General features: G+C 32.4%; 3 protein-coding genes and 1 pseudogene across 3 annotated transcripts in view; 2 read left to right on the top strand and 2 right to left on the bottom strand.

The window, feature by feature from the left end:
* LOC132935360 (uncharacterized) overlaps positions 1-4,768 on the top strand; it is a 5,213-nt gene extending 445 nt beyond the window's left edge. The window contains exons 2-3 of the mRNA XM_061001924.1: positions 2,132-3,498; positions 3,544-4,768. Coding sequence (XP_060857907.1) covers positions 2,132-3,498; positions 3,544-4,768 — 2,592 coding nt within the window. The remainder of the gene's footprint in view (positions 1-2,131; positions 3,499-3,543) is intronic.
* A 34,685-nt stretch (positions 4,769-39,453) lies between these two features.
* LOC132936730 (piggyBac transposable element-derived protein 4-like) lies at positions 39,454-41,947 on the top strand. The gene has a single exon (XM_061003484.1). The coding sequence runs from the start codon at positions 40,486-40,488 to the stop codon at positions 41,548-41,550; it is 1,065 nt and encodes a 354-aa protein (XP_060859467.1). The 5' UTR covers positions 39,454-40,485; the 3' UTR covers positions 41,551-41,947.
* A 1,628-nt stretch (positions 41,948-43,575) lies between these two features.
* Positions 43,576-49,506, bottom strand: LOC132936441 (uncharacterized; annotated as a pseudogene).
* Positions 49,507-51,118: 1,612 nt separating this feature from the next.
* Positions 51,119-61,214, bottom strand: LOC132936245 (transferrin 2-like). Its single transcript, XM_061002937.1, has 10 exons — positions 61,096-61,214; positions 60,858-60,984; positions 59,904-60,061; positions 57,321-57,453; positions 57,080-57,222; positions 56,895-57,012; positions 56,419-56,598; positions 54,735-54,882; positions 52,207-52,374; positions 51,119-52,143 (listed from the first exon to the last, which is right to left on the bottom strand). Exons 2-10 carry the CDS (start codon positions 60,952-60,954, stop codon positions 51,972-51,974), a joined length of 1,317 nt encoding a protein of 438 aa, XP_060858920.1. The 5' UTR covers positions 60,955-60,984; positions 61,096-61,214; the 3' UTR covers positions 51,119-51,971.
* Positions 61,215-72,089: the final 10,875 nt, after the last annotated feature.

The raw sequence follows: 72,089 nt of genomic DNA, 5'->3' as shown, positions 1-72,089 counted from the left end.
CTGTTATTTTTGTTACTATTATTTTTTCTATATTAATAATTTTATTGTCTGAATTAATATTTTTTATTTCGTATTTATCGCGTTCAATCGTATTTAATTCAGTGGCAATTGCTATAATCATGTTTCTTGGTATATTACTATAGGTATTGGAGAAATTGTATAATATGACTTCGTCATCACTATTTAATAATGTTGTTTCTAAAGTTATTTTTTTATTATTTTGTAGGCGCTCAGTTGGTTTTATTATATATTGTATTTGCTTGTCTTGCATTTTTGTGGACACTTTTAATTTTGACCTAGTCTTAGGAGGTATGGTAATATTTTCGTTAGATATAATTTTAATTTTATTTTTATTAATGTTGGTTGCACTTGTGATGCTTTCAGTTGTACAAATGTTTAAGTTGTGATTTACATTATGTTCGTACCATATTTCGTCCATTTTTATAGAATTATTATCGATTTGTATGTTTTTATTTTTAAAATCGACTATTAGGTTGTATCTAATATTAAAATCGTTTCCTAATAGTAATTTACAATTTAGTCCTTCAACGACGTATACTTTGATTTGATATTGGCGTGCGTTGATTGTAATTGTTAATTCTGTTGTTCCTATTTGTATCAGTTCGTTGTTGCCAGCGCCTGTTATAGTTATTTGGTCTTTGGGTTTAGTGACTTGTTTATTTTTTATTAGGGAATAATCTATACATGATATATTTGAGCCTGTGTCTATAATTGCATTTTGTTCGTTGCCGTCTAATTTTATTTTTATGGACAACACTTTGTTTTCGTTCAGTATCTGAATCTACGCTTATATTTTGATTGTTGATTTTGATTTCATTTTTGTGTTGAATAAGCTGGTTTTTGGTTTCTATGGCTTTCTCGTCTTCTTGTATAGGCCGGTTCCGATATTTCCTTATGTAGTTTCCGCATATTTCGCAAAACATAACGTTTCCCCCCTCGCTCCAATACTGTTCTCTGTCATCTTGGTCGTCTAGTATGTCCTTGGATGTGGACAAATATTCGCAGTCTTGACAAAATTTTGAGTACCATATTGTGGATTTGTCTGTTTTAAAATTACTGTCGGTTTTATTTTTCTCTATAGGATTTTGTTGGGATAATTTTAAGCGATCGAAACATTCGTGTAAGAAATGGTCTACATTTTCTTCTTTAGTATTAAAGTCAGGAAAAACTGTGTTAATTGTTATGTTATTGAATTAACGAGGGGTATATGTTTCTATTATGATTCCTGCAGGCGTCCAATGGCAATTGTTATTGAATATCCCTATTTTTTCCTATTTAATTTCCAGTAAATTATGGCGTTTGTATATTCGGAATTTTCGTGTATTAAATATAAGTTGAAATTGAATTGGTCACAAGTAGTAAGTGGGTCCATAGAGGCGACACTCCACTCCACACAAACTCCACCGCCACACATACTCTACCCAAACCACCGCCACCGCCACTCCACCCGGACCGACCGCCACTCCACCCGGACTGACCACCACCACTCCACCGTCACACACACTCCACCCGGACCGACCACCACCACTCCACCGTCACACACACTCCACCCGGACCGACCGCCACCACTCCACCCCGGCAGACCACCACTCCACCCGGCAGACAGCCACCATCACCACTCCACCCGGACCGACCCCACTCCACCCCCGCTATACCACACAGCACAACCCTATCACGCGTTATCACAATACAATTAATATGTGTACGTCAGAAAGTAATTATTTAAAAAATATTCGTGTATAATGTTCGGCTGTCCACCCCCCCACTACCCCGGCAGACACCCACCGCCACTCCACCCATGCCGACACCACTCCACCCCGGCAGACCACCACACCACACAGCACAACCCTATCCTGCGTTATCACAATACAATTAATATGTGTACGTCAGAAAGTAATTATTTAAAAAATATTCGTGTATAATGTTGTACGTATATGATAATATAACGCAAGAATTTGTCCACCGACTGTTTACCTGCAAGGGTTAGGTTTGTTTGTAGGTTTTTTGTCACGAGTGTAACCGTTATTGTGTTAATAATGAGTGTTTAAGAAAACATAAACACGTTTGTGATAAAGAATATAAATGTAATGGTTGTAATTTTGTCGTACAGAGGAATGACCGCACGCACATCAGTGTTTGCGGTTATGGACAATGTCATAATTGCAAGCAAGAAAACATTCGAATTAGTGACCATAAATGTTATATGCAACGGAGAACCGGTAAAGGAGGACATTGTGTAGAATCATGTATCTGTAACGAAAAATCAACAGAAAAACAGAAAAACTGTACGTTTTCGACAAATTATGTATTTTTTGACTATGAAGCTCAGCAAAATACCGGTACGCACATACCAAATATGGTTATTGCTCACGATTTTGAAGGCCGAAAATATGTATTTTCTACAGACGACGCTGGTTCGGCCAATGATAAATTTTGTAAATGGGCGCTGAGCAAAGTAATGAAAGGAACAACTTACATAGCACATAATTCGAAAGCGTACGACACCTATTTCATTATACAGTACATTTTAAAAAATATGCCAACCGTCAAGTACGAAGTAATTCGTAACGGGACCAAAATTATGATGCTCGAAATAAAATATGGGGGCTTAAACATTAAATTCATAGATAGTCATAATTTTATACAGTCAAAATTATCTGAATTTCCGAAAACGTTTGGACTTAAAGAAGCAAAAAAAGGGTACTTTCCACATTTTTTTAATACGCCGGAAAATCAAAGATATGTAGGACCTTTGCCGGACAAAACGCATTACGGTTATAATTCTATGACGACGAAACACCGTGCAGTATTTATAAATTGGCACGACGAATTGATAAATAAGAATTATGTATTTGATTTCCAATTGGAGTTGGAAGAATATTGCAATTCGGATGTCGACATATTACGAAGAGGGTGTTTGGAGCTGAGAAAACAATTTTTGGACGTGTGTAATATTGATCCTTTTAAATATATAACGATCGCTAGTGTTTGTATGGCCATTTATCGACAGAGCGACTTGTCCGGTGGTACTATAGCAGTCGTTCAAAATGTTAAAAAAGACAATTTTTCAGACGATTCGATAAAGTGGCTGAAAAGCAAAATATTGAACGAAAATAAAAATATAAAACACGCGTTAAACGGTGGAGAAGTTACTATATGTGGTGCTAGAGTAGACGGTTACGACGAGACAGAGAAAAAAGTATACCAATATCATGGCTGTTTCTGGCACGGTTGTCCGGAGTGTTTTAATCCTAACGATATTAACCCCGTTAATAATAACACTATGACTGATTTATACAATGATACGATAAGACGGACAATTAATTTGAAACAAAAAGGGTACCAAGTTGAAGAGATGTGGAGTTGTAAATGGAAAAAGCACAAAAATTACAAACAAATGATGCAGTATCAAAATGATGTAATTGAACCACTAAACCCCAGAGACGCATTTTTCGGAGGAAGGACCAATGCCACAAAGTTAATGGTTAAAAATAAAAAAATTAAATACATTGATGTGTGTAGTTTATACCCAACAGTAATGTACTATGACAATTACCCCGTAGGTCATCCTAAACAATTTTTTAATCCATCAATAAAAAAATACTCGGAATCAAATTGGTATGGTTTCATCAAATGCAAAATACTACCGCCGACCGATTTATATCATCCCGTACTTCCGGTGAAAACTAATAAATTAATATTTACACTTTGTAAACAGTGCCAGCTAGATAAAATTAGACAATGTACACACAACGATGAGCAGAAAGCACTTATAGGAACTTGGACAACGGACGAAGTACAAAAAGCTTTAGAAAAAGGATATAAAATCATGAAAATTTATGAAGTGCAACATTTTGAAAAAAAATCCAACACATTATTTAAGGAGTATATTAAGCGATTTTTAAAAATTAAGTTAGAAACAAGCTCGTGGAAAAATGACTATCGGACGGTTAATGATTATATTTCAGCAGTAAAAAATGCAGTAGGAATCGATATGGACATTGAAAATATAAAAGAAAATCCTGGATTAAGAGCACTTGCTAAAATATGTCTAAATTCGTTTTGGGGTAAGTTTGGACAAAGGCCTAATCAGACGAAAACCAAAATAATATCAAAACCGGACAGGTGGTACCAAGTATTGTTGGACAGTAAATTGGAAACTGAAAACATAGTTTTTTTGACTGACGATTTAGTGGAAGTGTCGTATAAAAAAATTAATGAATACGTCGGGCACGAATATAATACTAATATATACGTAGCTGCATTCACAACATCGAATGCTAGATTAAGATTATATACCATGTTAGATAATCTCGGCGAGAAAGTCGTATATTACGATACAGATAGTGTGTTTTATATTTACGATGATGTCGAAGTGAAGACGGGGTGTATGCTAGGTGAGTGGACGGATGAATTAGGACCAGGTATACATATAACCGACTGGGTATCTACAGGCCCTAAAAGTATAGCGCACACAGATATTGAAAATCGGACAACGACAAAAATAAAAGGATTTACACTTGGTTACGAAAATATTCAAAAATTAAATATGGACAGTATGAGAAAAATAATGAACGATGAAATAAGGGACATAGAACTGCGATTTCAACAAATAACACGAAATTCAAAAACTAAGGAATTAGTGACAATAATTACATCAAAGACGTTTAAAATGGAATACGATAAACGTATGGTTATGTATTCGACCGGTGACGTAATAGAAACGTTACCATGGGGGTACTTGTAGAACTAAATATTATTGTGTAATATATCTGTGATTTTTTAAATTATTCCTTATAAATTAACCAATGTTTAAATATTATTGTATATATCTGTGATTTTTTTTAAATTATACCTTATAAATAAACCAATGTTCAAATATTATTGTATATATTTGTGATTTTTTAAATTATACCTTATAAATTAACCAATGTTTAAATATTATTGTATATATCTGTGATTTTTTTTAAATTATACCTTATAAATAAACCAATGTTCAAATATTATTGTATATATCTGTGATTTTTTTTTAAATTAAACCTTATAAATAAACCAATGTTTAAATATTATTGTATATATCTGTGATTTTTTAAATTATACCTTATAAATTAACCAATGTTTAAATATTATTGTATATATCTGTGATTTTTTTTTAATTATACCTTATAAATAAACCAATGTTCAAATATTATTGTATATATCTGTGATTTTTTTTTTAATTAAACCTCCTTAAACATAGGAAAAAATAAATAAACCAATGTTCAAATATTATTATTATTGTTTATTAATTAAAAAAATATTATTATAATCTTAAACATTATCAAGATACCATTTTTTTAATGCAAATACTTTATACGATGTACATTGTTTTGGATTAAACTCCATATGAAAAATACAACATGGTAGTGTTTCTTCGTTCAATTCACGAAGCCGAGGACAATTTTCCCAGTTTTCCATGTCAAAGACGGTGGCGTGCGGCATAAACTCGTTGATAATCCGTTGTTTGTGCAAACCTTTGACGTAAATTCTACTGAATTTGAACGAATCAAATATTTTTTGTATCTCTGTATACTCCACATCTCCGTATTCCAATGATAAACCGTGATACAAACTCTTTAATTTAACCAATTTGGACGAATACGTTTTGAGCGAATGTTCGAGATTTGAAATAAATTTTTTTGTTTCACTATCCCGAGAACTACCAAACACGTTCATGTCTGTAGAGCGACTGAAATTATTTTTTAACATCACGGGTATAAATCCAGCTATTGTGCGTATTGTCAAACCCCACCCATTTTACCAATATCTGTTTCCCCTTCCTACGAATTATTTTCTCTATTAAAAAATCGTTTGGATAATTTGTTTTTAATATTTCTTCAGAGTAAAAACAACCAGCGATCGGTTTTCCATTATAATCTTGTAATTGATATGTAACGGGTAACGTTTTATTAATTTTTATAATTTTAAATATTTCCGTGGACCAGTTCGGTAAATATCCTTTTGTAAATACGCCTTTATATGTACTAACGCGAACATAATCGCCAACGTTGAATTTAATTTTTACGTTAATAATTTTGCGCTGTTTTAATTCCACTGATGAAGGATTTGCATCGGCCTGTATTGGTGTCATAGATATTGTTCTGTGTTTTGAATTATTGTATTCATCAACCAACTTTGGTAAAATAGAAACCCATTCGTGTGAGCCTCGTGCAGTGAATTCCCTATACATTTTTCCCTTAAGAGTTTTGTTGAAGCGTTCTACGATACACCCTTTCGTTGTACTATACGTAGAATATTTGTGTATATTATGTTTCTTCATCAACGCATCGAATGTTGCATTGTAAAATTCTTTGCCGTTATCTACCTGTAATAGTTTTGGTGAGCGCTTGAGTAGTATTTTTGACATTGCATTTGAAACTTCTTTAGCTAATTTACACTTTAAAGGTTTAGAAAATGCTAGCTTCGTGTAACAATCTATGACCGTTAGAAAATATTTATAACCTTTATTTATTTTCGAATATGGTATCATTTCAACCAAATCGGCCTGCCATAGATCGTTTTTACCATACACATTAACTCTTCGCCTCGTATAATTTTTTCTGGTAGGTTTATGTAGTTCGATTGCTATATCGCGTTTAGACATTTGGAATACGTTTTATTAAGTCTGCTTCAAGCAATTCTTCGTAAATTGAAAGTTTTTCGTTGGAAACACCTGTATTACCAGCAGCTTGAGAGGCCAAAAGTAACCGTAAGCGACTAACCAACTCGTTAGGGTCGTTCCAATAAACTAAATTATGCTTTTGCAGTTTTACAGATATACCACTACCGGATGCGAACAATGGTTTGATTATATCAGTGAATTTATTTCCACCTTTTTTAATTTTTTTCTCGTCTAATGTTAAATGTGCTGATGTTTGAATTAATATAGTTTTATATGTGTTCAAATCGTCTGCGGTGTATGATTTCGGGATTTTCGAAAATATCAAACTGCTAAGACCTCGCGTTAGCGGGTATGAAGTATCTTCGATAGTCAACGTCTTGTCAGTAAGTTTAATTTCTTTTTTACCTAAATGTATAGCGCCGTTTGATTGTGTTTTAGGCCCATAATTTTTGTCTCTATTGGAAGAATCTAAAAAGTCTAATAAAATTTCAGAATCTAAAGTGTCTCCTGTTTCGTTTATAATCGAGTTCTGCGATTTGAGGTTGAAATGTTGGCGGTTTATTTCGCTTAATTTCTTTCAATGGTTCGATAATCGGGTATAATGTTTCTGGTACCAATGAACGAATATCGGCTTTACCGTGTTTTAATGCTGTATACTTGCGTTTAATGTTTTCTTTGGCTTTAATCAATTCTCCGAGTACTTCACCATTACCAGCCATGTTTGCAAATGACGAAGTTTTATAAAAACGTTGGTTTATATAACGACAAATGTGTCGAACCCGTGACGATATCGACCGTCGTCGCGTTCGCAGTCTTTATTAATTACGATAAACTCAAATCTCCCTTTACGCCAACATGTCGTACAAAAGTCTTTAAACTCAGTATACGTCATATCGCCAGAGCAATGCTCCATGTAAACATGTTTTAAATTAGTTTCATCTTGTTTAAATAATACAATAAAATTAGCGTTGTCACGCAAAAGTTGTTTAGGTACTTTTGAATAGCTCTGAGCCAGGTAGCAAACATCCACTAAATTATGTCGACCTCTGGAAAAGTATGTTCTAGCGATTTTTTGGTTTTCTGAAATAATATCGTCGAAAATAAACACAGAGTTTGGTAAGGCTTTCTCGGGTTCAATAACTTGTTCATTTTCGTAGAACGTAAATAATTGTACTCCATCAATTCCTGATAAAATATCACTCAACATTTTATATTTCGGTTGATCCAATGTTTTAGAATATATGTAAACGTTATGAAATCTTATTCCGTTTATATTGGTTAGTAAAGCGAAAATTAAATTGGTTTTTCCGCAGCCCGAAGGACCGACAATAAGCGCTCGTATCGTATTGGGGAGAAGCGTTCCATGTCTATAGTTCTGAATCGATGTAGGCGGGTCCACGTTTTCAACTGCAAGTTTTAGTTTTTGTTCAATTAATTTCATTTTTATATATAAATATCTTTGTTGCAATGAGAATGTAATCAGTACACAATGTCACTCGTACGAAGAAACAACAAGAATAAGGGAGGCGGCCTCATCAACACGCTTATAAACAAATTACCACTCGAGATTCACGTGCCCGGTAAGTTTTGGTGATTATTTTTAATTCATTTAAACTATGATGTATCTGTGTAGGTTATCAATATTGTGGACCGGGAACAAATTTGAAAAAACGTTTAGCTCACGGAGATAAAGGAATCAACCCCTTGGACTCGGCGTGTAGAGATCACGATATTGCGTACGATCGTAGTAACTCTATCACAGATCGTAACGAGGCCGACTATATATTAGAGCAGCGAGCCTGGGATAGGTTCAAGTTACGCAGAATTCTTAGCTGTTCATCTTCAGATAATTCACCATACATGTTGTCGCTCAGGATTAGCTGAGCCACTTCAAGAAAGTGCTTTATTTCTCTTGAGAGGTCATGAACATGGAATCTGTTTTTCTTTTTTAGACCTTCAACCGCTAATTGGCCAAGATCTAAAATTGCTTTATCAATTTTTTCCTCAACTGGTTCTAGGTAAGTACAAGGTTCTGTCTTTTTGTACTTATTAAGAAATAGTATCCTATTGATAATGCATTCTATTTCTTTAATTATTTTACCACGATTTTGGTCGTTAATCTTATTATGACATGAAAAAGACAATTTTGGCCAATATATATCTTCTTGAAAGAATTTGTTTATCCAATCCAGTTTGGATTGGATATCTATTATGTTCGTTTCCGTTATCTCAAATTTTTCCTTGTCCGATTTCATGCTCGCATTGTCCGAGCTATTGATAACGACCGATGTGGCGAGCTCACCCACATCTAATGGGTCTGAGGTTTCCGAGGCCTCTGTACCAGTAACATCGTCATTTGTGTTAGGTGTGTTCATATTTGGATTTTTGAGGGGATCGCCCTCTAATAGCCCTGTTCCCTCTGGCCGTCGGCGGGCTGGACTGGAGGTTGCATTTTCATGCCTAGGTTAGATGCCCGGAGTCGGCCTACTCCAGATAGTTGAAAGTCTCTTAGCGCCGGACAGGTGTCCGGTCGGGCGAGGTCACCACGTCAAGGTGGACTTTCGTCAACCCCGTAAGTACGCACCAGTGTGTACCATACGTGCGATTAGTATATTTTTAGTATTAATCATCGTCATCAAAACTAGCGTCGTCAATTATTCCGCGAAAGGAAGCGCTATTACATATATTTCCAGTGAGGACACAGTCGGCAGAACGCACTCACACGCAACACACACGCAGAAGAGACGCTACAAAAGTAGTCGCAGAGAAGGTTTATTGATATTCTAATGAGAACGCGCAGCAGTGCGTCGCACTTGCATTTTTCGTAGTCAGCATCTTGAAGAGACGCTACAAAAGTTGTCGCAGAGGCGCTTTACTGAAATTCTAGTGAGGACGCGCAGCGGTGCGTCGCACTTGCGATTTTCGTAGTCAGCATCTTGAAGAGACGTTACAAGAGTAGTCACAGAGGCGCTTTACACAATTTCTAGTGAGGACGCACAGCAGTGCGTTGCACTTGCGATTTTCGTAGTCAGCATCTTGAAGAGACAATACAAAAGTAGTCGCAGAGGCGCTTTACTGAAATTCTAGTGAGAAAGCGCAGCAGTGCGTCGCGCTTGCGATTTTCGTAGTCAGCATCTTCAAGAGACGCTACAAAAGTTGTCGCAGAGGCGCTTTACTCAAATTCTAGTGTGGACGCGCAGCGGTGCGTCGCACTTGCGATTTTCGTAGTCAGCATCTTGACGAGACGTTACAAGAGTAGTCACAGAGGCGCTTTACACAATTTCTAGTGAGGACGCACAGCAGTGCGTTGCACTTGCGATTTTCGTAGTCAGCATCTTGAAGAGACAATACAAAAGTAGTCGCAGAGGCGCTTTACTGAAATTCTAGTGAGAAAGCGCAGCAGTGCGTCGCGCTTGCGATTTTCGTAGTCAGCATCTTGAAGAGACGCTACAAAAGTGGTCGCAGAGGCGCTTTACTGAAATTCTAGTGAGGACGCGCAGCAGTGCAACGCACTTGCATTTTTCGTAGTCAGCATCTTGAAGAGACGCTACAAAAGTAGTCGCAGAGGCGCTTTACTGAAATCCTAGTGAGGACGCGCAGCAGTGCGTCGCACTTGCGATTTTTGTAGTCAGCATCTTGAAGAGACGCTACAAGAGTAGTCACAGAGGCGCTTTACTGAAATTCTAGTGAGGACGCGCAGCAGTGCGTCGCACTTGCGATTTTCGTAGTCAGCATCTTGAAGAGACGCTACAAGAGTAGTCCCAGAGGCGCTTTACAGAAATTCTAGTGAGGACGCTCAGTTGTGCGTCGCACTTGCAATTTTCGTAGTCAGCATTTGAAGATACGCTAAGTCAAAAATCATAATACAACTGTTCGGGGAATCAACCTCCGGGAATCAATCTAAAAATAATATAGTTTTTTCCACATCGAAGACGAACCTACAAACCAACAACGGACATAAATGAAGAGGGAACCCAACAACTGGTGGCAGCGGTGTTCGTTGTCGATGCAAATTATATTCAAAATCAGAATTCACCAATAAAAAAAAAAAAAAACATCAACACTCAAATTAAGTAATATTTACAATATTATACAGACTATTCAATATATTAGGTATACGTTATATTACTTCAGCTAAGTACGCACCAGTGCGTACCATACGTGCGATTAGTATATTATTAGTATTAATCCTCGTCCTCAAAACTAGCGTCGTCAATTATTCCGCGAAAGGAAGCACTATTACATATATTTTTAGTGAGGACACAGTTACAGAACGCACTCACGGAACACACACGCTGAAGAGACGCTACAAAAGTAGTTGCAGAGAAGGTAAGGTTAGGATGTCAGACGCATTCAAGTCCGTGGGACATCAATCACACATGATTGCCTACGCAGACGACATAGCACTCGCTGTCGGCGGCGCAAGGTTAGAAACAAGAAGAAAAAGACTAATGCAATATTTTGACCAACTAACAAACTGGTCAAACAAGTTCGGCCTAAAATTCTCAATGGCAAAAAGCCAAATTATGACTCTAAAGGGTGGGGTGAAACCCACTTATACAGTGCCATTTGGCTCAAGTGCAGATGCAACACCATTCAAAGAAACCTGTGACTGCTCGATCATATTTGTCATGTTCTCGAGAGTCATGTGGCCGCCTTGAACAATTCACGGTCGCCAACCACGGACCGAGACCCGAAAGCCGGAGTGCCGTGGATTTTTTTTTAATATCTAAGAACGGGAATACATTTGACCCAGTAATAGGAAAGGTGACCGACGGTGAAATAATAACACCTCAATTTGGGGAAAAATATATAAATATAAGTTTATTTGAATAAATTTTGGATTGAAGTTTGTTCCGAGAAAGCCGAATTATGACTCTAAAGGGTGGGGTGAAACCCACTTATACAGTGCCATTTGGCTCAAGTGCAGATGCAACACCAATCAAAGCAACCTGTGACTTCTCGATCATATTTGTCATGTTCTCGAGAGTCATGTGGCCGCCTCGAACATTTCACGGTCGCCAACCAGGGACCGAGACCTGAAAGCTGGAGTGCCGTGGATTTTTTTTTAATATCTAAGAACGGGAATACATTTGACCCAGTTATAGGAAAGGTGACCGACGGTGAAATAATAACACCTCAATTTGGGGAAAAATATATAAATATAAGTTTATTTGAATAAACTTAGGATTGAAGTTGGTGCCGAGAAAGCGGAAGGCATAAAACTCGGTCAAAGTAAATTATAAAGATAATAATAATACATTTTAATAATCATAATATAAAATATAAACATTACTCACCACACGGCTCCGACGGAGCGGTTTACCGGTGGGAGGACAACAATAATGTACTATAATAATAATAAGTATAATAATAATAATATAATAATAATAATATCGTAATAATACCCTAAAAGTACCGGCCACGGTGAGAATAATAATAAAGATGTACCAAAACGTTACCAGTAAAATAGTGTGTTTCCTGTGCCGCCCTTCGGCGCATCAGTGAAACGCTTGCTACTCGCTCATGGTACCGGGAGCTCAGACGGGGAAAAAGGTAGTGGTGGCTTTTGCTGGTGTCGGTCAGTACTTTGCGATATTTGGTGGCACGGAACACGACAGGTGAGGGAGGGGGTCACATACGTACAGCTAACATGAGTGGCCGGTACTCTGGGCCGTGGGTACTAGGAGGGGAGCGTGTGTGTGACTGCCGGAACGGTGGTGCAGTATTGGATCGGTGGAGACTGAGGCGCGCGCGGATAGTATTTCTTATCTATATCGTCGCATTTCGCGCTCCTACGGTACCTGCTAGTACAATTATAAATTATAATAATATTAGTTTGCGTTGGACGTCACAGAAACCCCCCCCCCCATGAAAAGTCGATACATCGGAGAGAGCTTTCATGGATGACGAAGTTTGAACGCAAACTTAAATAATAATCGGTAATAATAATTGACGGGAATTTCATACGAGAGATGTGTTCGATCCATTCTTATGATACCTGAGTGCTAACAATGACTTCAGCCTGCTGCAATGGTGAACTGATCGGTTCGTAGAACGGACGGAGGTGGACAATATTGTAAGTCCCAATAGTTCTGTTGGTGTTTGGATCTGCCAGAGTATATGCATTGTCTTGACGACGGCTGGTGATCACGTAGGGCCCTTCGTATAGCAAGAAGAATTTCTGTATACATTTGTCGACGGAGGAATTTAGGCGATGCGTTTTCACCATCAATCATGCGATTGGTTACCGCGACAGCGGTGGCCTTCTTCACTGGGTATAGACGGACAAATCGGGAGAAGTTATCTAGTACGACAAAAATATATCGGACTTGGTTCGAGCCAAATGCTTACTGGACACGGAGACTTCCGAGGAAAGCTCCACTCGTTCAACTTAGTACCGGCTCCGGGATGTGTTTGTGGAAATGGCAGCGAAACAGTCAAGCACGTTCTTCTCGCCTGCCCAAGAACCAAAATCCAGAGAGAACTCCTAAAAAGTAAACTCCAACAAGAACAAAGTCCGTGGCCACCATATGAAGGGGCCATTCTGAAAAACAAGACGACTTACGAGGCTTTCCGAACTTTTGCTCGGGAAAGTCTTAAGCAAAGAACGGATCGATGATCAAAAAGATCGCCCTGCGGCGAACGCTGCTGGTAAAGGCCCACCGTGAGCCTATGGCACACGACCTGAATCTTGGAAGGATCACAGCCGAGGCCCCGGCCGACGAAGCTCGGTCCGACCATCCCACCATTGATGGGCCTTCCTAAAGGGGGCGAGAACCGTACTTCGGGATGTGGGGGGGCCCCGCGGTTCTGAGTAATTGTCGCCGTGCCCCCACACGGCGGTCGCGCACTGACCTCGGTCAGGGTGCGGACGACGGCGGATTGGTTTTGGAGTGGCTGTTAGCAGGAGCTAACCTTGTGGTTAAAAGACCAAGCTAGGTCTAGGGGAAAGATGCCGAGTGAGAACCCTCCTCAGCTCCAACCCAGCCTACCGGTGGGGCTATATGCACCGGAGGTTGCCCGTGACCAAAAACGGGAAGCAATGAAGATAGCTTGCGATCCCACCTGGATGGCGAAGGGTACGTGAACGCCCCAGCCAACGGTACGGGCGCTATCTCTCCCGACTTCGGTGGGAACGGGTGTGCGCCCGGTGCTCGTGGTCCACAGACGACGCGCGGCCGGTATGCCGTCCGTGAACCTCTGCGTCTCTCGACTAGCGCACAGCGCTAATGTGAGGTCCGCAGTTGTAGCCGAAAGGCACCAAAACCCAGGAATCTACGTGGTGGTTGCGGTGTTCGTTGTCGATGCAAATTATATTCAAAATCAGAATTCACCAATAAAAAAAAAAGAAAAACATCAAAACTCAAATTTCTGTAAAGCGCCTCTCCTACTACTTTTGTAGCGTCTCTTCAAGATGCTGACTATAAAAAACGCAAGTGCGACGCACTGCTACGGTTCCTCACTAAAATGTCAGTAAAGCGCCTCTGCGTCTACTTTTGTAGTGTAGTAAACCGACGACAGTTTACTATTATTTTTATTATTCAACTATTTGTCACCAAGCCTGGTTGTTGTTGCAAGTCTCCAGATTCTGAGAATCACAAATAATCCGGTACCTATTCAACTCAAGGATTTGGCAACAACATTCACACCTGCGTCGGTACTCGTTACTCCTTCGCCGGTGCTCTTTCGATCCACCTCATAAGTCGATACCGTGTACCTAATCGTAAGGGAGACTTGGTATATATACGAGTCTCCATCCATAGCAGAATTAGAATTAGTCTCATAGCCTACATGTAGTACTTACCTGGTCGTAGAGTCCGCGCACTCTACACCGCCGCCAGACTAAGTACATTTCCAGTAATCTTACGTAGATTTAACTAGTTCTCGGGCAGTAACTTAACGTGCTGTCCACAAATTTTTATAACATTTATTGTAACAAATTACTTTATCTTATTAAATAAACTATTATAACTAATTGTTGAAACCTGTGACTTGAACCTCTGTCAATACAAATCCTACCACATACAGCAACGTCGTCACAACTCAAAAATATAAGCGTTAGTGAGGGATCACTACAGTAGCGTCTCTTCAAGATGGTGACTACGAAAATCGCAAATGCGACGCAGTGCTGTGCGCCCTCACTAGAATTTCTGTAAAGCGCCTCTGCGACTACTTTTGTAGTGTCACTTCAAGATGCTGACTACGAAAATCGCAAGTGCGACGCACTGCTGCGCGTTCTCATTAGAATATCAATAAACCTTCTCTGCGACTACTTTTGTAGCATCTCTTCTGCGTGTGTGTTCCGTGATTGCGTTCTGTGACTGTGTCCTCACTGGAAATATATGTAATAGCGCTTCCTTTCGCGGAATAATTGACGACGCTAGTTTTGATGACGAGGATTAATACTAAAAATATACTAATCGCACGTATGGTACTCACTGGTGCGTACTTAGCTGAAGTAATATAACGTATACCTACTATATTATTTTTAGATTGATTCCCGGAGGGGGATTCCCCTGACTATTGTATTATGATTTTTGACTTAGCATCTCTTCAAGATTCTGACTACGAAAATTGTAAGTGCGACGCACTGCTGCGCGGCCCCAATAGAATTTCTGTAAAGCGCCTCTGTGACTACTCTTGTAGCGTCTCTTCAAGATGCTGACTACGTGGCCCATGAGGTCTATGCTAACCACCTCCCAGGGGTGTCGGTGTATTCTGGTGGTCGCGGGGTCATCTGCGCGCGTGTTCAGTGGTTTGGTACACGCGCATATGTGACACGACTTGACGTACAGTCAGATGGCGTTTTTTTGTCCTTTCCAAAAAAACCGTTGTTTTACCGCTCTGTACGTTTCTTTCCAGCCCGGGTGGTTTGCGAGTACGTGATCGTGGTATGTCCAGATCACGTTCTGCGTCTTGTCCTTTGGGATGACTACGGGTTTGTGTTCGCCCAAATTTATCCGCAGAAGACCGTCGGTAAAAATGTAATTATTTTTTTTATCCGTGGTACTTCCGGTGTTGTGCGCTGGGTCGTCCGTTGTCATGTTGCGCGCTGTGTCTCGTGTATTGGGGTCATTGGCCTGCCATGTCACGAGCATAGCGTGTGTGATTGTGGGACCACTAGTGGTGTTAGCCGGGTCCGTCGTGGCGAACAGATTGTCGGCCGGTGAGCTAGTAGCAGTGGTGAGTGGTGAGGTAGGTACTCCTACTAGTCGTTCCTCGAGGTGTTCCTCGTCTACCGGTGGCCCGGTGGTTGGGTTGCGGGATAGCATGTCCGGCGCCTCGTTCTGTACGCCGGGCACATGTGTGGTTTCGTACCCCCTCAGGACTTCGTCCATTAATCGCACGAAGGTCATGGGGCTGTTTTTGAGGCCGAAGGGGAGGACTCGGAATTGGTATAGGCCCCGACGCGTCCGGAATGCCGTGTATTTTCGCGCGTTTTGGTTAAGTGGGACCTGCCAGTAACCCGACTTAAGGTCCAGGACGCTGAATACTTTAGCGCCTCTCATCTGACGTATCAGCGAATTGAGGTCGGGCATTGGGTAAGCGTCGGACTCAGTGATATCATTGAGCCGCCTATAATCAATGCATAGTCGGGGTGAGCCGTCTTTCTTTTTTGCTAGGACGATGGGTGCGGCCCACGGGGATGTGCTCTGTTCTACCAGTCCCTGCTCTTCCATGTCCTGTATCATGGTGTCGATTGTGGCCTGTTTTACCGGTGGGTAGGGATATGGTTTGAGTGCTATGGGTGTTTGGTTTTTGAGGAGGATGTCGTGTTCAATTAACCTGGTGCGTCCTACCCTACCGTTGAATACGTCCGGATAGTTGCGTACTACTTCAGCGAGTTTCGCGCGTGTGTGGTGGTCACCGTTTATTGTTAATTTGTTGACATCTAGTGCTGGGGTTGGGGTGGGTGTCCGCCCTTTCCAGCACGCTGTTGTTCTCCTATCCGAACCTAAATGGATAGTGCTCGTTGTGTAGTCCCAGGTGACTTCGATTTGTACGAGAAAGTCGTGACCTAGGAGCATGTCGCAGTACAAATTTTCCAGAATGGCTGCGTTGAAAGTGACCGTGAGGTCTCCGATTCTGGCTACGAATGTGGAGGTACCACTTGTCATTGTGGTATGTCCGTCCGCCATTCGTACCTGAGTTGGTTGTCCGTGTGGGGGTGTGCCATATTTATGTGCTATGTTCGGGCTTACATACGATTTTTGTGCTTGTGAGTCGAGTAGAGATGTTACGGGGCCTGACCTAAATTCGAGTTCGACCGCGGGGGTCGGAATTTTGTCGGGGCATACACGTTTAGCGTTATTCGACGGTGGTTGTGATGTATAGCTGGGTAACTGGTTCTTAACCGCGTTATCGGTACTATGGGGAGCTGTTTGCACCGCCATTACCAGAGCATCCGTTTCGGTTACCTCTGTGCTATGGGTGTGTACCGTATGAGTACGTGTTAATTCCGTAGTAGGGGTCGTTGTGTGTGGTGATGATGACCTGTTACTTAACGGAATTTTAATGTTTTTGATGGGTGATATATCTGATGACGCCGAGTTTATCGATGCGCGTTTGATAGTTATATTCCCGTCTGTATTGCCGAGCGTTGTGTATGGTGGCGTGGTTGTGTGTGTGTGTGTGTTTGAGGCGGCGGCGTGGACAATTGTCCGTCGACTCATTTCCCGTTTCCCGAACGCGGCGTGTTCCCGGGGCAGTCACTGTTCCAGTGAGGACCTCCACAGTACCTGCACGGGTTGGGCGGTTGCGGTTTACCTGCAGTACTGTCCCGTGTACGCGGTTGTGGCTTCGGTTGGGGCGGGCGGGTTTGGGAATATGTTTTGTACGCCGGTTTCTGCTGTTGTTGTGTGGGCGTTTCGTCTGGTGTGTATTCCAGGATTCCAGCGACCCGGCGGAGGTCTCCGAAAGTCACTGGTCTCTGCAATTGGATATGCGTGCGGTATTCGTTGCGCGTTACACCGGCTATCGTACCGACTAGCTGTGTTTCAGATAGCCCGGTATTGACACGGCGCGCGAGTTGGTTTTTTTGTGTCACGAACTCCGTAAGCGATTGCGTTTGTGTTTGTCGGACGGATACTATCTCAGCCCGCAGTCGTGATTGTATTTCCACGTTGTCGAATTTTTCTAAAAATTCGGCGCGGAACTCATCCCAGGTGAGGTCCAGTAGTCTGATGGTGTTCCACCATGTACTGGCTGCACCCTTCAGCTGCTGCGTGACAATATTAGTCCAGGCCGACCTATCTATTCGTGTTCGGTACAATATCGATTCCGCTTTGTGTATGAATCGTACCGGGTCCTCAGGCGTTGTTCCGAGGAACTCCGGCAGCGAATGTTTCGCTGCACATACGTCGTCGTATGGTATTAGCGTCGATTGTTGTGACGCATAGGTGCGTGTGGAGGAGGGGGCATGGTATAAATTTGGCGTGTCATCGAACCGTACCGAACGTTCGGCGTGTTGGTTACCCGCGGACGGCGGTTCGCGTGCCGTGGAGTACCTTGTACCGTATTCCGTGTGGTCCGATGATACTGTGTAGTGGGGGCGGGTCGGTGCTGTCCCTTTCGGTTGGTGTTCCGGTGCTTGGCGTGCCATACCCATTTCCAGGCGTCGCATTGTCTCTGCAATGCGGCGTTGGTCGTCGCCAAAGCAGGCCATGCAGTCCTCGAGCATGGTCAGTCGCGATTCCAGACTGTGCCCATGCGCCGAGTTTTCCGCCGCTTGCCGTACCTCCTTAATTATGGAACGACTCGCTTGAATCATGTCCATAGCCTGTTGGTGTGTGGGTGTGGGTGGGTTATTGGTGGTGATGTTCGGTGGCTGGGCGGGTGATGATTCTACCGGTTGGTTTTCCCTTTGTCCGGCGTCAAGCATCTGACCTGTTGGCAGGTTGTTTCCGGTATGTCCGGCGGGTTCCATAGGCGGAAGCCGGACTTCGTTGGCCTGTAGGTTCAGGTCCGTGAAGTGTTGTATCAACCGGATTTCGAGATCATCCTTCGCGCCCGTATCCGACAACTCGCGCTGCCTGCATTCGTAGCGCAACTCCGCGGCGGTCAACTCATTAATATATTTTCCCGGCATGACGTCCGGTTGTTTTTCCGGTGTTGTTTTCGGGAAAATATAAAATGTGGCTGTTGTCGGTGGAACGGTCGTCGCGTTCCTTCGATCAGCAGTGTTGACCGTTTATCAGTGTTTATTTGCGTCCGGAATGTAGGTCAGTGGGTTGTTATTGTTTTGTTATTGCGCTTGCCGGGCGATCACAGTAACCGGTTTTCGCAGAGTGTTGTCACGGATGCGCGTGTGTGCGTTATCCGGCCCACTACTGCGATTAAGGAAGACGGCGGCTGTCGCTTTGAGCGGCGGCGGCGGCAGTCCGATTATGTGGTATTTCTGTCCCAGGTAATCGCGTGTTGACGTTATCGGTGGTGGTGTGGTCCTCTCGCGCTCTTGCGTTCCTACCTACCTACGTCGTGTGTGTGTGGACTTTGGAGCGTCGCGCGCGGTGTAGTCGGTGCGTCCGTAAATCGGGCGGCGTGGCTGGTCGTTACGTCCTTATGTAATATATTACGTAACGCCGGTTTTTCCGTTTTCGCCAGCTAACCACGTTTTTGTCGGATCGCGTCGGGGACTTTTTTCCAAGTCACGCAACGGGAAGGGTATATGATGGTGGTAGTAAGGGGTAAGTTAATAAGTTTTCACTTACCGGTGATTCCTGTACGGGGAGCCAGTTGTCGCGGTCCTGTGAGGAGTCGCGAGGATGAGGTGGTGAAGGGTCTACTGACCACGTGAAACACAAGAGAAACAAAAATGAAGAACAAAACACCGATTGTTTGTGGTTTGAACCGGCGTGTTTATTTTTGCAGCGTAAATAACGAACGAGATAAGAGAAAAAATATGTACCAGAGAACAAACTGTAAAACTCTATAAAAGAGAAAAAAAAAACAACGGTCGATGGTTGATGCACGATCTCGGGCCGCGGGTTGAACCTCTCGTATCGGTCGTCGAAAAACTAGTGACATTACGATCCGGTTCACCCAACGGCCGGCGAACGGTTCACAGCGCGGGTGTCGCGGGCCGGCGTCGTCCGTCGTCGATTAGCTGTTTGTTTGAGAAGCGTTGCGCGGCTTTCCGCGTAAAAGGCTATTTGAATTCAAACAGCTATTACGAGGGACCACGTCACTGTATAATATTGTAAATATTACTTATTTTGAGTTTTGATGTTTTTTTTTTTTTTATTGGTGAATTCTGTACTTTGTATATAATTTGCATCGACAACGAACAACGCTGCCACCTGTTGTTGTGTTCCCATTTCGGTTATGTCCGTTGTGGGTTTGTAGGTTCGTCTTCGATGTGGAAAAAACTATATTATTTTTAGGTTGATTCCCGGAGGGGGATTCCCCTGACTGTTGTATTATGATTTTTGACTTAGCGTATCTTCAAATGCTGACTACGAAAATTGCAAGTGCGACACACTGCTGCGCGTCCTCACTAGAATTTCAGTAAAGCGCCTCTGCGACTACTTTTGTAGCGTCTCTTCTGCGTGTGTGTTCCGTGATAGTGATCTGTGCTGTGTCCTCACTGGAAATATATGTAATAGTGCTTCCTTTCGCGGAATAATTGACGACGCTAGTTTTGATGACGAGGATTAATACTAAAAATATACTTATCGCACGTATGGTACGCACTGGTGCGTACTTAGCTGAAGTATTATAACGTATACCTAATATATTAAATAGTCTTTTCAATATTGTAAATATTATTTATTATGAGTTATGATGTTTTTTTTTTTTTTATTGGTGATTTCTGTATTTTGTATATAATTTGCATCGACAACGAACAACGCTACCATCAGTTGTTGCGTTCAATTTTTGGTTATGTTCGTTGTGGGTTTGTAGGTTCGTCTTCGATGTGGAAAAAAACTATATTATTTTTAGATTGATTCCCGGAGGGGGATTCCCCTGACTGTTGTATTATGATTTTTGTCTTATCGTCTCTTCAAATGCTGACTACGAAAATTGCAAGTGCGACGCACTGCTGCGCGTCCTAACAAGAATTTCAGTAAAGCACCTCTGCGACTACTTTTGTAGAGTCTCTTCAAGATGCTGACTACGAAAATCGCAAGTGCGACGTACTGCTGCGCGTCCTCACTAGAATTTCTGTAAAGCGCCTCTGCGACTACTTTTGTAGCGTCTCTTCAAGATGCTGACTACGAAAATCGCAAGTGCGACGCACTGCTGCGCGTCCTCACAAGAATTTCAGTAAAGCGCCTCTGCGACTACTTTTGTAGAGTCTCTTCAAGATGCTGACTACGAAAATCGCAAGTGCGACGTACTGCTGCGCGTCCTCACTAGAATTTCAGTAAAGCGCCTCTGCGACAACTTTTGTAGCGTCTCTTCTGCAAGTGTGTTGCGTGTGAGTGCGTTCTGCCGACTGTGTCCTCACTGGAAATATATGTAATAGCGCCTCCTTTCGCGGAATATTTGACAACGCTAGTTTTGATGACGAGGATTAATACTAAAAATATACTAATCGCACGTATGGTACGCACTGGTGCGTACTTAGCTGAAATAACATAACGTATACCTAATATATAAAATAGTCCGTATAATATTGTAAATATTACTTATTTTGAGTTTTGATGTTTTTTTTTTTTTTTATCGGTGAATTCTGTATTTTGTATATAATTTGCATCGACAACGAACAACGCTGCCACCAGTTGTTGCGTTCAATTTTCGGTTATGTCCGTTGTGGGTTTGTAGGTTCGTCTTCGATGTGGAAAAAACTATATTATTTTTAGATTGATTCCCGGAGGGGGATTCCCCTGACTGTTGTATTATGATTTTTGACTTAGCGTATCTTCAAATGCTGACTACGAAAATCGCAAGTGCGACGCACTGCTGCGCGTCCTCACTAGAATTTCAGTAAAGCGCCTCTGCGACTACTTTTGTAGAGTCTCTTCAAGATGCTGACTACGAAAATCGCAAGTGCGACGTACTGCTGCGCGTCCTCACTAGAATTTCAGTAAAGTGCCTCTGCTACTACTTTTGTAGCGTCTCTTCAAGATGCTGACTACGAAAATCGCAAGTGCGACGCACTGCTGCGCGTCCTCATTAGAATTTCAGTAAAGCGCCTCTGCGACAACTTTTGTAGCGTCTCTTGAAGATGCGGACTACGAAAATCGCATGTGCGACGCACTGCTGCGCGTCCTCACTAGAATTTCAGTAAAGTGCCTCTGCGACTACTTTTGTAGCGTCTCTTCTGCAAGTGTGTTGCGTGTGAGTGCGTTCTGCCGACTGTGTCCTCACTGGAAATATATGTAATAGCGCCTCCTTTCGCGGAATAATTGACGACGCTAGTTTTGATGACGAGGATTAATACTAAAAATATACTAATCGCACGTATGGTACGCACTGGTGCGTACTTAGCTGAAATAACATAACGTATACCTAATATATAAAATAGTCCGTATAATATTGTAAATATTACTTATTTTGAGTTTTGATGTTTTTTTTTTTTTTTTATTGGTGAATTCTGTATTTTGTATATAATTTGCATCGACAACGAACACCGCTGCCACCAGTTGTTGCGTTCCCTTTTCATTTATGTCCGTTGTTATTTGTAGGTTCGTCTTCGATGTGGAAAAAACTATATTATTTTAAGATTGATTCCCGGAGGTTGATTCCCCTGACAATAGCGACTCCTTTAGGTTAGTTACCCTTTTAGGTAATGTTTGGGTATACCGTCCTCGCTTGGATTGTACCTATTTGAAGGTTAGTTACCCTGGCCCCGCCACTTACGATTTATAAATGGAAATTAATGTCAAACTATGTAATATCATTTGTAATCATTTGTAACCACAAAAAAAAAATTTGTAACCCACCCACTTCGGCTCAAAACGAAGTTTCCATCTGGCGGGGCCATGGTGACGTCACTACAGCCCGCCATTACAGAAGTTCGACTTGTAGGTACTTGAAACTTAGTGGAGATTATGTAATATCATTTGTAATAATTTGTCATCACAAAAAAAAAATTTGTTCATCGATCCTTTTGACTAAATGGTGCATGTAAATTATTTTCAATTTTCATTAATAAGTACTCACCCATAAGCAAGACCAAAACACATAGAATGCTATAGCATGGCGTGTCCATCAACGTGTTAAGAATATTTTTAAATTGAAAAAATATTTCATAATTTTTTTGTTACTTATTAATATACATATATATATATTTTTTTATATATTACAATACTTTTTTTATATATTTATATTATATTATATTTTTATTTGTTTTGTTTATTTACTTAAATAATTTCTTGCTTTGTTTAGTTATTTATTTTATACTAAAATGTTAAGATAGCTAAAATAAATATATCATTTTTATATTTTCTTATTAATTATTGTTCAGGAGAAATTCTACCAAACTTCCATCAATAGCAGATAATATGTTTTAATTGTTAAAATAAATTGTTACAAAAAACGTATTCCAAAAGATAAGAACACCACATAATATTAATTTATCTACCTATCATAGAGATTGGCTCAATCGACAAAATATTTAAATTGCGTAAACTTACCCACCTTTTTTAATTTGGATTTGACTCGCTAGTGGACTGCGACAGGAAGAAGTGGGAAAAAAGTATCAATTTTACTCTTGCCATCATCCATCAGTGATTCAAACCCAAATAGTAAGGCTGTCATTGGTATGCAATATGCATGAATTTGAATATTTTTATTGGTTGATCAAAAAAATAGCCACCAGTTTATACAAACATCATAACCTATTGATTCTATATTGGTACAACAATTTATTTTAAATTTTAAGTACATATTTTAGGATTTTGTACAGTTTTATGTAAGGACTAAAATACTGTGTACCCTAAAAGACAAATGTGTGTCCAAAATTTTATAACGTGATTTTAATTTTTTAGAAATAACAAACATTAATCATTTAATATTTTAATTTACAATTACCTATTCTGTTAACTTGAGTTAATTAGGTACTTACTTATTTTATTTCTATATCTACTATGGACAGGTTTGTTGTAAATAATAAAGATGTAATGATAATGGGTCAATTCAAAGTAATTAGGCACCTGCCTTAGTATAAGATAATTAAACATGTAGGTACATCAAATATTTAAATTATTTTATGCTGTGTCTATTAAAATATAATTATATTGTTTACCTACTGTAATACCTACTGAAAAGTTAACTAGTAAGAGCATCGTAATGTATAGAATATTGTCATAATATTATAATTATATTTATAATTAGGTATAGGCAGTGGCATACGCAGGATTTTTCAATAGGGTGGGCTTGAAAATTAGTTACAATTTCATTTTTATTTGTCCAGTCTAATAATTTATTCGAGGTATTCTAAAATGTTTGTAACTTCTCAACTTTTTTGGTAGAAAAAATGCTTTGATCATAAACTTCGATGCCCGATGTATGTTTTTGGAAGCAAATTGTATCTATAATTGGTACTTTTAGGAGGTAAAAATTGAAAATGCTCAGTGCTTTTTAAATAATTGGAGAAAAAAAATAAAAATTTATTAATGTTTGGCTATACCGTCCTCGCTTAGATTGTACCTATTTGAAGGTTAGTTACCCTGGCCCCGCCACTTACGATTTATAAATGGAAATTAATGTCAAACTATGTAATATCATTTGTAATCATTTGTAACCACAAAAAAAAAATTTGTAACCCACCCACTTCGGCTCAAAACGAAGTTTCCATCTGGCGGGGCCATGGTGACGTCACTACAGCCCGCCATTACAGAAGTTCGACTTGTAGGTACTTGAAACTTAGTGGAGATTATGTAATATCATTTGTAATAATTTGTCATCACAAAAAAAAAATTTGTTCATCGATCCTTTTGACTAAATGGTGCATGTTAATTATTTTCAATTTTCATTAATAAGTACTCACCCATGTTCAATTGTTTACCCTGTTAATAATTTTTTTTGAAACTTTTTATTCTTTAAAACAAATGTATTATTTATTTATACCTTTATATTATATATAATATGTTTTTTACGTTATAATATTATGTAGCTAATATCTATGTTAATATACTCCATAGTATATAAAGTATACTACCTACTAAATATAATAAAATGTTAAAAATATTTTTCACTTCGTCAAATTAAATATTGTGCAAAGTTTATAATCAATAATATCTCAAAAACAGTCTTACCTTTTTTACATTTTTTAAATCTCTTAAAATATTCGTGTATTTGCGTTAGTTCAGTTCTTGAAATTATTATTTGTAACTATATAATATTATGTAGGTAGGCGCCTACCTATATCATATTATTGGTGGTTATTACGACATTATTATGTAGGTACGTTTACATATATTATTATTCATTACATTGGAACACATATTATATGTTATTAATTGAACGTTTATTTAATACATAGCAATACTTACATTATTTGGTAGCTATTCTTAATGTTTTCTTAAGTTATGATGGATATTTTATTTATTTATTTTATTTAAATTAATATCGAAAGATTACTGGGCCTCACTGAGGAAAACTCGTGTTGAGGCCCATGGGTTATCTTAGATTACAAATAATTCTTATTGTTTTAAGGTACATGTTACATTTTTAAAAAACAAATAAGGAGTTTTTCATAAATAAATCACACAAATAATTCCAGCAACTACTACAAGCGTTAAATTAGTATGTTACATACAATTTTAAGTTTTACACACATATTCATCTCGTAGCCAGTGGTTATTTTTTTTTTGAATATTGTAAAGGAATAGCTTTACGTACTCAATTCATGTATTAGTATATAAGTATTATTATACTCGGAGAGGCAGTTCTCCTTGAGTTGTTATGGTCCCCTAGACGTAATAGAGATCGGCAGAAAACAACTTACGAAAACATGTATATATCATTAGTAAATTTGAAACTACTTTGTGAAGAAAACGAATTAAAAAAACTAGCTATGTCCAAATTAGGCGAACATGACGATTTAGAATGGGATAAAATAAGGTCAATGATACGATACATATTTCGTAAAACAGGTATAGAAATCATTATATGTGCAGGTATAGAATATACTGAGGAAGAAAAAGCGATTATTTTAAAACAGTTTCATGATTCAAAACTCGGGGGTCATTTAGGCGTTAACAAAACTATTAAACGTATTCAAAAACAGTTTATATGGAGAAATATGAAGGGGGACGTTAAGAAATATATAAAGAATTGTACATCGTGTCAGGTGAATAAGGTATCAAATCGGCATATCAAACTACCAATGGCTATTACGTCTACAAGTTCAAAACCATTTGAAAAGATATTTATGGATATAGTAGGACCTTTGCCGACAACATTATCTAATAATATTTATATTTTAACTATGGAAGATGATCTAACGCGTTACACTTTGGGAGTTCCAATTCCTGACCAAAAAGCGAACACGGTCGCGGAAGCCTTTGTTATACACTTCGTTTGTGTACATGGTATACGGGGAACGATATTAACTGATCAGGGCATAGTATCATCCTTAGTAAAACGTTTGCTGAAGTTTGCAAGTTATTTAAGATAGAAAAAGTTAACACTAGTCCTTTTAGGCCACAGGGCAATCATGTTGAACGTGCTCATAGGACCTTAGCTGAGTACTTACGACATTATGTAGACAAGAATTTAAATAATTGGGATCATTTATTACCTTTTGCATTTTTTGTATATAATTCGACAGTACATTCATCTACTAACTTCCAGCCATACGCACTAGTTTATGGACGCACATTGGAGGTACCGATTAAATTAAAAACCGAGCCAGAACCACGATACAATTACGACGATTACTTATTTGATTTAAAGGAAAACATGCAAGTGTCACATAAGATAGCTAGAGAACAATTAGTTAAAAACAAAATAAAAAGTAAGGAAAGATACGATAGGAACGAAAATCCACAAGAAATACATGTTAAGGATTTAGTACTCCTAAAGGATAATAATCATAGAACAAAACTCGATCCATTATGGTTAGGGCCATACGAAGTCATAGCAATAGTAGGAAATGAAAATGTAGTTATACACCGTGGGCGACGTAGCATCACTGTTCATAGAAACAATGTTAAAAAATATTATAATGATGCACAATCCGATTAAAATATATATATATATATATATATATATATATATATAGTTATTTATATTTAATTAACGTGTAAATTATTGATTTAATTTTAAGAAAAAAAACTAAATAGGAAGCGTAATACAAGCAATGTAAGACTAAACATTTCTTTTAAATTCCTAAGCAAAAAAAAAAAAAATAATATAAATTATAGATAAATTTTAATTTTAGGGACAGACAAAGGGAATTCATTTTGGAACTTGAAATCGCACTCCAACAAGAATTACACGAAACATATACTATAGGGCCGGAGAACACACCGAGGTGTTTTATAGGTCATATCAATACTGCAAATAATAACGTCGAAGAACCTTTCACAACTCTCGAAATAACTAAAATAATAGAAATTATTACTAATATTATGTATGATTTGTCACCAAATTCAGTAACGTCAGTAGATACATTATATAAACGACTAACAAATTATATGAAACTTTTATACGATCCAAGGGATATACTAGATTATGATAGGTGGTTTTAAGAAAAAAATATATACATATAAGATAATAAAATAAGGTAGTTAGTTTAATATAAATATAATTTTATACTTTTAGATTGGTGATGATGATTGGTTGTCTAGTCAAATCTGACGAAATAAATACATCAGAACACTTTAAATATACGCCTTATGGAAATGGCAAGGGATTATATTACGAAAATTTAGGACCTACTAGGATTATAGGGGCTGAATATAAACTTGTAACATATTTTTCGCTAAAGGAGTACAATACAAAATATGATTTATTGGGGGAAAAAATGAAAAATATCACAAAAATATGTACCGATCAAAAACATATCGATTTATGCGGGAAATACCAGATAGTAATAACGGATTTATATAGCGAAATAAGTAAACAAAAAGAACGTATGTATTTGTCATTAGGAAGTGGTATGGATCAATTCGATAATAAGCAACGGAAAAGAAGGGGGTTAGTAAACATAATAGGTAACGCTATGTACACGTTATTTGGCGTATGCGATGATAAATGCACTAAGAAAACACGGGAAGCTATAAAGCAAACAGAAGAATCGGGGGCTAATATACTACACATAATGAAGGCTCAAACAACAGTAGTAAAAACAATAGTAAAAAATATAGGAAATACGTTAGAACAAACTGAACAATTATATAGAAACATTTCTACTAAGGAACAACAATTATACGTAAGAATGTTACAAATACAAACTAGAACTGACGATGTTTTAGACTTATTAATGGCAGGAGAAGTACATAATTTATACACAATAATCACAAATCAATACGCTTACGAAACTCAAACGTTAGGACAAATAGTAACAGCCGCTAGAGAAGGAATAATACACCCAAGTCTTATGACACCGCAAGAATTAGCATCAACTTTAAAATCAATAGAACTAACAATTAAGAAACAATATAGCATTCCTATGGGAACAAAAGCTTCAGAATTAAATGAATTTCAAAAAATTACTAAAATGAGTATTTACTATGAAAACGATAATTTAGTATTCATTACAAAAATACCGTTAGTTATTGACATTGAACTTACATTATACCATTTAATACCTATACCAATAATCCATGTTCAAAATAATACTGAAGGGTGGTATCTTCCAACAGTTACTTATAACAATATTGCAATAACTAAAGATAGAAAACGATTTACTACATATACAGATAAACAGTTGGACGATTGTACAGATACTACAATATATAGAATATGTAGAACACCACAGCCAATTCAAGAAAACAGCGAACGTCAACCATGCGAATTACAATTATTCAAAGGATCTGATACTACTTCTAATCAACGGAACTGTGCAATCGAAAAATTTAATCTACAAAGAAACATATACCATAAATTACGAAACAAAAACACCTGGTTACAAGTGGGAAGTGAAGCACTGACCGTAAGTTGTACAGATATAGTCGAGCCATTTACGCTAGATACAAATAAAATTGGGGAAATAACTATCGTGAACAATAATTGTCAAGTATTTACACAAGATGCAGTACTAACCGCCACAGAAGAGATCACCAACACGAATTATAAGAATTTCATACCTACAACTAACATAAAAAGCATTTTAGAGAAGATACCTGAACACATACATAGATTCGAAGTAAATAAAGAATGGGGAGACAATCCAAATATACAATTAACGGATCTACACGGCGTATCCAAGTCCTTGGATGAAGTACAACAATAATAGACCAAGAAGTTTTAAGAGAACAAAGCCAAAAACACCAGTTTATACACAGTAACTTACTATATGTAACAATAGTATTAGCAGCACTATCTCTCGTACTCATAATAGCAATATATATATTAATTAAATGCAAATATATTAGTGATGAACAAGTAATAGATATACCCAGAAGGATAGTTAAATATAGACCATCAAACAGAAGTGACTACATAAGGGGGTTTGAAGAGACACCATTCACTCCACCACCGTCACCAAGATAATAGTAAAAAAAAAAAAAGAAAAAAAATTTATAGAAAAAATATATAAATAAAAAAAAATATATATAATAATAAATAATAATCTAATTAATTAATAATTATAATAGTAATGCAATTTAATAATATAAATTATGTTTCAGAAAATAAACAAGAGAACGTCAAAATAAAATATACGTTAACCATTAAATTAAAATTATAAACATGGGCGGAAATGCACAAATATCTTTAGATTATTCATTTACATTACATGCAATCGAATTTATTAAAGAATTAAAGGAAGTATTATTAACTAGTGCGCATATTCAATTAGTACGAAGAAACATAGTATACGTAAGCTGTTTTGAACACCATGTACTAGAAGCAAACAATAGAATGCCCGTACCATTATCAGAAGAAGAATTAAATTTAGTTATGATTCCTTTGACCACTTATCTTCATCCATTTTGTAACCTTACACGTCCGAATAGATCAATTTGTTTAACTATAGGTGCAGTATTAAATCAATTAATTAATAGACGTATCATTACCACCGATTTCTTTTTATAAAAAAAAAATAAATAAAAAATAATAATAAATAAATAAATAAATAAGAATAAATCAAATAAAAATAAATAAATAATAATAATATTAAATAAATAATAAAATAAATTATAAATACGTACAAATAGAAAAAAATAATACGTAAAAATAATATTTCATAAGTAATATTAACAGAAATTAGAATAGTAGTAATATTAACGTAACTATCGTAATAAATAATGAAATTTTAACTATTTCAGAGTATAAGAAGAAACGAAATATAAATACACGTAAAAGTTTAATATATAAAGATTTTAACAGAGACAAACATGAACGAAAACATACCATTGTCGGCAGAACTACCATTGACACTACAAGCAATAGAATTTTTCAGAGAGCTGAAAAACGAATTATTAAACGGGCAGCACAATCAGTTCGTCCGGGGGGATATGATTTGTGTAGGATGTTTTAAACGACATGTCATAGAGGCTAATAGGAGAATGACTATGCCGTTTACACAACGTGTTTTAAATCAAGCTATGGTACCGGTAACTGCATTTATACACGCAGTAATTGTTAACCCTAGGGCGGATAGTTCAATCTGTGTAGAAGTCGGGATGCTTTTAGAGCAACTAATCTCACGACATATATTATCCACGGACCATATACTTGAAGAGTAAAACATAATAACAACAACACAGGAAAATTAAATATAGTAGTAATATGTAACTATAATAATAATAATATGCATACATTTAATATTTTATATATACATATATTCTAGCTCTCAAATCTGTTTTTTCATAATGGATTTCGAATTCACTATGATCAATAGGACCGATATATTTGTATAGACTAGGTAGAAAATATAGAAAAAAATAAAAATATATATAGAGATTTTTAGGATAATTTCACGGTGAAGGTAATTACGTAGACTTAACACAGTTATATTATTTTAGATTTATCGAAGAATTAAAAAAAATATTAAGCACCGAAGTACATATTTATAAACTTAAGGAAAATAAGATGGAATCGGTATGCTTTAACTGGCACATATTAAAAGCAAACAAAAGATTAAACGAACGTTATGATTTCAAAAAATTAAATAAGATAACCAGAAATATTGAACTCTTTATGAATGATCATTGTAACGGAGAATGTAAGGAATTACTTAAATTAATAGAGAAAACAAGAGATCCAAGCTATATACTCGAATAGGTATCCTAAGTAAATGAAATTATGTTGACATATATGTGTAACAGTTTATTATATTATTCACATAACTTATCAATTGGTGGAAGATTTATTATAACTAACAAATATTGTATTCAAAAGGGGAAATATAAACTTATATTATATAACATTTTAACACTTCTAATATTATAATTTCAGGTAATCAAAATTTATATTATTATGTATTCAAATTTTATCTTATTGTAAAAAAAAAGAACACAATGTAATAAAATAATATTGTAAATTACATTATAAATGTAAAATATCATAAAATATGTATAACAAATTGTAACCTATTATAATAAAAATTGTAAATGTAAAACATATATATCTATCAATTATTGTAACTTGTTATAACAAGATTGTAATGAAATGTAAAAATTATAACAAATTGTAAATGTAAATGTATACCAAATTGTAAAATCAACTACTGTTGACTATTGAACTTAATGGTATTGTTAAAGATTCTTAACCTTACAGGCTAATAATCTTTTTTTTGGCAGGGAGGTGTAAAGGAATAGCTTTACGTACTCAATTCATGTATTAGTATATAAGTATTATTATACTCGGAGAGGCAGTTCTCCTTGAGTTGTTATGGTCCCCTAGACGTAACCTCATAGTTAGAAACTATATCCTATTTTGGCAAACTAATCAAGGGGAGCGGCCAACAACAAGTCACGAGCGGTGGTTGCGAGAATAACAACTTATTGAACCAGCTACATACACCGCCCCGTCCATGCGCAGGATCCATCAAAGGAACCGACATCATATATATGAGGGCTGGGAACACAGTAAAGACAGATGTACCTGGACCAGCAACGCAGAAGCGACTTCACGCCACTAGCCATATACAGGACGACGACTACTACTACTACTATTACCACAACGATACTATACATTTTATATTTGTTCTAATAAAACATTGTATTATAAATCTAATTTGGCTACCATTATTTCCAAATCATCTACATAGTGAATCCCTGAAGGGGCAGCACATAACAATATGGGTAGTGGTAAATTAACCATATCATTGGGCATCAAGTTAAGTATCTGTGTTCTCAAAAAATTGTAAACTTTTCGGCAACTAGTTTTTGAGGGCCAATCTAAGGAAAATTTACTAGCTGCATACCTAGTGTTGACCCCATGGCTTATAGAATCCAACTGATTATGTTTTTTCAGATATATGGTGATTGTTTTTAGGTATAAGAGTTCTATATTGAGGACATTAAAGTCTTCGAATAGTTTTTCGGTTTGATATCTCCAATTTTTTTTGTTAGCAACCCTGAGTATAGTGTTTTGGCATTTCTGGAGCGGTAGAAGGGCGTTGTTGTAGGCACCACCCCATCCGATTATGCCATACGATACTATTGACTCTAATAGTGTTAAGTATATAGTTCTTATGTCTTTGAAAGGCAATATTTCACGTAATTCTTTCATTATGTATATCATTTTTTTTAGTTTATTTAAGACGGATGTAATCTGGTTTATCCATTTCATATCAGAGCACATTTCTATGCCTAAATACTTACAGTTTTTGACAATACTAACCGAGTTACAATCACAGCTTTCCAATGTATTACAGTTGGATTCGTGGATTTTTATACTGTGTATGGGTGGTAAAGTTTGTTCAGACAGTGAGTGGAGTAAGATGGTTGATTTATTGAGATTTAGAAATAAACTGTTATCGCTCAATCAATTATGGATAGATTTAAGATCGACTTCAATGTTTTCGAATACTTCATTCCAAGAATTACCAATACAGATCAGTACGGTGTCGTCTGCATAACACGCTATTTTACTATTTAACTTAAGTAATTTTATATCGTTTAAATGGATGTTAAAGAGAACCGGAGATAGTGTAGTACCTTGAGGATATAATATAGTTTCAATCATGCATAAAAAGAAAATCGATATAACACAGTGAGCACGTGAATCTCTCTCTTTTCTCCCCCCCCCTCCCCTCCCCCCCCCCCCCCTAAAAAAAATTTTCATAAATACATGAAATATTCTCTGAATGTTTATATTAGAATTTTATACTCACCATAGCATTTAAAATAATTTGAGTTATTTTGAGCTATTTACGGTCATTTTCAGTTTCCAGTTGAATTCTGTCTTATGCAAAAGTATTATAAGTATACATTATAATATTTTTCCAGCATCGCTGATAATTTTAGGTTAATAATTAAATAATATGAATAATATTAATTTATTTAACTTATTCAGCTACCGTATAATAACAATATCAATATAATTTAAAATATCCTTGACTGACATGACGTCTCTGCTCAGAATCGCTTTTTGACAAAATCGAATTTGGTTTTTGGTGTAACATCAAAACAAATGACCGTAGATACATGAAATTTTCACTGGTTGTTTATATTTGCATTTTCTATACACGATAACATTTTCATTTTCCATTTCATTTTAGTTTTTTTTCTAAAAATATCAATAAAATGTTATTTGTTTGTTAAAAAAGCTTGAAAATTTAATAGAAGGCTCCTAGCATATTGTTTCAAAGTCAGATGAAAAATACTATAAATCCTTAGTCACAGTTTTTTTTTATAAGCATTTAAAGTTCAAAAATTGACAAATTTTGACAACATTTATTAAATTTAAAATTGAATAATTATTTCGTAATTAAAAATTTACTCCACAATTTTCTCCACTCAGAATCGTTTTTCTTATACAATGATATTATATCATTGAATTCAAGTTTAATACCATCCATTATACAGTGACCCACTTGTAACCTATTGTACAGCAGAGCAACATCCACTTGCCCACCTTTTTTTTAATCTTAATTGATGTTTTCCATATATCACAATATTGGTGTATTACTATTGTTTATTAGGTACATAGGTATAGAATATAGATAATCACTAGATGATTTTAATTTAAATATTTGCAGATGATACAATGCCACCTCAAATACCAAGTTTAGTTTCTCTTAGACAGGCTAAGCATAGAGCAGTATCCTCCTTAAGACATCATCAAGATGCCCTAGGTATTATGAAGCAGATTCATAAATATGATGGTGCTATTAGGAATATAGGATTTGATAAGTTTTTTGTGCATTTTTGGACAAACCTTCAACTGAAAATATATAAAGAACAATATTCAAAATGTGCAGTGCCGACAATTAGTTTTGACGCTACTGGGGGTGTATGTAAGAAGATAAAAAAATTTGGAAATAATTTTAGTAGTTCTATTTTTCTGTATGAAGGAGTAATGAAAGTAGTTGATCAAAGTTTTAAAGTTATATCAATGGTGTCCGAACAGCACGATAATGTATCAATTAGTTTATGGCTTAAAAGATGGCTCCAATGTGGATTAAAACCACCCAAAGTTTCAATAACTGACCAATCTTTAGCTTTAATGTCGGCTACTGTACAAGCATTCACACAATACGATTCTTTGGAAAAATATTTACAAATATGGTTTTTATTATGTCGTGGTGATAAAGATATTGAAATACCAACATGTTTTGTAAGAAACGATGTTAATCATTTTGTGTATTTGATACCACAGTTGAAACCACTAAAAAGCTCTCGTTATCAGCGTACTCAACAACTATTTGTTAGATCTATTGCACTTTTAATAACTTGTAATTCCATGAAAAATGCAGAGCAAATATTAGAAGCTATATTCATAGTTGCTATGAGCAAAAATATGATGGACAAATCGTATCAAATGTTGATGCACTAAAACAAGATACCCAATGTAGTAAAGGCAAAACAAATCCTGCAGTCCCTAATCAGTAGCAATAGCGCGAATGTAGATTCACTCATAAATGAAGCAGAAAACAGCAATGAAGAACAGCCATTAGAATTTGATTCTTTGGATTCGTTTGACGCATCGAATTCATTCAAGGACTGGTCGAAGTTATTGGCTTTAAAATGCGAAGAGAAAATTGGTGACGTTGAGGGGGAATTTGATAACGCCCAATTTGTTCCAGGAATTGTCCCAATTATTATCAACACCATGAAACTATTTCCTTGTTGGTCCAATATAATGATAAATGTATTCAGATATAGTGAAAATATTGCTTCGAGTAGCAGAATAGAAAGCAATTTCAATAACATAAAAAATAGAGTGTTCAAAAATGATAATTTGCCGATGAAAGTGGATGATTTTGTCGAACGATTGGTAGAATTCTACAGAGGTGACCATCTTATTCTACAGACTAAGAAAGACGGAAAACCCACTTAAGTTCCTTTGAGTAAAGATTTTTCAGAACCAATTTGTGGCCCTATATCATCCGATGAAGTTTGTGAAAACGTTAACAAAAATATCGTTGAAAATATATTAGAACAATGTATTGCCTGCAAAAATGGAGATTTTCCAACAGGTCTTCATCGTTGTAGCAACTGCAATAAAGCAGTTCATTTGTTTGGGTGTTCAGTAGATCCTATAAGTGAAGAAGGTTGTTGTGGAGAAAAAAGAATTTGTTTAGCGTTTACCAAAATAGACGAATTAGAAACAGAAAAAAATTCAATTGAAATTTGGAAAAAGAAAGGAAGTATGTCGTCATCAAAACCACGTTCTATGAAGTCATACTTAGTGAAACAGCCTGGATTTGAACAAATAGATTTCAATCACACGAAATATTTAATGAAATAGCCTTACTCAGAAATGGTTCTTGTTTTCAAAACAAACCTATATACGTACCAGGATATGACAAAGTATTGCTGAACAATACTTGTTCAGCAGATTATTTGTTATCAATTTTAGCGGTGTCTGTTGCAGAAAGCAATAATTATAAAAAGTATTTAACAGAAGAAAAAAATAATAAGAATGTAGCTGATTTTGTAAAAAAAATTAACGGAAACAGACCGTCTAAAGAAATGTACAAAGATCGCGTATATTTGCTTGCACTACATTTCATAACGGAGAGCAAAGATCTAATTGGAGGTATAATGCTATTCAATACAGTAGACACGGCTACATCGATGTGCGAAAAATTATTGGAAGATATGCCATCGTATATTAGATTAGATATTTGTCAAAATATGCTATGTTTTGATAAAGAAAAAAGTTCGGTAGGAAGGGTTGTCATTACATTTCTTAGCGTCGATGGGACTATTAATTTGCAAAAAGAAATGGACGATTTTTTTCAACCAATTACAAAATTCTGTGTATCAATAAATTGTAATTGCTCAAGAGAAATGGTTAAAAAACCAACCAATCATATAGTAGTGGAACTATTGTCAATACCAAAAGGTAAATAAAAACATCTTAATTATTTTAAAAGCATACGGGGAAGTGGCAAAATATCCTAATACCGTTATTTGTATTTTTTAGTCATTTCTTATAAAAAAAAAAAAATAATAATAATAATATTAGGTACGTACTATAATAGTGATATAAGCTATAATTAGAGCCATTTGATATTTAAAATTAAAAAATAAAATTTGTTTTAACAATTCTGTGCAAAATTGTTATTCTCTAAAAAAACAAAATATTAGACATAATAAAACTGGTAAGTAATACTAAAGGGGAACACCCCAAAGCTAACACCATAAGCACGAAAAATATTCAAGGAATTATTAAAAAAAAAAAATTTAATAACTAAATAGAATATTTAAATAATGTATTACATTGTAGTTATTTATATGATCATTTATCATTATTAATAGGTTTTAGAGCTTCCGGTAAATATAGTCATCTTGAAAATACAACGAAAATTTCACAAAATTATGCAGGAAAGGTTTGGTTGAAACTTGGAGATATTAGCAAGACAATAACAATTAATGGAGATGTGTACAATTTAAGAGGGGTAATTGCTTTTGATGGATCGGCAAGAGAATTAAGACAATCATACGGCCATTACATAGCATATGGTTTGAGATCAAATGATCAATGGCAATGCTATGACGATTTATTGGATCAAGTATCAACAAAATCAAAAAGTTTTAAAGATAATGCTGAAATTCTATTTTATACAAAATAATACCAATATTGTTAATTTTACATATTTTTCATTTGAAATAAAACGAAGTACCTGCACAACATAAATGATCCTCTTCTCTGTGACCATATCAATTTACTTTAATGCATGATTGATAGTATATTATATCCATCATAACTTAAGAAAACATTAAGAATAGCTACCAAATAATGTAAGTATTGCTATGTATTAAATAAACGTTCAATTAATAACATATAATATGTGTTCCAATGTAATGAATAATAATATATGTAAACGTACCTACATAATAATGTCGTAATAACCACCAATAATATGATATAGGTAGGCGCCTACCTACATAATATTATATAGTTACAAATAATAATTTCAAGAACTGAACTAACGCAAATACACGAATATTTTAAGAGATTTAAAAAATGTAAAAAAGGTAAGACTGTTTTTGAGATATTATTGATTATAAACTTTGCACAATATTTAATTTGACGAAGTGAAAAATATTTTTAACATTTTATTATATTTAGTAGGTAGTATACTTTATATACTATGGAGTATATTAACATAGATATTAGCTACATAATATTATAACGTAAAAAACATATTATATATAATATAAAGGTATAAATAAATAATACATTTGTTTTAAAGAATAAAAAGTTTCAAAAAAAATTATTAACAGGGTAAACAATTGAACATGGGTGAGTACTTATTAATGAAAATTGAAAATAATTAACATGCACCATTTAGTCAAAAGGATCGATGAACAAATTTTTTTTTTGTGATGACAAATTATTACAAATGATATTACATAATCTCCACTAAGTTTCAAGTACCTACAAGTCGAACTTCTGTAATGGCGGGCTGTAGTGACGTCACCATGGCCCCGCCAGATGGAAACTTCGTTTTGAGCCGAAGTGGGTGGGTTACAAATTTTTTTTTTGTGGTTACAAATGATTACAAATGATATTACATAGTTTGACATTAATTTCCATTTATAAATCGTAAGTGGCGGGGCCAGGGTAACTAACCTTCAAATAGGTACAATCTAAGCGAGGACGGTATAGCCAAACATTAATAAATTTTTATTTTTTTTCTCCAATTATTTAAAAAGCACTGAGCATTTTCAATTTTTACCTCCTAAAAGTACCAATTATAGATACAATTTGCTTCCAAAAACATACATCGGGCATCGAAGTTTATGATCAAAGCATTTTTTCTACCAAAAAAGTTGAGAAGTTACAAACATTTTAGAATACCTCGAATAAATTATTAGACTGGACAAATAAAAATGAAATTGTAACTAATTTTCAAGCCCACCCTATTGAAAAATCCTGCGTATGCCACTGCCTATACCTAATTATAAATATAATTATAATATTATGACAATATTCTATACATTACGATGCTCTTACTAGTTAACTTTTCAGTAGGTATTACAGTAGGTAAACAATATAATTATATTTTAATAGACACAGCATAAAATAATTTAAATATTTGATGTACCTACATGTTTAATTATCTTATACTAAGGCAGGTGCCTAATTACTTTGAATTGACCCATTATCATTACATCTTTATTATTTACAACAAACCTGTCCATAGTAGATATAGAAATAAAATAAGTAAGTACCTAATTAACTCAAGTTAACAGAATAGGTAATTGTAAATTAAAATATTAAATGATTAATGTTTGTTATTTCTAAAAAATTAAAATCACGTTATAAAATTTTGGACACACATTTGTCTTTTAGGGTACACAGTATTTTAGTCCTTACATAAAACTGTACAAAATCCTAAAATATGTACTTAAAATTTAAAATAAATTGTTGTACCAATATAGAATCAATAGGTTATGATGTTTGTATAAACTGGTGGCTATTTTTTTGATCAACCAATAAAAATATTCAAATTCATGCATATTGCATACCAATGACAGCCTTACTATTTGGGTTTGAATCACTGATGGATGATGGCAAGAGTAAAATTGATACTTTTTTCCCACTTCTTCCTGTCGCAGTCCACTAGCGAGTCAAATCCAAATTAAAAAAGGTGGGTAAGTTTACGCAATTTAAATATTTTGTCGATTGAGCCAATCTCTATGATAGGTAGATAAATTAATATTATGTGGTGTTCTTATCTTTTGGAATACGTTTTTTGTAACAATTTATTTTAACAATTAAAACATATTATCTGCTATTGATGGAAGTTTGGTAGAATTTCTCCTGAACAATAATTAATAAGAAAATATAAAAATGATATATTTATTTTAGCTATCTTAACATTTTAGTATAAAATAAATAACTAAACAAAGCAAGAAATTATTTAAGTAAATAAACAAAACAAATAAAAATATAATATAATATAAATATATAAAAAAAGTATTGTAATATATAAAAAAATATATATATATGTATATTAATAAGTAACAAAAAAATTATGAAATATTTTTTCAATTTAAAAATATTCTTAACACGTTGATGGACACGCCATGCTATAGCATTCTATGTGTTTTGGTCTTGCCGGTGCATGACTGCTATAGCATTTGTTATTGTAAATATTGATTTAGGGTCAAAAATGAAACTTTTTGTGATGTACAACTATACTACCTCTTTGGTGGTATACCATAATATCTTTATCACACTTGCGCTTATCGGACAAACCCGCCAAATTCATAATACAACGTATTTTGTTATCAATTATCATTATGATTATTATCCACAAACGAAAAGCAACAAAATTTTAAAAACATTACTACTAAAACATTTTACTTTTTTATTTAAGATTTTTATATTTAAACGTATTTTATTAAATATATTATTATAATGGATGAAGATAGCCGAATACTGGAAATGTTAGATGACGTGGAAAATGGTAAGTCGCTTAATATTGTTGGTATTAGGGATATATAAATTAAAACTAACCATAGGTATTATGTGGTTATTGTTATATTTTAGATAATTTTTCAACATCTGGCGAATCATATGCAGAAGATTCTCATCAAAGTGATGGTAATTCGTACATAACTGACAGTGATGCTGAACATTCTACAACACTGTCAAGCTCAAATATAAGTTATACTAGTCCGGATATTGCAGTTGCTGCAAATAACATAAATAATAATGATAATGAAATTGACAGTGATAGTGTGGTAAGTTCTGATTCTAACACTGATACAGAAGAGGATGAAAGTGATTGGGAAGATGAGAAATTTGGTAATATACAAGATTTTGAATTTGATGTTAGTACAGCTGGAACAAAATTTGAAATAAACAATGAGACTTCAGCTATTGATGTTTTTTTTAAATTTTGGGATGAGGAAGTATTCAACTTATTACTTACATGCACTAATAACTATGCAAAAAAAATTGGCACTTTAACTCGTCCTCATACAAAAGGTAGTAGAGCTAAAAATATTACAAAAATTACTCGAGAAGACTTAGAAAAATTTATTGGATTATGTTTACTCAAGAGTCAGTTGAAAATCCCAATATTACGAAAAGCATTTAGCAATAACCCAATGTATTACCATCCCATTTTTAATTATACTATGTCTGGTAGAAAATTTGAAAAAATTCTTAGATGTTTTAATAGCTCCGAAGGTATTTCTATAAATCCTTGTGATAGATTACATAAAGTTTCAACATTAGTTGACATACTAAAAAACAAATTTCAATCTAATTTCAGCCCTTATGAGGCTCTATCTTTGAATGAGTCCATGTTGCTTTGGAGAGGGCGACTATTATTCAGACAATATATAAAAAATAAAAAAAACAAATATGGAATTAAATTTTTTGAGTTATGTACACCTGACGGTTATGTACTGAATACTGAAATTTATAAAGGAAAGACTGATCAGGTGTCAAATGGTTCAAAAATAAATGATCTAGTCATCAGATTGATGAAACCATATCTAAATAAGGGTCACCATTTATACATGGACAATTTTTATAACTCAGTGGATTTGTCAAATATTTTATATAAGAAGAAAACTCATACAACAGGCACATTAAGAAGTAATAGAAAGAAAAATCCAAAATCAATTACAACAAAAACTTTGAAATTGAAATTTGGTCAACATGTTTTTGCTAAAAAGGGCCCAATTTATGTCATTCGCTGGAGGGATAAACGGGAAGTGCTATCAATTACAACTGGACACAAACCTGAGATGGTTTCAGTCAAAAATAAATATGGACAACAAAAAATGAAGCCCAAGCACATTGCTGAGTACAACTTAAACATGTCAGGGATTGATCGAAGCGACCAAATGATAAGTTACTATTCTTCACCAAGAAAAACTATTAGGTGGTATAAAAAAGTTATCTTCCACTTTCTGGATATTTCTGTATGGAATGCATACTATTTGTATAAAAAATCCCTGTCAACTAGCAACTACCGTTTTATTGATTTTCGTGAAGCCATAATTCAAAAACTAATATATTTACCAGAGAACATTATTCATGGAAACCAACTAATTAAAAATAAAAATATTCGTAGAAATATGAATAATTTACCAAGACCAACATCGCCAATTTTAGGACACATGCAAGAAAAAATTCCACATCCTCCAGGTATAACAATATAAAAAATATTTTAATATAAAATGTTGTAAAATTATTGTTTTAGGTTGGAAAAGAAGTGGATATTTCCTGCGATGTAGACAGTGCACAAAGCAAAAAAAAGTTAAACAGACCTGGAGGTGCAAAATGTGTCCTGAGCAACCGCCATTATGTCCAGGAATTTGTTTTTCAATGTATCATAAACTTGAGTAATAATCATATAAATAAAACCAATTTCATATTTATGTTTTATTCACAATCCATATAATTGTATGGGTTTTGTTATGTGTTTATTACTAATTTTTACAAAGTTTGTATTGTTTTATTTTATTTTGTTATTTTAAGTTTTATGAAAAAGTATATATTTATGTTGTTCCTTATAATTTTCACTAAGTATGTGATAGAGTATAGGCTTATATTGTATTTTTTCTTATAATAAATTTTATGAAGAAGTATATAATACTTATATCTATTGTTCCTTATAATTTTCACTAAGCATGTGATATTGTATTTTTATTAATTTTATTGAAAGAACTTAGGTTTTTTTTTACAAGTTTTATAAAGTTTGTTTTTTTGTTTTATTTAATTTTGTTATCGTAAATTGTATGAAGACTGAAGAGAAATATAGACTTATGTTGTATTCGATTTTGATTTTTACTAAGTACTATGTTCCATTGCATTTATAATTCAATTATTTTTAAAAACAGTGGAAGTATTTGCACGGTTTCATTAGGAAAAACGATACATGCTATAGCAGTCGTGCACTGTTAGGCAGTTGTGCAATACCATGCTATAGCAGTCATCTTATTTTTTTTTCTAAAATACTCCATTATTATACACTGATTATAAAAATATAACTTTCATAAAAATTGGACGAAAACTTCATGAAATACAGAGTGATGCTAAAAGGTCAGAAATGTGGTGCCATGCTATAGCAGTCATGTCCATCAACGTGTTAAGCTACCTTCGACCATATCACCACAGACGTCACATGTAGCAGCAGGTGTTGAGATGCAGCTCGCACAATACCATCCATGGCCACAGTCCAACAGTATGTATTGCGCCTGGTCTGGTACATATTGTACATGGCGCATACATCCAAGGCACTGACTTCCAGTTGGATCGAGTAATGAAGTATTTGGCATCCATTTACCTTTTAATAAAAATTGTATATTTTAATTATAAAAGAAAAAATCTTCAATTTACTGTATCATTATTAATATTTACCATCTTCTAGGTTAACATGCATTATATGGATGGGCTATGTTGTGGGAAATTCTACTTTGCAAACTCCGCATTTATCTAATCAAATCGCACACTCATCACAGCACCATCCGTGACCGCAAGGCACCAAAATGTTGGCCGAATTTACTTGACTCCAACTTTCAAGGCAAATAAAACATTTGTCTACAGGGTCACCTTTAGAATAAAAAGTATAAGTGAGTTTTTATTTTTCAATTCTGTTCAAGAGGACGTTACAAGGACATTTGTTGTCTCCACCTTACAAGTGTGTATCATAGCAAATTGTAAGCTCGGTAGAACACGTTTAGCTCCGTTAGTTTAAAAATTAGATTAAATTGCCCTATTCTAAAATGTAAGACTAAGTTTATTATATGGCATCTTGTAGGCTTTGTATTATATTTTAACTTTAAAGCGAGTTATGAGTATTTTAATATGTAACATAAAATTTACAATTTTAAAATTAAAAATAAATATTAATATTATAAAAAATACATTTCTATAACTCGCTTTAAAATTAAAATATAATAAAAAGCCTATGAGATACTCTACAAAATAATCTTACCTTTACATTTTATGAGGTAAATTCACTCTAATTTCTAAACTAGTGGAGCTAAACATGATTTTCTGAGAGTGAAATTAGGTATGTTACGTACTTCTAAGACGGAGATAACAAATGTCAGTGTAACGTCCTCTTAAAGGAAAATTATTATAATAATAATAACTTGCCTTCGAATGTAGTGATATCTAAATCAACTGCCTGGTGAGCTGGTTGAGTATTTTGTTCTGAAACAAAATGGAAAGTTATTAAGCTAATGTTTCAGTATCATAACATTTAAAATCAATCTACCGTCAACAAAAGCATCATCCATGCCAAGCTCAACTATTTCATAGACCTCTTCCTCCACTAATGTATCATCGATATCTGGCTGTTCAACTTTAATACAAATTAAATTGTAGAATAAGTGAATATTTATTCATGAATTATTTATTTTATTTATTATTTTTAAATTTGTTAGAATAATATACAATCTGTAATACAGTTACAATAAGCATATGAGTGTAGAAGAATAAATTACAAAACATTAGTACTTGGGTGGAGAACCCAAGGGTGACATTCCAACATTTTGTTTATAGAAATACTCTAAGGCATACTTTCGTTTTCTGGAAGATCATAGGGGGCTCATCTCGGTCTTCATTATTTGCTAATCATACAAACAAAAAAGTCATATTTCGTTAAGACAATATATTTTATATCATATTTTATTTCTATATGCTTACCTTGAATCTGGAATGGCGCCTCAATATTGTCTATATTCCCTATAATATTTATATTTAAAGTATAGTCACTAGAGTATATAATGTATTTTTAACTTAAATGTATAGTTGTATAATACCGAGAAGATGGTGATCTTCAATTAATCCAAGGTTGCCACCACCTGGTTGTTGGCGCACATTTGGATGCCGGACCATTCCATGATTTTCTGGAACTGCTTCTACCCGTTGACAACCATGACCCCTCCTAGGTCTACCAGCTCCACGAATGTGGAATGGCGGCAATACAAGTGGCAGAGGCTGAAGTCCAACCATTGGTAGCTGTCCAGGAATGAAATCTTCGAGAAGGATTTCTATAATTCCATTTTATTGTCATTTAGTTTATACACCCAATTGAATTTATATGGTACCTACCATTAGCTAAAGGGCCTATTTGCATATCTATATACCCTCTCACCGAATAAGATACTCTTCTTAAATATGCCATTGTGTCATAGCGGCCATAGCGTGTTTCGTAGAGCATCAACCAAAATGCAGTTATTTGTGTCTCTGCTAGACACAATAGATCTTCGTACCTTTAAAGTTTGATTTATTAATATTAAAATTAATTTCAAAAATGTAAGCCATATATAGTTAATATTGTCTCACTTGCTGGCCATTGATTGTTTGTAACGTTTCCCTCCGTACTCTACTTTCAACCGATCGTAATCGATCTGGAAAAAATTATATAAACCGGCGAAGCAAAGGTGTTGTATTACCTGACCATTAAGTAATTTCCTCTCTTTTTTTCTTCTGCTAGTACAGTGTCAACAACCAAAAAGAAAATAACACATAAATTTACTTATTCAATTATAAATACTATATTCCCCCTAATCAACATCAATTGGCAGCCAATCAAATTGCAGATCAACATTGATCCCCCGTTAGCTCACTGAAATCGGTGGTTCAAGTGAACTTCAGTTTAAACCACGGTTAGGATATTGTAATACACCCATTTTGATTTGAACTAGGTTTAAACTCCAAACGAGGTTTAAGCTATGATTGTAAAACGGGCCCTAAGAGGATTTCAGCGCACTATTTGTTTTCTCTCTCTGGTCCACGCGCAGCATAGCCAAAACGCATTTACACAGAATAATTTTTCTACGTTTTTAAGTAATCTTAAAGTAAAATCACCAATTACAAAAAATATAGAGAATAATATTTTTAAGGGAATGACATATCAATTTGTCTTAATATTGTCTCAAAACAATTTAAACATAATTTAAATTTACAAAATTTTTTTGTTTATTTTAAAAGTCGAATACAAAGTCAAATAATAATAAAATATAAAATCAATATGTCATCCCCTCAAAAATATTATTTTCTATCTTTTTTGTAATAGGTGATTTTACTCAAACATTACTTAAAAACATAAAAAAAATGATTTTGCTTTAATGCTATTGTCTGTTGCGCCGTGGTACAGAGAGAAAATAAATAATGCGCTGACATTCTCTTAATAAATTACAAATGGGGAATGCAAATAAAAATTATATAACGTATTAACGTGCCTACCTATGACATATTTTAAGCACCGGCAAAAGTATAGGTGTCTGGTGTGAGTGGTACATAGTATAAAATATAATTTAATATTATGATTATTCTTGCAGATTACGAAGGGTTCATTGACATTTTCTTCTTAAATGTTTTCTTCCATTGGGTAACAGCCAAGCTTGTGCCAGTCCACGTACATTTTGTGCTGCATATATTATAGGATTTAAGCAGTTGTGCGCGACTTGAATTTACTGCTAAATAGCCCAAAATCCGCTATCAATTAATCTATATAGTAAATTAAAATAAAAAAATCTAGTTAGAATTAAAATGGAAATTAAAAAAAAAAATAATAATGTCTAAAATTAAATTACTTGTCATTCAAATTTAGATTTTCTACATATTTCCCAAATGTATAGATACTACAATGTGCTGACACCAAACAAATCCACACATTGTATTAGTAATGTAGCCTATTGGTTGGCTGCAGAAAATCTTGATTCTGATGCGGTAGTGTTTCAAACTGTAATAAATATAAATTACATTTATGATCATCCAATGCTGAGTTTATAATCCAACAAATTATGTATTATAAGTATATAATAAAATTAGATAATAAAATATTCTTACGTAATTGGGATCACACACCTGTGCTGTTACTGAACGTGTGGAAAAACAGACCAAATTATATTATGCCCTTTTGATTCCATTAACCGACTTCGCAACTGGAGCAATGAATCATACAGAGATTGGAAAATCTGATTTAAGTAGAATAAAATATGTTTCCATCTCCCAACATTCAGATTTAATTCCGCCAATCCACAGACCCATCGTTCCATCTGTACTCATCAGCTCTACTTCACCCTGTAATTTAAATATTATTAAATCATTCATATTGAACACTAAAATTAATGTTCATATACATTTTTAGATTCTGAGTGAAAGGATTGGTTATGCGTTTGATTTTTTTCTTGCAGTTTCTGGAAGCAAATTAGAGTTTGTAATTTTTTTCTAAAATTAGTTAAAAGAAAATAATAATTTAGGGGTTTGTTACCAGTTTGTGCTATCAATTTTGTACATATAGATATATAAATAAAGCTAAGTCACCTAGGTATATACAAAGGCGTCCGCAGGAATTTGTCAAGGGGAGGGCAAAATATTTTCTTTTTTAAATTTTTTGTCTCACTATCCTATTAGTTATAAAGTATTTTTGTGACATATTTTCTTTCATATAGACAAGGAATGTAAAAATATTTATGAATTATACGTACGTATAGTTAGTTAAAACTTAATCTTGCAGCATTAATTGTAATTAATTGTTATGTAATTTTAAATAATTATCAAATACATTTTTTTTTAATAGATAAAATGTTACCGTTGGTTTTATAATTTTAGGTAATTTATAAAATTTAATATTTCTAGCTTATTCAGTCATTGATACTACAAATTTGAAAAGTTGTAGCTATTGTAGGTGGTATGCCATCTATGAACTTTTAATTTTTTTATCAAAAAAGAAAAAACTTGATTGACACTGCAGTATTAGCGTATTGCACTTGGTCCCACCACTACATCTAATAATCTATAAAAGCAACGTTCTTATTTCTGACTCTGAATCGAGTGTAATAAAATTCACTCTGTAAAAAAAAAGAAAATGTTTTTATTTTTAATTTAAAAATAGTTTATTTTATGATATTTTATATTAAAACGGTAATGATTGAGGTTGAGATTATAATGAACTTTGCATTGTTTTCCAAATCCACGCGATACTTGTTTTATAACATACCTACATTGAATTTTTGGCGATTTTAAATTTAAGGCCATTTTTTGCATTTAAAGATTTTTAGAACATTTTGAAGTTTATTCTAAATTTAAATTTAAAATTTTATTTTTAAATTTGCACATGTTTTAATATGATTTTATAGTATTTTATGATCTAAAGTTTAAACCTATAGTTACAGAAAAAAAAAATAATTTTCAGATTAAATAAGTAGTCTAAATGATAAGTTCTATCTATTAAACTTTTCTACAATCATTTAAAAGTTTAAAATGTATATAAGAATTTATATCTTTAATATTAAAAAGGTGGGTAAGTGGATATCGCTCTGTTGTACAGTAGGTTGTAAGTGGGTTACTATAATGGATGGTATTAAATTTGAATTCAATGATATAATATCATTGTATAAGAAAAAACGATTCTGAGCGAAAACGGTCAGTCAGCCTATGATATTACCAAGTATATTTGATGATATTATTGTGAATAAAGTAATTTATATATTACCTATTTACGCCTTGTTTTCAATTTTCAATCCTTAGCTGTAAAAGTTGAACATTTTATAAATTTTTAACTACAAAATAATTATAAAATTATAAATTTGGTCAAAATTTGAACTTTAAATGCTTATAAAAAAAAATGTTGCCTATGTATTTTTAATATTTTTCAAGTGCTATTAGATCGATATATCAGGAGTCTTATATTAAATTCTCACGCTTTTTTACCCAACAAATAAAATTTTATTGATACCTACTTATAGAAAAAAAAACTAAAAATAATGGAAACTGAAAATGTCCGTAAATTATTTTCAAAATTGTACCGTGTATAGAAAATGCTAATATAAACGTTTAGTCAAAATTTCATGTACCTACGGTCATTTGTTTTAGAGTTACACCAAAAACCAAAATCGATTTTCTCGTAAGCAGTAAAAATTGCCGTTTTTCCTTAATTTTTCTTTTGTTTTTCACGTCGCGTTTGAAAATTACTGAGAAATTTTTACTTTTGACCCCCCTAAAGTACCAACTAGATTCACTTTCCTATCAGAAAAGTTACTGTTTTGAAGAAAATCCAAGCACTTTTACTGTCCTAAAAAGTGATAACAGACACACAAAAAAAAAAAAAAAACACACATCATTGTAAAATCAATACATTCATCACTTCGCTCAGAATCTTAAATATAAATAATTTAGTCCACTATTTAGAATTGTTAGGTCAGTTTTAGTTTTTTTAAAACATTAAAATCATCAATGATAATATATGAAAATCAACCCAGAAAAAGCCAAGGGAGGGGCAACTGCCCTTACTTGCCCCCCTCCTGCGGACGCCCTTGGGTATATATAATATCAAACATCTTAAATTATATATTATGATTGTTTTGTTTGGATATGTATAAGCGTGTATACGGTGTAGTCATGTTAGAGGTAGGAACTTAAATTAGTTTTTATAATTAAGGCATTAATGTAAATATATATACTTATATGTGTGTGTGTTAATGTGTTATGTATGACTACCGTGCCCGAAATGTCTGCATACGCTTTTGTGGATACGTTAATATTTTTGGTAAACAAAGTTATGAATGATACCTATAATATCAAAATATAAGCGTACTTACTTGAAGTTTACAATAATGCCTCATTCCCAGGTAGTAATTTTTTGTTTATTATCATAACATTATCATAACAAAATGCTATCTGGGAGATCTCTCTTTGAGATGCAATGTGAAGCGGCTAACTTTAAATTTACATGTGTCGTCGATGCCACCTCATCAATTTTATCATACACACTTCTTGCCAATAAAATAATTGTAGCCTAAAAAATGAAGAAACTTGTCATATAATAATTTTTAAAATGTATGTTACAGTTATGTAACAAATAGAATTTTGATAACAAATGACAATTTCAACTGCAGCAGTGCTTGAACTGTTGTGTGATATAATTGTTATTTATCGAATTTTACAATGAACAATTAATTAATCAAAGCCTTAGAGTCAAATATCGTATGTTTTAATTTTGATTTTAAATGTCTAAAAAGGTTTTTATTACCTTTGTTACCGTAATTATAATGTATCGATCGAGTACACACAAACTAGGCGCGAGTGAATCCATTAACGGAAATATTTGAAAAATAGTTATTTACCACTCGTCTGCGAGACAATATTCTATTATATTTAAGTACGTCGAGAAAATATGTTTTGATCATTATAACATTGCTACTTACCTATATTACACAAAAATTGTTCGAAACTAAATAATTTCCACGAGCAATATAAATTATATCAAATTTGTTTGTTTGTTTGATAGTAAGATATCAGAGATATCCGAAGTCCTTATCAAATCTCATGATTACCGGAGTTGCGGCTACCGCTCAACCTAAGTAACCTCCTACCACGAAGTGCAGCCACCAACATAATATTATAATACAATAAATTATATTATTATGTAGGTATTAATCACGTACGTAAACGTAAAATATAAAATATAGCTATACGGGCATACAGCCAAATAGGTATTGTTAAACATATAAATATATTACGTTATTGGAGCTGCGTTTTTTATGGTGGTCAATTCTCGAACGGCGCTATTAGTCGAAAAGGAATTTACTGTCGAACGATTTTGATTATTTCTTATTCTTCAATTTCGTACGATACGCTTCCGAATGAAAAGTCGTACGACTTCAAAACGTATGACTAGTTTGACTGATTTGATGCCTCCACGAATATCGTATTATTATTAATTACAATAATTACACACAATTTAGATTATAATATGTCTACGACGTATCACAATAGTTAATAAACAGGTGCTAGGGTCGACGAAGAAAAATGAGTGAGAGAGAGCGTCAGAGCTAACAAAAGACGGGATATATAAATTCCTTCAATATTCACGAAATGTAAGCAATTAGCAAGATACCCATTACACAGGTGAGTATAGATAATATTATTATAATCTATATCTGTGGCAAGATAACTGCAAGCAATTGATGATAAGAATAATTCATTATTTATTAAAAAAAATTTTTAATTTTGTAGCTTCGACTTTCTGTGCTCTTCATTTGATCACAGATTGCATACAATTTATATAATCTGTGATTTGACTTGAAAATATTGTCACAAATATATTTTATGTTTCCTATTTTGGTTCTTTCGTGCTCTGCAAAAGGCTGAAAATCTAAGAGCTCCAAGGTTCTAATATCAAATTCCACAAGTAAGTAAAAATGTGATCTTTACATTTACCAAGTCAGTAATGGCCGTGTCGCCACTCACTCACTGCGCTGCGCTCGTACAAAAAAATTGAAAATCTCTCGACTTGCTATACAACACCACCTCAAGTTGGTCACAGGGTAACCACCATGTATCTACTCTTATAACAACCTTTATTTGATTACGACTATTCAATTTAAATATTGGTATACGTGTAACACGTATAATACGTATTAAGAGTGGATGTATGGCAGTTATCCTGTGACCAACTAGAGGTGGTGTAGGATAGCAAAACGAGGGATATTTTCGATTTTTTTGTCTGAGTGCAGCACAGCGAGCGAGTAGCAACACTGGCATCACTGACGTCTCCCCAAAAAAGGAGTGTCCTGTAAAGTAGGAAATGGTATACGTATAACAGAAAAGATCCTGAATATGTCATAATGTTTTATTATAAATAACTAATAAGTACACATTATGCAGTCAAAATAATATACATGTATTATTTATGCCATTTACTTTCTGTTAAATAAAGGTATCCTACAGATAAAGAATTAAAGAGTAAATGGTTGTTGGCCGAAAAATAACCGTGTTGTTTCCATCACAGAATTAATTTTTATGTAGCAGATACTGTAGCGATAAGATTATCTATAAAATGTCCAAGGTAACAAATATCTTGATTCTACTGATACACCAAAACCAACATTAAGTTGATCCTTGTCTAATAATGAGCATTTATTATTACTAGGGCTCAGATGTTTATGCACTTAAAATTACTGAAATATGCATGCGTTTATGCACTAAAAAATTACGAAATATGCAATCAAAATATGCGCTATAAATATAAAATATGCATTTCTAGCCAATATAAACAACAATATATGCACAAAAAACATAGATATTTAATTTTTAATTTTTATTACCTAGAAGTTATTTTTAAAAAATTTACTAAAATATGCATTTTTATTTTTTAAATCCCAAAATCTGCTACTAACATACAAAACCATTAAATAAGCAAAAATATTTAAAATTAGTATTTTTTGATTCAGTAGAACATGAGTTAAATTTGTATCCAGGTGAGCATTAAATTGGATAAATAGAAAAAATTATGCAATTTCATACTTCCGACCCCTAAATTAACAAACATTTATATTTTACGTCAATGAGTGGTAGATTGTAGTTACCACCTATAAAACTTATATATAGTTCATAAATTTAAATTGTTTTTTTAAAAAAATGTACTGGAATATACATTTTTATTTTTAAAATTCCTAAATATGTTATTAAAATACAAAACCATTAAATATGCAAAAATATGCAAAGTAAAAATAGTATTTTTTTATTCAGTAGAACATGAATTAAATTTGTATCTAGGTGAGCATTAAATTGAATAAATAGAAAAAAATATGCAATTTTATAAACATCCGAGCCCTAATTATTACAGATTACTACCAGGTGCGTGACAGTCGACAAGACGACGTTCCAGCATGAAATTTTCCCCTAACCACTCAGAATAATGTCTTAGTGAACTATCAATGGATGCAAGCTGCTGGGTAGCATCCTGGAAAATAAGATCACTGTACGGTTCTGGTGATTTGAACATACTGAAACTGAAATTAAAACAAATTTATAATTGTACAGTAGGTCGAAGATAAAGATTGTCAACCACTCACGTAAACTTGTCAATAGTAGTTTTCATGCCATACCACTGCTGGGCAGCCATAAGCAGATTGATGAATAACATCACTTCGGTATGATTATAAGCTTCCCCTCCACGAGTTATAACAGCGTTAGCTTTCACTTTACCCAAGCTACACCTCTTATAATCATGAATCGATGATCTACCAGTGTAAAATAAAACAAATTATATTGTTGCTAAATATATACATCAATTTATTCTGCTGCTAATATACAATTTTTCTAAAAATAATAACAATATTAAAAAAAAAAAATTCTAAAATTTAAAGTATTTGGACAATTTTTGTTATTGACAAAATTATTTTGATAAATATACCATCTACATAAATACTGATTCTAAAAAATGTAGTCCCTGCCATTTCAAATTTCTAGATTTGTGCCTAATTTACTTCTCATCATATTAGGTTAAAAGTCATTGACTGTTAAAGATATTTAATGGGATTGACACTGAGAAGTTGAAACAATTATTAATTCTGTCACAGCAAAATGTAAATTACATACTAGGTTAAATTAAATAGAAAAAGATCTCTTTTGTTTAAATAATTGAAGTTTATTAAGTCATGTTCCTTTTAAGTACCTACATTAAATCTCTAAGCAGAAAATGTGAGTATTCAATAAATATTGAACTTTTAACTACAGTTTTATAATAGTTCAAGACCATAATAAAGCATTTATAATACACATTCGATTAGTTTTTTTAGAATAATTAATATAGCAATAAATCATAATACAATGATGAGATATATGTGACTGTCAAAAATGTTTAATCTCTCTAATTATAAATAAAATACAACACAAATGTTATTTACTATTTGTTATTATTATTTATGCCTAAGATGAATATAAAATATGACAACTTAATTTTGATATTAAATATATTTAAGAGTAGAATTGCATAAAAATACATTTTAAAATACCAACATTTTACTATAATATTATAAATCTATTAAAATTATTGTAAATTAATGTAGTTTAATAAAATGCCTGTTTGTGCTATTATTAAAGATAGCAAAAGTAGGTATTAAAATTAAATTATAATTATTATAACTATATAATATTTGAACTATTTTTATACCTAATATAGGTTTTTTAAAATCAGCTACTGGTTATATTAAATATTATTATTCAAGGTTTAAACCCTTAAGGCATTTTGTATATAAAATTAAGAAAATACATACTTAAAATGCATGTTTGAAAGTTAAAATAAAAGTCATGCTTTTAGCCGGCACTTGGAATTAAATGCGAACCGTCAAATATATTTTACTTCAGTGCTAATTTTTTTTTATTATTATTTTTTTCTGAGTAGACCCGGAATAGTTTTCTAAAAAAAATTTAAAAAACAAGCTTTTTGGACATCAGCATTTTTTTTCAAATCATCTGAACCCCTTAAAAAGTAATTGCCGACAACCCTGTTGTAAGCTGAAATATTTAAAATATTAAAATTAAATTATAATTATTATAACTATATAATATTTGAACTATTTTTATACCTAATATAGGTTTTTTAAAATCAGCTACTGGTTATATTAAATATTATTATTCAAGGTTTAAACCGTTAAGGCATTTTGTATATAAAATTAAGAAAATACATACTTAAAATGCATGTTTGAAAGTTAAAATAAAAGTCATGCTTTTAGCCGGCACTTGGAATTAAATGCGAACCGTCAAATATATTTTACTTCAGTGCTAATTTTTTTTATTATTATTTTTTTCTGAGTAGACCCGGAATAATTTTCTAAAAAAAATTTAAAAAACAAGCTTTTTGGACATCAGCATTTTTTTTCAAATCATCTGAACCCCTTAAAAAGTAATTGCCGACAACCCTGTTGTAAGCTGAAATATTTTATTATGATACATTTATAAAAAATTTTAAATTGAAATCGAATAAAATATGGTAGTCAGAAAAAATTAGCATCCCAACTACCATGTGTAGCAATACATATTTTTGAATACAGAAATACCCATTTGAATGGATAAACAATATGTATTTAAATAAATTGCATTTTTATAACCCCCTTTAATGATGAAAATTTTGATATTTAAAGCAAAGTACAATTACTTTATTTGTATTATTGAGTTTTGGGTATTTACTTACATAGTTCTACAAATTTTATCTGTAGTTGCTAGATAGAAACTGTATAGCAGGTATATAGTTACCTCGTCATAGAGTAGGTTAATGTAATTGAATATTGATGTATTCAATTTACATTTAATAAAAAAAAATCTTGATTTCTTATACATTTTTTTCTCTGGGATTTTAATTTGTATGAATTTATTCTACAGTTCAAAAGAAACATTTGAATTGACTCAAATTTAAAAAAAAAAAAAACATAACCTCAGAATACAAATGATTCAAAACAATTTTCATATCCAAACACTCATTATAAATTCCTTCTAAGCAATGGTAAATAATTGAAATTAGAATTTTTTTTAAATTAAAAACATTATAAATAACACGCAGAACAAAAACCTACAATCTAGTACAGTTTTAGTACACAGAAACTTACCATCAGGACACAGAAGTTCAAAATCATTAGTTAAAGTATTTCTTGCCCACAACTGTTTGCGTCTTCCACCTACATTCTCATACACTGTGGTATGTTTGACAAAAGCTACATTTCCACCACCTTCGACCAAACACCTTAAGGCTCCTAGAAAAAAAAAAATATAATTTATAAATTTATTTTGTAAAGTTTTAATTGGTAAAAATATTTCAGATATTTCATAAAGAAGAAAAACAATCTGTTTAAAAACTTCAATCATATACAGTGTGATCACGATAAGCGGAAACACTCAATAACTATGTGCAGGCTTCATATATTTCAATTCTGCTTTTTCGGCTAACTAATAAACATTATTATACACATTTTCAAATAATTAGACTATTTTTTTGACAGTTAACTTTTCGCATGCGCACAATAACTTTTTTTTTTAAATGGCATGATCCATTTTTGACCACAAATTATTTTTTTTGGTATTTTTTAATGAATTTTAGTGGTTGAATTTCTTTTCTAAGTCAAAAAATTACCGAGTTATAGCAATTTGATTTTACGTTATTTGCACGGGTATAACAGATTATAAAATACGTAGTTGATAATAATAAATACGTGAATAATAAAAATAAAATTACAAATATTAATTTTTTTATTCATACAAGTTTTATTTATCTAACAAATTGTTCAAACTGTGCACCATGGTGCTGTAAATAACATTCAACACGAATTAAAAATTCTCTGTTAATAGCAGAAATAATTTGTGCCTCTGTAATTTGATTACATGCAGCAACTATTTTGTTTTTCAATTCAAGAAGACACGTAGGTGGATTGGCATACACTACTGTTTTCAAATGACCCCATAGGAAAGTAATCTAGTGGTGTAAGATCTGGTGACCTTGGTGGCCACTAAACTGCTCCATAAGTCCCTATCCACCGATTTGGCAAATATTGATTGAGGTAATTGCGAACAATATTTGCTTTGTGAGCTGGAGCTCCGTCTTGTTGGAATATTAAATTTGTTCTTATGTCTAGTGGAAGGTCATCTAACATAATATTAGGTAGCTCATTTAGTAAGAAATTGTTATATCGTCTTTCATTAAGAGTGCCATCGTAGAAGTATGGCCCTAATAGTTTACCATTTATTAAACCACACCATACATTCGTTCCCCATACAGTTTGATTGTTGGTCTCAAATGTCCAATGAGGATTTTGGTCATCCCAATAGCGATGATTCTGTTTATTTAAAACTCCATTATTTGTAAACTTAGATTCATCTGTCCAAAGAATGTAATTTAAAACATAAGGATTTTCGTATTTTAGGACTACGTATTTTATAATTTGTTATACCCGTGCAAATAACGTAAAATCAAATTGCTATAACTCGGTCATTTTTTGACTTAGAAAAGAAATTCAACCACTAAAATTCATTAAAAAATACCAAAAAAAATAATTTGTGGTCAAAAATGGATCATGCCATTTAAAAAAAAAAAGTTATTGTGCGCATGCGCAAAGTTAACTGTCAAAAAAATAGTCTAATTATTTGAAAATGTGTATAATAATGTTTATTAGTTAGCCGAAAAAGCAGAATTGAAATATATAAAGCCTGCACATAGTTATTGAGTGTTTCCACTTATCGTGATCACACTGTATAAATATAATATATAGAATGATTGGTTATATTTTATATCTTACTGAATAATGATGGATCCTTTAACATTTCCAATACAGTTGTATGTCGTAAAAATGTGATATCACCCGTCTCAATTAAACATCTGAACGCTCCTTCGTCACCAGCATATGGATCGTTTGATGTACATTTTTGGCCAGAAACTTTGCTAGCGCAGAGAATACATAAACGGGCAGAATTATCACCTAAAAAAATGTTGATAAATAAGTACTTTTTATGTCTGAGAATAAGGAAGAGGAATAAATGTGCTGAATATATTCAGTATGTTATTTACTAAACATTTTATCATGGTATTAAATTTAACTTAACCCCTTCATAAATAAACACATCATATTTCTCAGTTACTAAATTATGGTTTATAGCATATATCATTTACACGCATATATAGTACATACATATATTATATATTAAATTATAATTAGTAACAGTATTAAATATTAAATTATAATTAGTAACAGTATTAAATATAAAAATGAATTACCCATTGGGTTGTACATGGCAAGTAATGAATTTACAGCGCAACTATTACCAAAGAATTCTATAGTTGTTTTCACATGATTATTACAGTCTACAATTTTCATATAGCCTTTAGAAATAAGCTGAAAACAAAAACTCAAATATTATTAGAAAACAGATTAATCAATTTTGAATGATGGTTAATCTTACAGTATTTATTGGTACATTCCATCCAGCTTGAGTACCGACCCCAGCAAAACAAGCCTTTTTACCCTTCAAATCCCCAAGGTTATACACATTCTTTAAGGTGTTCTTTTTTATTAAAGCAACAGAGTAATACTCAGTAGAGCCATCTGAAAAAAAATTATAAAACAATATTTAAATTTGTAAATAAGATATGTCTAAACATTGTAATAAGTGTAAATTGTATTTAATATTTATTTATTTATACCTTCAAATATTTGTTGCATTAATGGTATCAAACCATTATATCGGCCACCAACAAATACTTCTCCAGCATCTAAACTCAAAATATCTGCTGCATTGTTATCTAACTTCATCATACAGTCATCTTTATTAAGTCCCTAAAATGTTTTGATTAAATAGATTAATAAGTGTATTATATTATGTATCAACTAAATTTATGCTAACCCAAAAATATATGAGTTATTTGGTTACAATAATTCAAAAAAATATCTATAATATTTTTACTATGCCATTAAATCTGTATGAGAAAATTTAATTTCAAGTTAAGTATTCAATAATAAAAGTGTTTACATATATAACTATATAAGTATATTTTAAAATAGATTTAGTATCATGACAATTTTGTTACATTATTATTAATATTAACTGCCTTTATAATTCATATCATAGGCATACACAAACACGTCATATTATATATTATCTAATACATAAATACTAAAAGTTATATATTATATACTTTCAGATAATTTCTCAGGATTTTTAACTAAATTCTTGATATAAAAAGTTTACAGTAAGAGATTCCAAACTGTAGATTGCAACAGACCCGGATATACTGTATTTAAATGTACTAATATTTTATAGGATTGGTAAGAATTGTATTTTACCAACTCATTAAAAAAAAACATATGCATTTTTCTTAAGGTTGAATGAAAATTTTGAAAATATATTTAATTTAGAAATAAAATAATTTTTGCTCAATAATAATATTATTGAACATGATTATTTCTAATAAAAACAATTAAATTACCATAATGTTAATAAAATGATTTCATTAGAAATAATTTTAGCTCAATAAAAAGATTATTGAACATGATTATTTCTAATGAAAACAATTAAATTACCATAATGTTGATAAAACAATTTTAAAATAAATCACTATGGGTATACCTATATAATAAGTCATCGTTATAAATTAGTTTGTAATTGATTATTATTTTAAGCACTTTCAAAACATAGGAATTACAACTGTAATTTTTTCCATGATATACATATTACATATAAGTATTATAGGTAACCTCCTAATAGAATATTTCAGACTTTCTGATTTTTTCTACATTTTCAATAATTATTAGAAACCTTGTAATAATCTACTGAACAAATGATGGTCAATAATGTAAAAATGGACTTTATGCTCAAGGTAATTTATCTAACCTATATTTTTACTTTAAGAGTCTACCTGATGAGTGCATGATTTTGCAATATACAAGTATTTTATCATAAAATAGATTAATGCACAACATTATAATAGATTGATATATTGTATTATAAATGTTCAATCTTAAAAATACATATCTGAATACTCAGTAAAAAAATAATACTAGATGCTTAAGATTTTGGTATATTTTATTTTTACTAGACATCTTTTTTTTGCAATATTTTTTTGTTTTTGTTTTAACGTATGGTTAATTATGCTGAAAACGACGAGGAAGTCAAAATATGGCAGTCAAATTAAGTTTTGAAGTTATAGCTATTTAAGTCCAAGACCCACTCAAAGATATACGTAACAAGTCAAGGGATGTTTTTGATTTTAATTGTACGAGCAGGTGATGAAAGGTGTATGTCTATGAAAATACTATAAATTTAAATTAGCTATAACTTTAAAACTAAGTTTGACTGCCAAATTCTGTCTTTACCATCATTTTGAGTATGTCAAACAAGTATGCCTAACAGAAAAGTTCCAACAATGGTAAAATGGATTTTTTTATTAAAAATATATTTTCTATTTAAAGTGATTAAATTAAAAATGGTAAATCTATATAATATATAAAAATGAATGTATGTCTGTCTGTCTGCCTGTGTCTTTTTGTTGCCATGGTTACCATGGGTTTTGAAGCTATTATAATAATAATTATTAGTTGTCAGGCAATGTACTGCATGGAAACATTTGGATAGATTAGACCTCTTGGCAGAAGATAGGTTAATTTAAAAAGGGATAGGACCAACCCCGGGAGGTGCTCAAACAGGGATTTTGAGATTTCCTATAGACATTTCTGTTTATAAATGGTTGCCATGGATTTTGAACATAAAATAATAATAATTATTGGTTGCTTTTGGTTTAAAATTGTTGTTATGGTTACCGTTATATTATAAAAAAACATATTATTCATATAGCGTTGGTATTTTTAATGGGCAACGAAGTGCACAGGATCTGCTAGTATTCTATAAAACAAGACAAAAGAAGTATTTCAAAATCAGTAGACGGTACGTATTTGATTTTAAATACAATTACTTTGAGAAAGTATTTTAGTACTTAGAATTGTAGAATACTTTTTTCAAAAAAATTTTTTATTTATTTATATAACTATCAGCACAAGACTATTATAAATCTACAATTACATAATATATACATATGCGACAATATTACACAATAAACTGTAAACATTTTATCTGATAGTAATAGTATAACAAGATTAGATTATTTTTCAAAACATTTAGAATATAAATTATGTATGAATACTTATAAAGTATTTGAATTGGACGTTTTACCCAGGCATATCACAAAACTGGTACATAGGTACCTTTAATTTGTCCAAAATTAAATATTTACCGGTTTACAAATGAGGTCCATGAAATCTCTTGGGTTAAATCTTTGTCTATCTCTATTAACAGCTGCAGACAAATTTAAACATTTCGATTGTTCTTGGACATTTAAAGTACACCAAGTAATACATTTAATTTTATCGTCTAGTAGATCTGATATATCCCCTGTAAGTGATTTATAAAACGAACATGAAATATTACTAGCGGATAGGAATCGCTGCCATTAAACAATATATTCTCCAAGCATGTTCACCCCCAATTCTTTGCGTTTGTATATTTATTAAATTCTAATTTTTTGGAATTTTTAAGTATAAGTTATACTTAAAGAGAAAATTTTAATATTCATATATTTCAATTTATATCAATTATCCTTATTTGTTTTTGTAGTAGATATATAGATTTTAATGACTACTCATTCAAATTTTGATTTAGATAAATTAACAATTAAATTTATTTTGTCATAGGATAATCTTTACATGGCATCAAATATTGTTAGTATTTTTGGATATGACTTTTAAGGTATCTACCTATCCAATAATTCCAATGAATTATTAGAATTTGACAAAATAAATTCAAGGAAAAATAATAATTAGGTATTAATTGTATTAAAGAAAAAATGGGAGTGTGCATGCTTGGTGAATCACCATGTATACTATGCGTCAGGGGCGTAGGTAAGGGAGGGGGGGGGGGGTTCAACTTAAAATTGTTTTTCGTTTTGTCATTTATATTTAAAACGTTCACTACCAATCGCCAATGTCAACACATAGTTGATGTTCACGATCTTGCCACGGTGACCGACGTCAACACAGCATGTTTTTTGAGTTTACTCGCGACACACGTATTTTATACGTTAACCGTTTCAAATAAAAATATAGATTAAGTCGAACCCCCTCCCCTCCCCATTAATAATATATACCTACGCCCCTACTATGCGTACAGACATAAATGTGTAAATACTTACCATGGACGAATGCAATGTTCGCCAAAACTAAACAAACAGCCAAAAAGGTTAGGAAATTGTTGGATGTCTTCATTGTATGTTTTTGTGGTGGAAACATCTCTTTAATACATGACAAACAGAAAATTACCTATATAAATCAAATACTGAATTAAACGCTACGACAATTTATGAATTTGAAGAAAGTTGAAGTTCACGGCCATCATCCATGAATACACGATGATCACTACTCAATACTCACTATATAGTCACTGGTAGTGTCTGGTACACTCCGACACTCGTACTCAAATGTTTAATATAGATTTATTATAGAGTAATAGAGGACTATAGACATCCGACATTCGGCAATTTATTATTTTTGTAAGCTTGTAAACAAATAACTGAATGATAACCATTAACCACGGCTGTAGATAGCAGCCGTGCTGATAACCGCTACAAGTGGGCGCGGTAGGTCACGTGGGATGGTGACAAGGTGTATTGACAGTAATAGTTGATACACCAGCTTGGATGGGGACTGTTGGGCCCCGTGATAAGAAGTTATAGCTGATAATTCATTAATATTATTTAAGAGGTTGTCACACCGTCCCGTTATATTATGTTGTCTCCGTCATAGCAAAAACTGTTTCGCGCGGGACAACTTTTATCTTTCTGTGTTTATAGTAGTGGCTCCAAAATTTCTGAACATATAGGGTGGAAATTTATCTATGCAACAGCGTGCCCATATTTTAGATAACATAAAAACAATAAAAGTTATTTGCTTCTAAACATTTGGTTTTTTTGTTTTTTTTCATTTGCTTATAAAAAATAATTAGATAGTGCTATTAAAAAAAAGCACGCTGTTGCACAGATAAAGTTCTTCTTTACGTGTTGTAAAATTTTGGTAGTTCTTCAGCAAATATGGTGCAAGAAAAGTTGTCGCGCCCAAAACAGTTTTTGGTATGTTGTACATTTGTATGACGACAACACATGCGGGTGTGACATCCTCTTAATGTCTACAAAGTAGATAATATAATCTGGGGAGGGCTCTCGGATAACGCTCTAAAACCTTTACTGCTTCATCAACGACAGATAGTGCGTGTATGTTTACAAAAAACAAACTATGTTGGTTCAACTGGTCTTAATTTTAAAGAGTTCAATGTATTACCAGTTAACTTTGTTTTCAAAAAAATGGCTATTATGTGGGTGATCAAACACTTAGATCAATGGGTAGAAAAAAATGAAATTAGTAACAAAAGAGCTTTTCGATCTTTTGATGCTAAAACATCTCTTTGTAAAAAATCAGTTGGTCAAAAATTTGTTGATTATCTAGGTCCTATATATTACAATTCTATGCCTTTCTCTATAAAGAAGAATGTTAATATTAATTACAAATATCATAACGCTAAAAAATTAATTAATGATTGGCTACATGCATCTCTAAATGAAACTTAGATTAACCTTATTGTATTATATTTTATTTATCTCTTTTTGTATTGTATAATTACGCAATAATAGTGTTTTAGTTTTTCCTTTTTTTAGTTTTTAAGCATGATATGTATCAATTTATAACTCTCTATCTTCGCCACAAGCCTAGCTTACTGAAGATAGATAATTCAAATGTACAATTAATGTAAAACTGTATATTTGTTTATTTAAATAAAAAAAAAAAAAAAAAAAAAAAAAAAAGTACAAGTCAGTAGCTAAAAGTCAGATGTCAGATATATAAACGTACATGTATTTTTATGTTTATATCTGTGGTAGTCACGGATCTACATGGGGGTATTTATCCTTTTAGCAATACTAGGGCTATTAGTGGATACTTATGGAACTAGATCAAATTATCACAAATTTCCAGTATCCAGTATCCACTAAATAGTAATTTTTCATTGATTCCAATTTCAAATTACAAATTCAACTAATACACTATACAAGTTACAATAAATTAGTATAACCACTGGTTACTATACAGTTATAAATTACAACCAGCTACCAGTCACCTAGAACATAGCAAAGATTAAAATGATATTATACTGTAATACTGTATGTCATACTGTATGAATAATTGTATTATACAGTGAAACTTCCATATAACGAAGTCGAATAAGCAGCAAAAAAAATTCGTTTTATAGAGGAATTCGTTAAATAGAATTACGTATTTTTTTCAACTTTTTTTTTATTATTTTTTTATTATGTATACTGTATGTATGTAAAAACAACATCAAACATCATATTACAGTTTAATTTAATTTTTAACCTTAAATATAATTTAAAAGAAATAATAAGTAAGTTTTGTTTGCTTATTATTTTTGAAAATATTCCTTCTTTCGTAAAAAGTTTCTATATCGTCAAGTTTTACATCAAAATTTCAAATTTATCGGCGATGGATAAACATTTAGGTACGTTTTGACATTTTTTTTTGTATGGACAAAGAGAAAACGAAAGAATGTATACTCGTTTGCACCAACATTGGAACTGAAGTGTACTACAATAAAATTAATCAGTTTGCCTACCTTCGGTGTCTTATCTTTATCGGGTACATTGTTCATGTACAATTTTAGAACTATGACATAAACTATCAATTTGATAGTGACAACATTTACAAAAACTGGTTTTTATCGAATAATTATTTCGTTATATAGAAACATCAGATTCGTTATTTGGAGATAAATGTACGTGTAATTAACAATGAAGGTCATAATTCTTAAAAATATTTCGTTAAACAGAAAATTTCGTTAAATGGAAGTTCGTTATATGGAAGTTTCACTGTATTATGGTTTTTAAAGCTTTGATAATTTTTTCTTTTTGAAACTATTTTGTTTATGTTCTCTGTAATGTGTTAACGTAAACTTTTTCATTCTTAATATTATAAAAATTTGGAAGATGGTTGTCAAAAAGTCTGATTTGTGTTCTGGACAAGGAAAGGTTAGCAAATCAATTCAAATCAGATCTGAATGGTTTTCTAATATATAATCAATTGTACTGTTAAAAACATCTATTTCTTGTACATATATATTTAAACCATCTTCAATTGCTGTTATTAATTTAAATAAATAATAATTTGGGTGTATTAGAAAACATTTGCTATTAAATTACCTATGTAAATAATGCTAATTTAGATATCAATAAAATACCCCTTTAAAAGTTTTAGTAACTATTTCATATTGACTGGTTATACTAGTAACATTCTATATTACTGATAATAAAATAAATTACTTTAATAGCATTAATATCATAAAATATACTTAAATACGCTGATTTTTCATAATTAAATTCAAATTTAACACATCCATTAATCTGTCCCACACAACACCTTATGTACAGCAAAATAGTTCCCACTGACCCACTTTTATTTAATTTAAATTATTTATATGTTTTGCTATTATGAAATACGATGTTTGAATGCATATTTTGATGTTTTATAGAGGATAATATTTTAACATTTTATAGAACATAATATGTTAAATATATCTTCTTGTTCATTAGAAATTGTAATTGTTTTAATAAAATTAGATAATAGAATATGTATTGTTAGTTCCGTATATTTTCCTATCAGTTCATCAGTGGATTTGTATACTTCTTATTTTGATATCATGGGTAATATGTTAATAATTACCTGAATGCTGAATTTTTATTATTTGGTGATTTTAATTTACCTTCGAAAGCATTTTCTAACGCAAAATCTCTTTTCTTTAACAATTTATTCTTTCTAAATTTTAAACAAATTAATAATGTTTTAAATAAAAATAATATTTTACTCGATTATGTTATAACTAACTCAGATACCTGCAATGTTTCCTTAAATACTTCACCTATTATTAATGTCGATTTACATTACCCTCCTCTTAATATTAACTATTAATTTCCTTACCTTCATATAAATAATCTGATACATCATGAAATATTATAAAATGGAATAAAGCTAATTACTAGGGTTTGGATTTGAAGGCAATATAATCAATAAAAAAAGCATTTAAAATGTAAAAAAAGGTAATTCATAAATATACTACAAAATAAAAAAAAACATTTTTTAAACACTTTCAAAAGCACACATTTTGAGAAAAATACAAATTAAAAATTAAAACTGCATGCAAAATAAACTAGTTGGTATTAAAAAAAAATTGACTACCATGTACTTTGATAGGCTGTCTTCAGTAAATACCAAATACTCGATAAGACGATATCGATAAATATTGCGAATAATAAAACCCATTTGTAGCGATATACGCAAGCTGTGTATAAAATTATAAAATCAACTGAAAAATTAAACACAAAATAGGCATTTATAAGTACAAAAGGTAAAAAAAGGCAAAAAGGCATTTATAAGTAAAAAGGCAAAAAAAGGCAAAAAAAAAAGGTTCCATCGTCTAAGAAATTAAATGAAACACATTTTTGTATAAAAATTATTATTCTATTATGATTTATAAAAGAAAGGCATTTGCCTTCAAATCCGAACCCTACTAATTACAGAAAAATTATTTCCAAGTTAAGTGCTATAAATTGGCATAATGTTTTTCAATTTAAAGATGTAGATTATAATATAAATTTATTTTACTCTTGACATTTTTTCAATTATAAATTATTTTGTTCCAACTGTAATATACTCGGGAGCTTGGTACCTACTATCGTAGTACCTACTAATAGTAGATAAGTGGCTGCCAAGATATTATAGATGCAGGTCGCAGACACTTTACTTGATTTTGTAGTCGTGGTTGTTGAATAAATAAAAGACAGTTGTTGTTTATTGTGAATTTTATTATATTGTTTGATAATTTTCTAAGTCCAAAATAATGTTCGTACAGAGTGGCGTGAAGGTGCTTGCACTAATGGGTGGTAGTACACGTCTGAAAACAGGCCGATTCGGGCTCCCTTTTATATGAAGTTCCCCGTACCCCTTGCCTATAGATACTGTATCTCGGCTCACGGATGTGATTTGTGTGACCATCGTTCCGGCCCACGCATTTTATGACTTCCTTATATTTCTACGTATTGCTAAAATGCTAATCTATGATTCAATTGAATAATCATTCTACTCTTTTATATTTCTATATTGAATATCGTCGCGTACAGCGTTGTAATTAAAATAATAATTCTATTATTTTATATTTTTATATTTGAATATTGTCGTTCACAGGACTCCCCGAGTAATTATATTATTCAGTGAGCCTGTCTCCTTATGCTAACCAGTAGGAAATCCTATTTCCGTTTCTAATATCCGATTTATGCCGAATTACAGTATAGCTAAATTATAGTATAATATAATTATGTACCTGTGTGTACAATAATGTTGTTAAGTAGTAACTTGCTTACTACATCTCCCCCTTTAAAAGTTGATTTTTATCGTCTAAAATGAGAAAAATTAACTCAAACTTCCTCCATTAGTTCAAGCACTTTCCTATGATTACAAATTTTACATATATTAATTATTACATTACATTCAATTATTACATGTTTACATTTTATGTTTTATATTAAATACATCTTTATAATTATATGGTACATTCCACCATATTGATTTTTATTGACAAAATACAGATTATAATCCACAATATTACAGTATATAATAAATTATTTTGCTTATTATCTAGGTTAGTATCCTATGTGATTAACAATATATTCTTTTTTTTTTTTTTGTGTTTTTGTTTACATCAATAATCTTATCTTAGTGTTAATATAATATGTGTAATAATCTTTTAATATAACATGAATTCTGAAAATCTATTACACAATATTTTTTTTTCCGTGCAATAAATATTTATGATAAAATAGTGGTGTTTACTATATTTTATTTTTCCATTACCATGTTAATTATATTTTAGATAAGTTAGATTAATATATTTCTTATTCCATCACCATGTTAATTACGCCAATATATGCTAATATGTTCCTATCTTTCTCTTTTTTTTCCATTTTACGTTTACGTTTGCTTCTATATATATATTTTCCATTAATCGCTATATATTTTATATCTAGTTAATATTACTATCCCTATACTGTAATTAGATTATATCTTTTTACTACAGGTCCAGACCAGCAATAAACTATTGTATTCAAGTTTTATTACCTGATCAAGACTAGTATTAAATCGATTTTATTCTATTCTTATTTTCGTAATGATTTTATCTTGCTAATTGAACCCGTGTCGCCAGAGTGTGCTGCAAATCAAAGCATCCTCCCGCGACACTGGCTAAACCAACAAGATTTTGTAATTTCTTACTGTGATTTATTATGGCCATTTGGTCCCTTGGTGATCCCGTTAAAAAAAATCCACTATACACACGATTTTTCTAACCAATCACCAAACGATCAAATTCCAACATTTCCCTTAAGTGGTCAAACCGTTCGGTGCATAATAGTGCACCATTTGTCAGTCTCCAATAAAATAGACAAAATATGCCCCTATTATTTACCGCCCGATTCCTAATGTTATTTCTTTTTCTTTTCTTTTTTTTTTCTGAAATTAATTTATTTAAAATTACTATTTTTAGTGTTATATTAGTTAATTATTAGTATCTAGCGTTACTTTTTTTTTTCTTTTTCTTTATATATATTTTTATATTTGAATATTGTCGTTCACAGGACTCCCCGAGTAATTATATTATTCAGTGAGCCTGTCTCCTTATGCTAACCAGTAGGAAATCCTTTTCCGTTTCTAATATCCGATTTATGCCGAATTACAGTATAGCTAAATTATAGTATAATATAATTATGTACCTGTGTGTACAATAATGTTGTTAAGTAGTAACTTGCTTACTACACAACTATTTCAGTATCTAATAATTCAAATTTTCCCACATACATAAGTCATGAATTAAAATGTATCATTAAAGAAAAAAAAATTATACCACTTAACTTTTAAAAATTCTAATAATTATTCTGATTACCTTAAATTTTCTAATTTAAGAAGCAAATCTAAAATGATCTAACAGAGACTATAATAATTATATGAACAAAATTCAATACGGAATAATCCTAAATATTTTTGGAAATTCTTTAAAGGCAAACAATCTCATAACTCGATTCTAAACAATGTTTAACATTATAAACAAAAAATTATAATAAAGTTATTGCCAACAATGGTCAAGATATAGTTAGTTTTTTTGGAACATTTTTCTCAAACGTATACAAAAAACCTCTATTAAATATGTAAGACATCTATACTATTGAATCACCTTTCTGTATTAATAACTTTGATACATCACTCGAAGATGTTTTTTATGAATTTAGATAATCTAAAATTAAATTTGTCCATCCAATTTCAATAACCTCTATACTTCCAAAAATATTTTCAAAAATAATAAATAAAAAAGGTGGATAAGTGGATGTCGCTCTGCTGTACAGTAGGTTGCAAGTGGGTCACTGTAATGGATGGTGTTAAATTTGAATTCAATGATATAATATCATTGTATAAGAAAAACGATTCTGAGCGAAAACCGTCAGTCAGCCAATGATATTACCAAGTATATTTGATGATATTATTGTGAATAAAGTAATTTATATATAACCTATTTACGTGGAGTCTTGTTTTAAATTTGCAATCCTTAGCCATAAAAGTTAAACATTTTATACATTTTTAACTACAAAATATTTAATAAATTATAAATTTGATAAATGTTGGCAAAATTTGAACTTTAAATGCTTAAAAAAAAAATTGATCCTATGTATTTTTAATATTTTTCAACTGCTATTAGAACAATATATCAGGAGCCTTATATTAAATTTCACGCTTTTTTACCCAACAAATAAAATTTTATGTTTACAGACATTTTCAATTTCAGATTCTGAGTGGAACGATGAATGTATATTAATTTTACAATGATGTGTTTTTTTTTTGTGTCTGTCATCACCTTTTAGGATAGTAAAAGTGCTTGGAATTTCTTCAACAGTATCTTTTCTGATAGTTAGAAAGTAATTCTAGTTGGTACTTTGTGGGGTCAAAAGTAAAATTTTATTAGTAATTTTCAAAAGCGCCGTGACAAAAGAAAAATTAAGGAAAAACGGGAATTTTTACGCAAAATCGATTTTTTACTAAATCTATTTACGGACATTTTCAGTTTCCATTTTTTTTTAGTTTTTTTTCCTATAAATATCTATAAAATTTTATTTGTTGGTTAAAAAAGCTTGAAAGTTTATTAGAAGACTCCTAGTATATTGTTTCAATGGCAGATGAAAAAATTAAAAATCCAAAATCACAATTTTTTTTTATAAGCAATTAAAGTTCAAATTTTGACAAAATATATAAAATGTTCAACTTTTAAAGCTAAGGATCGAAAATTTAGGTTCCACGTAAATAAGTAAATATATAAATTACTTTATTCACAGTAATATCATCAAATATACTTAGTAATATCATAGGCTGACTGACAGTTTTCGCTCAGAATCGTTTTTCTTATACAATGATATCATGTCATTGAATTCAAATTTAACTTCATCCATTACAGTGACCCACTTGTAGACTTCTATACAGCAGAGCGACACCCACTTACCCACCTTTTTTTAGTTTTGTTTTTTTCATAAATGTCAATAAAATTGTATTTTTGGGTTAAAATGCTTGTAAATTGAATACAAGGCGCCTCACAAATTGTCACAATGTCTGCTTAAATATAAGTAAGCAAGATTTTTTTATAAGTTCAAACTTTGATATTCATCAAACTGAAAATGTATAAACTATTTTGTTGTTAAAAATTTATAAAATGTTTATGGCTAACTTTTATAGCTAAAAATTGAAAATTTAAAACAATTTTGCACATAAGTAGTTACTTTTGTAACCAAAATATCTAAAAAATATACATAAAAATCAGTATTTTTATAGTTATTTTAAGTTAAAATTTGGACGAAATCACTTATTAAATAACTAAGCGTAATGGGTTTAGTTATTTATTTGTAATTTTATAATATTAATCCAACTTACCGGCTACCTTATTAATAATAAGTAATAACAATATAAATATACTATAAAATATCCTTGGCTGACAAACTGCCCGCTCAGAATCGTTTTCGTATACAACAATATTATATCAATAAATTCAAATATAATACCATACATTACAGTGAACCACTTGTAAGCTACTATACAGCAGATCATCATCCACTTACCCACTTCATTTTTAATTATTCAGTTTTAAATTTTTTTAGTGTTTTTTTCTATAAATATCGATAAAATTTTATATGTTGGCTAAAAAAGCGTGAAAATTTAATACAAGGCTCCTGATATATTATTACAATAGCAGTTGAAAAATATTAAAACTACAAAGACACAATTTTTTTTTTAATAAGCATTTCAAGTTCGAATTTTGACAAAATGTAGCAAATTTAAAATTTAAAACAAGATTCCACGTAAATAGGTAAATATATAAATTGCTTTCTTCACAATAATATCATCAAATATACCTACATCAATAATTTAAAATGCATGCCTTGATAGCGTAAGTCATATAAAATAAAAATCCAATTATCTTGTTGCCGCCCGAAAACGGAACAATAAATTATAATATTATTGACGCCTCGTACCGGTCCTCCATAATATCACCGGCCGTTACACACGCACACACAATCTCGCACGCACTTTTATCATTAGCGGTCGATTATAATATAATTGCGCCTTCGGCAATGCAACGCTGTGGGTACGTATTGGGCGCCAGTGCCGTAAAAACCGGGTGTGCAGAGTGTGCACCGCACACAGGCCTCGGGCCTCATAATATATTGGAGGGCCTCAAAAGTCAAAAGGACTAATGATTCATATTATTAAATTATTAAAATATCAAAATATATTGGTTATAGAATTTAAAATGGAACCAATGTAATTTTGTATCTATTTACTAATTTACTATTATTTTGATAGTTCTTATCATAGAACCTATCAAAATTATGAAGTATATATATAGATGTTCCAAATTAAGAAAAAAAACATTAAAAAAGATGTGTGCTACGCGTTGGGAAGCGCGTCACAATGCCTTATTTTCACTGAAACAGCGTTTTGTTGATGTTTTAAAAGCTTTTACTAAAATTCAGCTAACAAGTACTAAAAAAGATGAGATTAATATAGCCACAGCTCTTAAAAAGAAACTTGAATCTGCAGAGTTTGTTTTACTTTTATGTGTTTGGGAAAAAATTCTGAAGTCTTTGTTTGTTGTGTCCAAAATACTTCAATCTGTTAATATAGATTTACAACAAGCATTCGAGCTGTTGAAAAATGCTCATGCAGACATTTTAAGATTTAGAGATGAGTTTAGTATTTTTGTGGATAATTCTAAGACTGTATGTAAACTGTGGAACATGCCCTTTAAATTTCTTAACAAACGCCAGCGATTTGCAACAAAGTTTTATGATGAGTTTGATAGTGATAGAAGACTGACCGTAACAGAAGATAATTTCAAAATATTTCCTTTAATAGATACTACTTTACAAAAGCTAAAAGAGAGATTTGTTGGCATGCAGATAATTAATGATAATTTTAGTATATTAATACCATACACAATGACTACAATACCAGAAGAAGAATTAATTAGGTCTGCTTATGATTTTATAAATAAATACTCAGATGATATCAACTCTGATTTCACACGCCAAATTTTATCATTAAAGAATTTTTTAATATCTAATTTTAAACTTGAAGATTTAAAAAAAATGACTATTCAAAGACTAGCAGAATATGTAATTAGTAATGATTTATCTATTATATTTCCAGATATTTTTACAAGTTGTTGTATATTTATGACTATTCCTGTAACATCAGCTTCAGCAGAGCGTTCATTTTCCAAACTAAAGCTTATTAAAAATTATCTCCGTAACACTACATCACAAGATCGGTTAACTAATATTGCTTTATTAAATGTTGAAAGGCTTCATACTTCGCGGATCGATGTAGATTCTATTATTAATAATTTTGCTAATTTAAAAGCCAGAAAAAAGAATTTTTTAAAATAGATTAAATATATTTTAGTATTGTTTAAATTTAACAATTATTAATCACAAACATTTTACCTACAGCCCTATAAGACACAACTACACAAGAGGTTTTAAAATAAAATATTTGTTTAATTGTTTATTAATTATGTACTTCGTGTATTATATTATATGTTATATAATATATATATATTATTATTCTGATAAACTGTATTTTATATTTGTATTTACTTTTTTATCCAGCAGCACCTCCCCCCCTCCAAAAAAAAAAGGATAAGTTAAAGTTAAAAAAGATGTACCAAGGGGCCTCTAGATTTTAGTTTGCACACGGGCCTCTAGTAGTCTAGTTACGGC

Source organism: Metopolophium dirhodum, chromosome 1, assembly GCF_019925205.1.
Source record: "Metopolophium dirhodum isolate CAU chromosome 1, ASM1992520v1, whole genome shotgun sequence".
Taxonomy (NCBI): Eukaryota; Metazoa; Arthropoda; class Insecta; order Hemiptera; family Aphididae; genus Metopolophium; species Metopolophium dirhodum.
The sequence above is the reverse complement of the archived record's forward strand: the minus strand, read 5'-3'. Positions and strand labels throughout refer to the sequence as shown.

Coding starts and splice junctions, on each gene's coding strand:
- LOC132936730 (XM_061003484.1), top strand. CDS start 40,486: ATGTATTACCATCCCATTTTTAATTATACTATGTCTGGTAGAAAATTT.
- LOC132936245 (XM_061002937.1), bottom strand. CDS start 60,954: ATGTTTCCACCACAAAAACATACAATGAAGACATCCAACAATTTCCTA. Junction 52,375..54,734: donor CTTCTGTGTCCTGATGGTAA/GTTTCTGTGTAC, acceptor TTACACTGGTAG/ATCATCGATTCATGATTATA. Junction 52,144..52,206: donor ACTACTATTGACAAGTTTAC/GTGAGTGGTTGA, acceptor TTTTAATTTCAG/TTTCAGTATGTTCAAATCAC.